The following is a 72,089-nucleotide window of genomic DNA, read 5'->3' as shown; positions in this document are numbered from 1 at the left end:
GAAGGCTTTGCAGGCCTTGACGGTCCGCCATTGGTGAAAAACAAAATGTCCATGTCTGAATGTGTGGTGACGCATTCCGGCTGAATGAGAGTAAATATTGGTGAGGAACCTAACCGTGTGACAAATGGACGAGGAAGAAGAGTAAGAGGAGAGAGCGGTCGATAAAGAAACGCAGAGAGTGAGTTACTGTTAATTCGTTTGAGAGTAGCATTTTATCAAGGGTGGGTTCCAAGATAAAAAAAAAACATTCACAGAAACCAACCGGTTTATGGATGCAGATAGAGTGCCCTCTAATGGGTATTGCAGTCTGTAATCTTTTGAATGGTGGCTTCCAAAACAAAAACCTTTCTCTTCTATTTTATGTGTGATGACAAATTTTGTAAACAAAAAAATAATAAAAAAAAAATCTGAAAATACGCCCTTTTAAAGGACAACCGATATCTCCGGACAAGTGTCCATAATTTGTAAAATGGCTAACCCTAACGTCTTGTTTTTGAGTTGGTGACGAGTCCTCACGTTACGTCACTGAAGGTGTTTTGTTTTTTACTAAAAATATCATACTGCGTGTTTTGGGTATTTTAGATGCTATAAAACGTTTATTCTGATGTTAGTTAGGAAACAAAAAAGTGATGTCGGTTGTCCTTTAAGTCCTTTCCATCATCATTCAACATCATTACATCTTTGGTATTGAAATCACTTATAATAGTGCACTGGGTAGCTCACGTTGTGCTTTTCTGTTTCATTTCTTGAGCCCAGTCAGCTTTTGTCTTCATCTCGATTCATTTGATCAGGGTGTCTTCATAAGACACTGCATTTGCCCTCTGTGACAGCTCGATCTCTTTGAGGCAATATCTGGACTTCATCATAACTGTCACTGTTTTCCTCTGTCATTCAGACCCACCGACGCCCAAGGACTTGACCGCTTCTCAATTATGACCATTTCCCAAGCGCTAAAAAAAAGACCAAACTGACATAATCAGAGGCTATTGTCTCCCTTGTCTATCGCCTCCTTTTTTCTTTCACGTGTCCAGCAGCCACTTTGGTGGGGGGGCCAAGATAAAGCCGGAAAGTAAGATAAAAGAGTCCATGTTGGGATAATGACAAGGACATCATGTTCTGATGTTCTTTTGCACTTGTCTGACTGTGCAAAGTACACAAAGGTAAAAAAGGGTTGATTTACCCAAATAAATGAAAAATAACGGTGTTTCAAGCATGGGTTTGCAACGCCGCAGACTCCAATATGGGAGAAACACATTCAGAAAAAATGCTGAGGGTTATATTTCTGTTTTAGGGCGACTCTGACTTAGTCTTCTTACTCTCCTACAAAGACGTTGAGACGTGGCATTTGATCAGTTGATTTTGAAGAGGTTGTAGTCTGTGAATTTTGAAATACACTGATGCATCAACATGGTTAGTGTATTTATTTATTTTAATTTACTGCTTCTGAAGCCCTTTCGCACCCATTTACGGCCTTTACAAGATAAATATCGGCAACTCTTGAATTTAATGACTCTCCATCTTCAATACAATGATACCTCAGCTCACAAACTTTATTGGTTCCCAGAAAGTGTGTGTAAGGCGAAAAGTTCATCTGCCGAACATTTATTTCCCTTAAGAAACCATTAAAAATGAGAATAATCCATTCCCAGGTCCCCATAAAACATAATTTTCTACTAAATAAGCCTTAAAACTACACAAAATATACTATTTTTATGTATAATAAATGTGCTATTGTATTATAATTAAATAAATAAACCGCACTATATAATAAATTCATTTCATTTACCTTTGTGATTTTCGTTGATGTAGTTGCCCCTTAATGATATCCGAATGAAGTTGCTGTGCTTTCTCGACGATAATACCCTCACTCACTGTCCCCTGCTAGCTGCTTTTCGTTAATCCAAATAAACATAAGTTTTTCAATATATTCTATGGCCTGAGACCGTTGCTTAGACAACATAGAAACACCCTTAACCACACGTAGCATTGGTCGGCTTAGCATACTGGTACTGGGACGCTAAGTCACACAAACACACACCTCGTTCGTGTTCTTCGATAATCTCCTTCTTCTGCTCGACCGTAATTTTCTTTTCTGTGCTTTTCTGCCTGTGGTGGGGTCATTTTTGGTCCCATAATAGCAAAAGTACTCCACTCAAACCACATTCTTTCACACTCAAAGAAAGAGGTGCAGAAAAATAGTCCGCCAGCCACCGTGGCGCCGTGTGATTTGGTTTGTCCGCCGAAAACTAGTTCGTCAGCCAAGACTGTATGCTAGCGAATTTAATGTTCGTGAGGCGAAAAGTTCCTGAGCGAAAGCCTTCGTAAACTGAGGTATCACTGTACGTATGTAAAAATGAAGTAGGCACTGAATATTTCCTCTGGACTGAGTATGTGGCCTCTTTGAAGAACACATAAGCTTTTTCAGTCTTTTGTTGTCAAGATCGGGCAAGTTTGTAGGTTAGCTTAGAAGTGAGGGTTGCATTTACGGCACTTGTTCCCTACGCTCAATTCAGTCAATTCAAGATCCTTATTTCCCCCTTTCAATTGCTCCTTAACGGCTATGCATACTCACTTCCTCTTTTATCTCATTCACGAGCACTCCAGCCACAAATAATTGATGAATATGCAGTATTAGGGCGGACTTGGACAGTTTCATCTGTCCACTGTGACACTTGAAGTAATTGTATTGGTCAGATGTCAATAGACTGTAAGTAAATTCATCAGGAGCTTGAAGTTCAGTGTTAGAAGTTCGTAAATTAAACCTCACACATCAAAAGATGCTTCGTCGTTAACGTTTTGTACTTCAATTCATTGTCGTGAACCGCAGCAGCCGCCTCAGAGTAAACTTTGAAAACAATTCATGGTTAGCGTTCCTGTTACATCATAAATTATGACAGTCGAGCTAGCTTTCAAGCTACCTATTTGCTATCTATTAGTTGGCTAATAGCTAGCTATTAGCTAGCTATTAGCGATCGTGCTGGCTGGCTATCTAGCTATTAGTATTTAGCTGGCTATCTATCTATCTAGATATCTACTGTGTTATCTAGCTATTAGCTAGCTAGCTTTCTATCTATTCGAGTTTCTTCCGTATTAAGTGAACGCTGGAGCGTGCGGCTGCCGCTGCTCACGCACAGGAAAACGTGTCCTGTGACTCTAAAGTGACCTTGAGAGTTTGGAAAGGCGCTTATAAATTAAATGTATTATTATTATTATTATTATTATGGTTTACTATCACCACACAAAATGGAGTTGTCAGAAATATAACCCAACCATTGACCTTCTTAAAAAGAATCGTGTAAGGTTGTCCGCTAAGTAGGCGTCATGAAAAAATTTGCTAACAATTCCAAGATTTTGGCCTTCGCGATGTCTTTTGCTTTCACTTAGGCAGCAGATGCTTTTTCTTTTCTATACCCTAGACAAGAAAGTGTACTTGTTTCCATATTTTTCACGTGACTCTCTACTCTGCCAGCAGTCCATGCACATCACGTGTCGTTAGTAAACACCGTGCCCTCAAACCCACCTGCGACCTGGACTGTGCTCAACGTGACGCAGCCCAGACAAATTACTCTCTCTCTCGCTTCTGTTTCATCTAATGGCTTACCAATTCCCCCAAAGAGATGTCTGACGCTGTCTCCCATTGCAGTAGATAGATACCTTGCAGGTCAGTCTTCAAGGTCTCCATGAAGGTCACAGCTGTCAGGTTATTACATTTGAGGAACGGGACGCTTACTCGTTTGAGGGTTAAATGCTCTGAGAGGGGCACTAAATACAGAGCGGAGAACAACAACAGAATTTATAAATCATATGGATTGTTTCTGTAACACTGTAAGATGCCTCCGGCGTGCACACCTGCTCTCAATATTTTCAACATGTTCGCCATTGATTGAACACACAAACGACGACTCCGGACAAGTTGTGTCCATAATTTGTAAGATCACTTCAAATGACTTCTACTGAGCGTATTTTACAAAGATTCCACCACGTATAGCTATACTTGACCTTTTCAGACTCGCGTTGAATATTCAGGAAGTCTTGTTTTCGAGTTGATGACGATACCTGACGTGACGTCACGTCTGGAACGCCCCTGACCGAGAAAGAACACACAATGCATTTTGGGTACTTTGTTTGGTCTGGAATCTTCGTGTTGATCCATGTTGATGGCGAAATTAGAAGGAAAACACATAAATAACGCGATGGTGAATCATTGTGTGTTGCACCAAGACTATTTCATACGAGTTGAAACAAATCCCCAGCAGACAAATCAGCCCATTTCCAACAGATCTTAGGCGCCATCTTGTGCATTTTCCGCGACACTACATTGGAGTCCTGACAGCTCAATTGATACGGAAGTACTTCTTTAATCGATTGCAAACATGTATGCTTTCCTCTTCAGAACTATTTGAATCATATTCATACCAGGATGAGTAACAAGAAAGCATCTTGTCCGAATCTGAAGCTATTGTTTTGATTCAAGAGCAAGGCACTACGTACTGGCATGATGTCACGAACAAGGGGCCGGGAAGTAGTTTTTGTACACTTTAAGTCATAATTATTGGTGTCTTTCATTTGACTAAAAATATCAGCCTGCGTGTTTTGGGTATTTTAGATGCTATAAAACGTTTTTCTGATGTCAGTTAGGAAACAAAAAAAAAATGATGTTGGTTGTCCTTTAAGTGCGCAGGAGTGTTTTACTGCTAAATCTCTGTCAGATTATTGACCTCTTGATTTGGTCATTGTCATTTTTGCTCTCTTCTATCAATGGATCTACCTATCCATCTATCCATCTGTCCATCTGTCCATCCATCCACTGTTTCTTAGTCTCACGGAAAATTCCATTTGAATGATAGTCCTCCAAAATCAAGGTAAATCAGCAAAGTATAGCAATAAAATAACAGAATGGCATTGTGAAAATTGAAAATGTCAGACTTTTTAATTGAATGAGTCCAAGTCCAGCTGAGTTCAAGTTAGTTTCCAATAAAATAGAGCGCACCAACGCACCACACTGCTTACACGGAAGCAGACGAACCGAATGAGCCGGCGTCTTATCTCGGTAAACAGACTGCGTGCTTTTAATGAATAATTAAAAGTCGTGACAACATTGGCACGCGTCTGCAACAATTCTGCTGATGCCGCCGCCGCTGCCGCATTTGGGAGAAAGTTACAGAGACATTCATTCATTAAACAAGCCCCACTGATTGGGCGTTGACCACATCTAGTATTAAACTGCTGGAATTTAAATTTGTGGAAAACTGATGATGTAAACAAGTATAAAATGTTTTGATCCATAAATTGGTTAGTTGTGTTCCATATTTAACAAACATGACCTGCTGCAGTTCATGCAGTAAGACTCTGTATTTCAGTGTACCACTGTTTTTTTAATACATTTACAGATGGCAAATATTACTTTAGAGGGGGGGAGGGGATTTATTTTAGCTGGACACCTCAGTATTTATTTATTTATTTATTAATTTATTTATTTATTTAGTTATTTATTGACTTATTTATTGATTTATTTTTTGTGTATTTATTTATTTATCGATTTATTTATTGGCTTATTTATTGACTTATTTATTGACTTATTTTTTGTGTGTCTTTATTTATGTATTTCTTTATTGACATATTTTTGTGTGTTTATTTACATATTTTGTTTATTTATGTGTTCATTTATTCGCTTATTTGTTTATTCGGTTATTTGTTTATTTGTTTGTGTGTTTATTTATGAATATATTTATTTATTTATTTATTTATTTATTTATTGTGTTTACTTGCATATCCTTATTTATTTATTTATTTATTTATTTAATTAATTATTTATGTATTCATTCATTATTTCATTTATATATTTGTTTATTTATTTATCTCCCCCCCCCTGATATTTACACGGTTCCTATAGGTTAAATGTTTGGAATTGGTTCTGTTCAAATAAATTAGCAGTAGATATAAATATATATATATATTTATGTTCCTTATGGCCTGCCTGAGTATGCCAATAATAAAATTGGAAACAAGTCAGCTTTGTTCCTGAAAGCTGCGAAGACACTTCAAACTATGTTGTCAAGTGTTTTGTTATCCGTGTGGCCATGCGAGGACTACACACAAAGGTTTTACCTCCACTCATCCTTTCAGTAAGAGCAGAGCAGTTATGACAGACTGACAGACTTCCCCCACAATAGAACATCTCACAACATCTTCCTCCTCGCTTTTAATTCTGTTACAGAATTCTCCAAAGAGTCCCTGTCAAAAGACCTTGAAGGATAATCAATAAGAGGGAAACGCTGTGTATTAAAGTGCCGCCTTTTGAATTCCAAAGTGCAATTCTGCACGCGACTGTGACACAAAAAATAAAATAAAATGAAGCCTAATCCAGACAGTCCTTGAGGGTGAATAAGAACAATAAAAAAATATGCAGCCAAAATAAACTCCGAAAGCTGAATAGAAAACATACCTTGACCGAGACCGTTTTTGTATTTCACAGAAACAGAAATGCATTTCTCAACCTAGGGTAAATCCTCAGCCGGTCAGTAGCTCCTTGCAAATACCTTTCTGGATTCCCATGCATATTTAAATTAATCTGTTCTGAGACCTTTGGCATTATCCTAATATATTCCTCAAAAAGTGAATGTTTATCTTGCAGCATTGGTAACCTTTCCTTTGGATGTGCGTTTCTTTGCACCGCCTGCAACATATTTGACAGACTGATCCCAATCCACCGGAAGGTCAACGTTTAATGTTGTTTCTCGGTTGAATTTGGATTGTACATGTGCGAACCCTGCTGCAGCATTTTCAGCGGTGGTAGCTGAAGACAAAGCTGTATCAATTACTCTTGACACGCGCATCCCTAGCATGCCTGAAACCATGAAATTAGACTTTAAAAAAAGGATTTAAAAAATGCTAATGAGTCAATTTTATAACTTGCTGTTGGTTACGTTAACTGCAGCTGCATTATTGAAGACGTTTTACTGACGTGAACTCATTATGTCGACATTTCCTTGACCATACTGCCATCTAGTGGATGCATTGTAAATGGTGTCTTATAATGCGGTGCACCCAATGCAATACAATACAATACATAGGGCTTTATTGAGCGCTTTAACAACCGCTGAAGCTGTGACAAAGCGCTTAACATGGACAAAACATTCGTTGAAGGTGCGACTCATAAGTCACTGCACCTTTTAGTGTAGAAAATGAGACACTACATTGATAATCATGTACAGTAAAGTCTCGTTATATCGATATCGGATATATCGATAGTCCCGGTTATATCGATACTATTTCTATGCACGCACGGACAAAATTACATGCAAACAGGGTCGGATATATCGATAGTCCCGGTTATATCGATATTTTTCGGACTCCCTTGAATATCGATATAACGAGACTTTACTGTATTTGGATTGGATTGGATTAGCCTTTATTTGTCTCGTAGTGGAAAAATATACATTTCTCATCAGCAAAGTAATGAAAAGAAGAGGAAAGGAAAGAAAGAAGTAGAAAAATAAAATACTCACGACATCATATTGAAGTCGAAAGAACAAAAAAACTAAATAACATATACTATGACAACACAAAGACACAGAGTCATTCATTCTTCAGCGCTTTCTGCACCCTCTTTGTTGCATGAAGCAGTTCTAGATCAGGGTGTCCTTTACACCGGTGGATCAAGGACGTCATGGTGGAATGTGCACGTTTACTACGAGCTAAATGTTGAAAGCCAACACGAAGCTATAGCATCCATTGACGAAAAGAGATTGTCTCACATCTCCTGTCCCACGTAAATCCGCTTCAATTCCAAGCCGCGACTCTTGTATTGTCAATATCATTCAGAAAAGAAAACACTAAGCATCCAAAAGGAAATGCTGTGGATAACCTATACAACCATTTTTCCTCTTTGCTAGCACACGTAACCGACGTTAACCTACTTTTTTTTTTTTTTTTTCACTGAAGGGCAGATTTTCTCCAGCTCCAAGTGTTAATATGATAATGATTCTGTGTCAGTCATTCATTCCCCTTGAACCGAGAGCCACCCTTTATCCAAGGTTGCATTATACCCACTATACTGCTTTTTCACAAAGGACTCACACTGCCACAGTGTAGAATAACAGGGAGAATGACTGTCTTTTCTCTCTTTCTTCTCCTATGTAACAACTTTATTCAGCTTTCCATGAAGCATCCCTACCTGGTTTTCAAACAATGGTCACATCAGATGGATTTAATTGAGCCAAATGAACGGGACGGCGAACTCGGTGTATTTCAGCAAAGGTGAGGCGGAGACATTTTGGGGGAGGGGGGGGAGTCTAACGTTTGCAGTAATTCTCAAAGCGTCACTTCATTTTGACATGATCCAATGTTCATTCGGTTAATACAATTGGAATCGTGCTGCTTTCAAATGACTCTTAAATGGATAGAGGATAATACTCGGAATAAATTTGCCAATTTATGGCTGAACATGCTCCCTTCATAAATGAAATGTAGCGTGACAGGCTCAATGTTTTAAGAAGATTAGGAGACATCACACACAGACGTATTGGCTCACTGCCATAATCCTAACTTCAAATATGTTTCAAATCGATATGCCAAAGGCGCTAGCATATGAAATTGTATGGATATACAGTGTCCGTCATTCGCATTTTGAAATATGGTCTTTCGAGTTATATCCGCATCCGTTATGTGTCAATATATCCATCATGGAATCCATGATTTGTTGTTTTGACTTCAAGATAGCACCGCAAATGTTTTCTACTTCTTCCTTTCCTTTCCTCTTCATTTGCTGCTGTGAAATGTAAATTTCTCCTCTGTGAGACTAATAAAGGCTAATCCAATCCAAAACATGATGATAATAATAATAACATGGCACAGACATTTTTTTTTAGGTTGATGGCGATTCCTATAGTGTATTTGGAAGAATAAAATCCTGATATCCGATTGATGGATTCAGCAATTTAAAAAAAAACGTGCAATTCATGAATTGGTTCAGATTTTTTTTAATAACATAAGGTAACTGATTTGTGTTCAAAGGTGTGACTGACCATATTTGGACATTTCGGTTACCGCTTGATAGCGACAAAATAGTTTTGTCAATAAATCCGAAAGTCTTTAACTCATTCACTGTCAGACCATGTGCAAAATAACTGCAGCACCAGGGTTTTTGTCATTGTCATGGCTGCCGCTGCTCACCCGCACAAAAAAAAATGTTCTTATCCAGTGACTGTAAAGTGTCCTTGAGAGTTTTGAAAGGTTCTTAGAAGTTAAATGTATAATAATAATAATAATAATAATAATAATTACCTCCTGAGAGTTTTCAAAAGGGACTGTCGTAGCCTAACCGTGTAGGCCATGATCATGTTGTCTATTTTCTTCGAGGGAAAGTGAGGGGCTACTTGTCTTTTTTCGATAAATCGAGGGTGATGTGGTTTGTAATGTATTGGTTATATTTCACCATTAAAATATATGTACAGGTAACATCTGAGTTACGATCGGGTTGCGTTCCTAAAAAACGGTCATATGTCAAACGGTCGTATGTCAAACGGTCGTAAGTTGAAATCCATTCAAAATGGCTGACGTGATGTTTACACGGCCGGATAGTATATGATGTCAATGTGTTGTTTTTAAGCAACATTTTCTATTGAATAATATTATATGCCAAACTGTTTACGGTTCATTTATAAATTGTATAACTTTTAGTGTCCTTTTTATCATTTTATATTTCGTATTATCGATTTTTATTACAGTATAACTCTAGCTGTAATGTATACAAAACTGTTTACTGTACAGTTCATTTATAAATGTTATACTTACCTTTTAGTGTTGTTATTATCATTTTCTATTTCATATTATCGATTTTTATTACTGTATAACTGTACCTGTAATATATACAAAACTGTTTACTGTACAGTTCATTTATAAATGTTATACTTACCCTGCTCTTGCCGCTAACGGCTAGAAGAGGTCGCCCGACACAGACGCTTGTACTCAGGCGGACGCCGAAGGAAAAAAAGCAGTGTATAGTACTAAAGGAGATGTTGCTGACATGGTATTTGCACTGTAAAACTACTGTATTGAGTGTAGTCACGCATTGCTGTGCAAGTGTATGACATGCTGGCTGGCCAAAATTGTGGTACGCGTTGCCGGCTGCTTGCGCGTTGCGGTGCCAGGCGTAAAATTAAAATTAAAAAAATAACAAAAAAGGGCTCGGCGGTCGTGGTCGTAAGTACGGGTGGTCATAACTCGGATGTTACTTTACCTGTATATATATATTTTGCTCCTTCAGCAGGCCCCACAGCACTTCTCCACCAAATTGCCTTTTCTCCAACTGCCATTGGTTATGCTTTCCACTCCACTGCGCTGATATGATTTATTTATTTTATGAAACAAAAAAAAATCCCCACCCAGTTCCGACAAAACAACCCGACCGACCTACAAACTGACACTTGGGAAGAAAAAAAAAAGACAGATAGGGCAGCGGGATACAAAGGTGAATCGATAACAAATGGAAGATGGCTATTACCGAGCCGTATAATTAAGATAATTGGAGCAAAAATTGACAGATCACGGCTAGTGGGAAGATATTCACATCCAAAGGTGGTGGAAAGAAAAAAATGGTCTGGAGTTAGTGATTCCCCATTACCTGAAAGTCAATTTTGCCTCCTGCTTCTCTTTTATCTGCTACAATTATGAAGACTGTGTTTGTCTGGTGGCAGGGAAATAAGCTGCCTCTGTTTAGAATGATGTCAGCTATAATGAAAAAGCACCATCATACTCTGAATGGCGGCCATACGCAGTGCCTGTCTTGATGCCGGACAGATAATAACTATTGATTGCTATGGAGAGACGGGGGAAAAAAACGAGTGCAAGAAAGAGAGAAGCATGGCAGACAGAGTGACTATTGAGGTCAGACATTAATTATTTTCCTAGTTTCAATCATTAAATACACAGTGCAGCCTTGAGAAGCCATCTTCATTTCATCCGTCACCACGCCTGAAATTCCGAAAATTAATATCAATGCAATGAATCCATTCACCATCCATACACCCCCGCCAAAAAAATACATACAAAATAAAAATAGCATAAAACATAAAGTGTAATGTTTTCAAAATTAACTCATTCATTACCAGACATGTGCAAAAATTAGTCCACTCCAGTGCCAGGGTTTTAGTCATTTTAATTCAAATTGCAAAACCCACAGAATATTGAGTTTTAGGACTACATCAACATTCAATATAGCGTTAGAAACCTTAGACTCTCTTCTTTCATCAGAAAAAAAAGAGTGACAGTAAAGTCTTGTTATATCGATATCGGATATATCGATAGTCCCGGTTATATCGATACTATTTCTATGCACGCACGGAGAAAATTACATGCAAACAGGGTCGGATATATCGATAGTCCCGGTTATATCGATATTTTTTCGGACTCCCTTGAATATCGATATAACGAGTAATTTACTGTAATTGCTTAATTATATGAGTCTGGAGTTACGTTTTTAGCAACTTAAATAGGTAATTGGCCATTGTTTTGCCGAGGTGTTACATTGATGTTGATGTGTCTATGATAATACAAGTTAGAATTCTTTTGAATACTCAAAACAGTTGTGCTACGCTAAAATTGGAGGCGATTTTCTACGTGAATGCTAAATAAAACGTGTGGTCATGATGGCTTCTCCTGGCTGGAAATCCGAGCGCTAAATCCTTTAGATTGCATTTAAGCAGCATGCGGTCTACCTGAGTATTTGTGAAATACACTTTGGGTTTTTTTTCCATGTAAATCTAACACAAGTGAGTGAAAAAAAATGAGCTGCTGGTGGTCAAATATCCTGTAAAGTTACGAGTAGAATGCTGATCGCAGCGATGCTATTTATCCACGTCCGTGAGGTTTCAAGGGAGGCTTATCCAACCCGGGTTTTTTTTGTGCATACCCAATCCCGGGGTATTTAATGCTGGAATACAGTGATACCTTGGCTTACGAACTTAATTGGTTCCCAGACAGAGTGTGTAAGGTGAAAAGTGTGTATCCCAAAAAATATTTTCCCATAGGAAACAATTAAAATGAGAATAATCCGTTCCCATGTCACCATAAAACATAATTTTCTACGCCTTAAAACTACACAAAATATACCTTATTTTATATATAATAAATGTGCTGTGGTATTATCATTAAATAACTGAACTGTATAATAAAGTCATTTTATTTACCTTTGTTATGGTTGTTGATGGCTTGATGGAATGGAGTGGACGGTTTCATCAGCATTAAACACTTGATGAGGAACGTAGCCTTCTTCCTTCACCATCTTGAGGAATGATCCATTGGAGGTGCTTCATCTGTGATCATTTTACCTAGTTACTCATCAATTGTGTCCTGTTTATCTCGGTTGATAGCTTTTTGGATCAAGTGTACAGATGGCTTGTGCGGGCGATTTGTGGAGGCTGATTGATGGGATATTTTAACCTTCCAGTCCGAAAAGTGCGTAAGCCACGAGGTTTGTAAACCTAGGTATCACTGTACTTCACAAAAATATCGCTGCATACAGATGTTCTACATGCGGACTGAATAGGAAATGGGGCATAAATCGAAAATGTCTGTGTAAATTGGGTTTATTGGACACTTTTAATCATTTACACGTCCGCGCTTAACCGTGGACTCAATCAGCAGATTCAGCAGAAGAAATCATATCCTGTGTTGTTAGGTCTCCTCGCTTGCTGATCACGACAGGCGTAGACCGCGTTTTAAGCATTGATCGCAGACATCTGTAACTCGATTTTTAACCGATTTTTAAAGCCACTCGCTCACCGCTTTCACTTTTTCTTCTCTCTGCTATCAGCTCAACATCACGGGATAAGAACCTTTAGCCGCCAAAGGCACTAGCGTGAGTTTATCTTTGGGTTGATCAGAGATTTTCACCACTGAGCCTTCAATTCTACGAATGCCTCCACCACCGTGAGCCAAAATAAACCTGAGTAAGACAAGCTTTCTTACCCACCTGGGCAGAGATGATCCTCTACCTGCTATACTGATACGCAATCTCAATCAGCTCAAATCCCGTCACTAAATTCAGCTAGAAAAAAACAGACTCAAACATTGACTGTGTTTTTCTTTCAAACCGTAAAATGACCTATGAAGCTAATAGCTAAAGTACAGACGCCCCTCAACTTACAAACGAGATACGTTCCGAACAGTCGTTCGGAAAGTGAATTTGTTTGTAAGTTGCTTCAGTGCTATATTTTGTATGGAATGTATGTTTAAGGCTTATATAAGTATGTTTAAGGTTTATACAAGTATGTTGAAGGTTTATATAAGTAACCCGTATTGGTTTGTACTGAAAAACAAACATTTAATAAAATATATGTTCTATAACGATATGTACATGTACAACTGTAGAGAGTACTACATGTTACTACAAAAATGTTCAAATGTACCGTTGCTCGTAACTCGAATGTTCGTAAGTAGGGGAGCATCTGAGAGAGAGCGAGGGAGAGAGAGCTGTCACAGCGCCTCATGTCGGTATTACCGGCGGAAAAGGCGTGCAATACAATTTCTAATTTACAGCATCTCTGTCCAAACATTTTCCGCAAAAATGGTCGTATGTATCATTGTTCGTAACCCGAATGTTCGTAAGTAGGGAAGCGTCTGTACCCCACACAATACAAACTGTCACAGAGCCACAGCTTGATCGCTCACCCTGTGTTTGAGTCGATCCACTTAGGGACTTACGAACATGATCCTGTTTTTGTGTATCTCAAGCAGGTGGCAGAGGTGGGCGTTCCTTCCAGCGTGCACACCTGCTGTTAATGTAGATATCAATTAGTCACGTATAAATGAATTGTCAAGCTTTAATTTAATTTTGAGCAGCGTTACATATCCAGTGGAGTGACAACCAATTTGTCGAACACCAGCAAAGGCCACCTAAGAGTCATCCTGTGACTGTAAAGTCTCCTTGAGAGTTTAGAAAGGCGCTTAAAAATGAAATGTATTACAGTATCTCAAAAAACAAGGGTGGAATAGTTATCGATATATTCTTTTTGAAATAGAAAATATTTGCCTAACAAGAACGTGCGTTTATTCCGCCCTCCCCCTTTTCTTTCATCTGAGTAATGCTCCTATGATGGTTTCCCGATGAATCACTTGGTAAAATGAACAAAACTAACGACGATTGGAGTCAAAGTCTGTCTCAAAGATGGAGGCCACTTCCTCTTTTCAAAATTGGACTTTTCTTCTTTCTAGAACTCATGCATGGAAATTGGTCACTTGGCCAGACGCGATATGGTGACCCAGCAGGAGTAGAAGTGTCTGGCAGGAATACAAAAACATGGTTCAGGCATTTGAGCAGCTAACATAGGCTTCACATTGCCTATGTTATTACAATTACAATATATTTTTTTGAAAAATTCAGGCCTGATAGTTGTCATTTTGGTTTTAACAAAAATAGGTGGTAGTCTCTTTATCCCTTCTTTAAAGTCTATTCGATAATTCTGTACGTGTCGCCCCATATCCGCTTCCTATTTTTTCTTTCCAACTGCGCCTTGCATTGCAGTTAGACCACAGACAGATTGTACGATCCATGCAATTTTAATGAAAAGCAGTAGGGGGGGAACAAAGGGAGGCTTGCCACAGTGTTTAGTTGTCAACCGGCATACAAGCAGGAGAGAGTGAAGAAAGGGGAGGAAGGAGGAACCTATGTCATGTTTTATTCAGGGTTGTCCAAGATGATGTTTTTTGAAGACTAGAGCAAGATGAGACAATGGAGGTGAGACCATTTTGAAGTTGAAACGTGCCAGGGTTGTGGCAGTTCATAGATCTTGGGGTTAGCCTTCAGCTAAGGCCGTATTTATGGTCGCTGAGTGTCTTCAAACAATTCCACATATGGTGAGACAAATTCCAGTTAGTCCCTGACAGGCTAGCAATGAGCACGAGTCACTTAGCATTCGACTGGATATGTCATGACAGCACCCTTATTTGTCAGACGTTGTGGTCGTGAGTTGGCATATCACGGATGATCCATACCTGTCAACCTGCGAGACATAGTGGCCTCACGACTGGCTCCATTTTTCCTTACTGAGAAAAAACTATACGCGTGTGTAATATTTCATTGCGCAACGGTATTAACTAAATTTCACACAACATGAATACTTTAAAGGACAACCGACACCATTTTTTTGTTTCCTAACTGACATCAGAAAAACGTTTTATAGCATCTAAAATACCCAAAACATGAATGCTGATATTTTTATCCAAATGCAAAACACCAATAAAAATGACTTAAAGTGTCCCAAAAATACGTACTTCAAAATGACTTTGGAGATGGTGAGTTTCAGAAGGTCCCGCCCCCTTGTTCGTGACATCACGTCAGGACGTCTTGCCTTGCTCCAGAATCAAAACAATGGCTTCAGATTCGGAGTAGGTGTTTTCTTGTTACTCATCCAGGTATGAATATGATTTAAATAGTTCTGAAGAGGAAAGCATAAATGTTTGCAATCGATTAAAGAAGTCCTTCCGGATCATTTTGTGGCGTGTGGACTCCAATGTAGCTTTCTGAAAAATGCACAAGATGGCATTTGCACGGACTTTTCTCAGTGGTAAACCTAACTTTTTATGAGCAGCGATATTGGTTATAATTTGCATTACTGTTCATATTTAATGACGGAAACGCAATCGAAAATATCTCAAAATTATATTTAACGATTTTTGTGTACAAACTCTATTGTATGCTGTACACATCTAAAAATGTGCAAAAAAATTGTACAGAATACGGCAAAAATCGGCCAGTTAACAGGTATGTGGATGCGAACCAGTATATACCGTATATGGTATAATATAATATATCATATAATAATACAATATAAGAATACATAATTATATAGCGCTTTAACAGCTGAAGCTGGAACAAAGCGCTAACATGGAAAAAGGGGAAATGCTGCCCCCTTGTGGAAGGGAAAACATCGCCAGAAGCCATGGCCAGCGCTTTATCAACACCCAAGCATGGAAAAAAACAAAACCCGAACAAATTTGGGAGGGCGCTCTACATTTTCAAATCCCCAACAAATTTGTGGATTGCAATGATTGAGTTAACAACTCTTCACGTGGAAAGTCAAACTTTTGAGGCCAGATTGAAATAATTCTCCAAAGCAAAATCAAATTGTTAAATTGGCTTGTCAGCAACTTGCTACGAATGCACGAAGAGATTGTTTCATAATAAACCATGTGAGCAAACAATGGCGAGGAAGGCGAAAAAAAATATTGTAATTGAAAATGCTCATGTCTAAATCCTAAGTGATTCATCCATAATATAATCGAGCAAACAAAGAAAAACATCCGGATTTGGATAAAAGCGGATCATTGTGTCCTTTTTATTATTTTGTCTTACATTTCCTTCATTTCCCCGAAGAACATGTCGAAGCAAAGATTGCATTTTGTTCCCAGCCCGCCATTGGATCTTTTCACTTCTTGCGTTGCGAAATTTAATCACTCTTTCCGTGAAGTTGATTATTTTCTTCTTCATGTCAATCTGACAACAGCACAGAGGACCCGGTGTGAAATGGCGTGTTTTATAACGTGTCTTAAAGGACAACCGACGTCACTTTTTTGTTTCCTAACTGACATTAGAAAAACGTTTTATAGCATCTAAAATACCCAAAACACGCAGTATGATATTTTTAGTCAAATGCAAAACGGCAATCAAAATGACTTAAAGTGTCTAAAAAGTACTTCAATTTGAAACCGGAAGTGGACAGTTTCAGAAGGTCCCGCCCCCTTGTTCGTGGTGTCACGGCAAGACGTCTTGCCTTGCTGGAGAATCAAAACAATGGCTTCAGATTCGGAGAATATGCTTTCTTGTTACTCATCCAGTTATGAATATGATTCAAATAGTTCTGAAGAAGAAAGCATACATGTTAGCAATTGATTAAAGAATTTATTCTGTGTCAATTTGAGAAAAAGGCAAAAAATGGCGACAAAGCCGTGTAAGGAATTAATTAACCCGTTTCCACAGCTTTGTCGCCCTCTTCTGCCTCTTTTCGGTCCTAGAAGAAGTTTTCAGACCAAAGAACAGCAAAATGCATTGACGTGATGGAAGGACTGCTACAATGTGTCCTTTTTTCGGTCAGGGGCATTCCTTCAGTGACGTAACGTACGGACTCGTCACCAACTCAAAAACAAGACTTCCGTCTTAAAACGTAAAATATAGCTATATGCGGTGGAATCTTTGTAAAATACGCTCAGTAGAAGTCATTTGAAGCCATTCGACAAATTATGGACACAACTTGTCCGGAGACGTCGGTTGTCCTTTAACACTGACTCCTGCAGTCACGACAAAAAAAAGGATTATTCTGCCCCCGGTCTTCTCTTCACACCACACAGAATGTGACATGCAAAAAGCTTATTAATAATCGTTCTGATGCAAGAAAAAAAAGTGCTAAATAAAGTATGACAGTCGTGTTCCATCTTTATTATTTCAAAGACACCAAGTTGGCTTTCTCGTATCAATTTTAGCCTCAGGAGGGTTATTTTGAGAAATGGCTGAGACAAGGACAAATCCTCTCTCGCATTGTTGTTATTGTTGGCTTATTCAGTTATTCCACCATGCGGCAAATGGACACGTTCCCCGCAAATGGAACCTTCAGTTCTGAATGATTAATTATCAAAGCCCTTTGGTCGTTTTTTATTTCTTTTCTGAAAAAGAAAGTGGCTTAGGGTTAGAGGTTAGGGTTAGGGTTAGGGCATGGGTCGGGATCCTTTTTGACCAAGAGAGCCATAAAAGTAAAAGCATGCAAACAAGCAAGCATGTGGTTTCAACAAAATATCAGAATATATTATTTAAAATAACTTTATGATAATATTCACCATTAATACGAATAGTTTTCCGTTCCTCATGATTGGTAAAAAAAAAATCCAGCCAAACGATCAGAATGAAAGTCAACTTTCCGGGTCCATTGGCGAAGGTACTGCTAGCTAGTTGTGGCAAGTTCTCACAGGTAGGTCATAACCTCATAGTAACATCAGCTGAAAAAGGCGTGTCACAACAACATCCGTGACACTCTGACGAAGGCGGAAGTATACACCAAAACATGTAAGGTAATTGAACACCTAAAAAAAACACTGTATGAATCTGTTGTAAATTATACTGGTAGCTAGCCTGCACACTGCTCATTAGTTTGCACGCTTGCTTTCTTCTGTCTCTCGCAGAAGTATATTGCTGCTAACGTTAGCATGGGGCTTGTCAAAGTGCCACTGATATTCAACTGTGTCCTGGTATTCATGGGATTGTTTCATTGCAAATTAGAATCACGGCAGACCTTTTTGTCTCCACAAAGGCAAATCCTTCTGTCTATTCTATGTCTTTTTTTTTTTACTCGCCAGGCTTATTTTAAACCTGTTTCGACATCAATGGCCATAGGTCAGTATCATCCAATGAAAATTGCACTTTCCGCCAACTGCCGCCCAAACGTGAAATAATAATGAACAGCGAAAAAGCAATAATATGTATTTAGTTTTATCGGCCAGACAGAAGCAATCATCAAAAGAGCCATCTATGGCTCGCGAGCCATAGGTTGCCGACATCTGGGTTAGGGTTACGGTTAGGGTTAAGGTTTGGTTTTGGGGTTTAGGCTTAGGGTTAGGCAGGTTGATGCAAATGACTGGAATAATTCCAGAAAGCTTTGGCCACACCCCATGCCGATGACCGCTAAACTGTCCGCAATGTCCTGAGAAAGCGAATGATGAATGCCAGTCAACTCCAGGCACGTTTTAAGGGAGGGGAAAAGTAACCCAAGTGTCGCGTCAGAGCATTTGAAAATCGTTGACATCAGCATGCTCTGCGTGCTGACCACACTGAGCAGGCCACATCCATCCACCGCCCTTCAAAAAGAACGGGATGTCACGCCTAAGCAGACAATAAAGAAAACCCAAACCCCGAACAAATGTGTGAATGGCGCTTCACGTTATATGTTTAATTCCCAAATTAATTCAGTGATGGCGGTGAATAAGTTAATTGGTGTAACCTAATTTTTTTGGGGGAAAAGTGGATCATATTTATTGTTCAAGGTACAGTATCATACCATAATTTCTGTTTTCAGATTTTGGTCGAAAAATCTCTAAGAAAATATATTCACTGCTATTGGATATTACTTGGCTGTAATCTTAGCATCGTATCAGATGTGGACAAACTGGACACCACAAATAGTCGAGTACATTTTTCAAGTGCATTCTATGCAATACAATACAATACATATTGATTTATATAACGCTTTAACAACAGCTGAAGCTTTAACAAAGCTCTTAACATGCAACACTATCATATAAAATCCTGTGATGTGCAATTGTCAACCTGCAAAAACGACAATCGTAAATACAGCTTTGAAACAGAAAACATTTTTCAGAATAAATTCCTTTCAATCATTGGATAAATCATTTCTGTGCAAAGCCTATTTACTAAAAACACTTCATATACCATACAATGATAAAAATGAAAATAAATCCACTGTCATTTCATCCCACCATACTCTTAATGACTGCCTTAATTCGGCCCTATTCCTGACATTGAAGGTACACACCCGTTTCCACTGCCACTTACACTTCCGGCATCAGTAAGCGCACCGTGTTAGCTCGAGCGGTGAGTGGAACCAATGCAGATGTGATTAGTCTGCCTAGGGGGTAAATGAAAACCATTATTAAGCTTTTTTTCCCCCCAATGTCGCATTTTAATGCGAAACACAGCAGAGGTCATTTGAATTGCTAAATCTGCACTGGACAATCTGGAAGGGAAGACAACAGCTCTACCTGCTGTGCTTGCTTTGTTTTGTCATGTGTCTTGGTATAAGCAACATTTTCAAATGCGAGAGTCATACATCCGTTTGTTTTTCTACCCCATTGTGCTCTGCGGGGAAAAGGGGTTGGTTGTTTAAATGTTTTATAAAATCCCAAAATTAAACAAAACAGCTGCAGGGCGGATGTCTATGTCTGTGTGCCATGTTATTGGCTGGAAACCGGTTCAGGGTGTCCCTCGCTTATTGCCCGAAAACACCTGGGTTTGGCTGCACACGACCCTTGTGAGGATAATGCGGTTCGGGAAAATGGATGGATGGATAGAATGGAAGGTGTCAACATAAACAGATTCCCATTGTAATTTGATAATCAAAATTCACATTTTGTACCTCAAAATGCAAAAAAAATGAAAAATAAAGTCCAATAATGGCACTTGTATTTGGAAAACGACAAAAAAAAATCTCCAATTAGGGATTAGTCAATTTAGTACAGTACATAAGAATCTCTGAGAAAAAATGAAAAAAAAATGTGTTGAAGCCGGAAACCAAACTGAGGAAAGTGATTACAGGTAACATCCGACTTACGACCGGCTCGACTTACGTCCACCTGTACTTACGACCACAACCTCTAGACCCTATTTTGAAAATGTTAATTCTATGCCAGGCACCGCAGTGCGCTAGCAGTATGACAATTTTGGCTAGCCAACCAGCATCTCACTCTCGCGCAGCAATCGACTGTGTGATGGCACCACAGGGGGGAGTTTGTGAGTCATTTAGCCTGCGAGTCTCTTTTCAACATTTTGAATGGATTTTGACTTACAACCATTTTGACTTACAACCGTTTGGTCGGAACGGAACTCGGTCGTGAGTCGGATATTACCTGTACTTAACATTTTCCTCTCGGGTGTTATCAGGTCCGCAACTTCTAGTGTTTAGAAATATAATTGTGTAAAATATAAAACACAAAACTTTTCAGCAGAGCGATTGACTTTGTTTCCTAAATACAGGTACTGTTACAAGTCAATGCTAGCGCGCGTGTTATTTACTTTTAATGAGAGGTGAAGCATTACGTTCTTCAGAAAGCTTAATAGGACCAAGGGGACTCATTCAGAATGATGAAATGGACTAATCCGAACAGTCGTTCTCATTTCAAAACCAAAAACACAAACAAATACTTCATTGCTTTCAACATCAGCAACTGTTTCAATGCCGTACACCGTCGGTGTCAAAGTCAAGGCCTATGGGCCAGATGTGGGCAACCGCATGCATTTCTGTGGTCCGCGAAAGCACACGAAGCTTCCATGATGCTTGCTAAAATATCCACGAAAAGGTAAAATTGTCATTTGCGATGTCTTGAGAGATACAAATGTTTTCTTGTTACATTTCGAGTGACTCGAACAATAGCATTTATGTGGTTTCACGGTACTAAACCCACCCAAGGGAAGCCGTAACGGAAATGTGGCCTGTTGTTTTGGTGGAAATTTGCACATTTCATGTCTGCGCATTATTACGGTTTATGAAGCTTCAGCTGAACAAAATTCGGGAATTGTTTTGGCCTTTACATATTGAATCACATTGTTCAAAGAGGCGGAAAGAACATAAGCAAGTTTCCGTCTGGCAAGGACATAATTAGTTGAGTGCTCAACCATGGGATACTTTTTTTGCGACGGGGAGATAAAAGCATTTCTCAATTTAACACTTTGCCTCCATTTTGAAAGGTTTACAAGGTCTAAGCAAGACCAACAACACTGACCGCCAAGCGTTGAAATCAAGCTAGACAGCGAAAGTAATGTGGCAAACAGCATTTCTATGAAAAATACGGCATTTTAGCGAAAGCGAAAGAAGACATTCACACGGCGAGACAAACGCCTCGGTACGTGCATGCGCTATCGAGACATTGGAGGTAAAATGGGATCCAAAAGTAGCATAGCGTCGCTGGTAATAAGGGTTGATTGTTTGTGACGGCGTCGTACAAAGGCTGATTTCCCAGCTGAGGAACGAAGGCTTCGCACACATCACAGCTGTCAGCAAAAGACAGAAAATGGGCCCGTAGCTTCAACGCAGCTCTGGAAAAAAAAAAGCAGCCGCAGCCTCTTTGCTTTTGAGCTTCAGACATAACGCGCTGGCACAAAGCGGTGATGTGTGTATTTTAAATATTAGGTGAGGCAATTCAAGTCTATTTGCATGGAAATGTGCACTTGGGCGTTGTACAGTGGAAATGTAGGAGGAGAGATGGCTGCAACGAAAGGGCGAGCGCAGTCAATTATTGACTCACAGGCAGCATTTAGGATGAAATTTGCATGACGGCGTGGCACATCATCAGAAATGTTCCTTATTGACATTTTCCTCTCTTCCATCTGGAGTGTAGCGTTATTATCAAGATTTATCGTCCATAAAAAGGCTATAATGTGTCTTGGGAGTTGCTAGAATACAGGTGTGAAATGTCTTGAAGAGATCACATTGGTTTGGAAAATAAATGATTAATTTATGTTCCTTTAGTACACTATTTTTCTATTTATCAAAAAGTGAATACAGTAAATAAATAAAAATTAAGGCAAGACCACTATGTCTTAATAAGGCACTACAGTACTTGAATCAAAGTCCTCAATTCACATCAACGTACAAAAACGTACGACAGTAGAACCCAAAGTTTGCAAATTTGCATATTTAGGGTTTCTTTGGTTTTAGCAATCTAGCTATCTATCTAGATATAAATGAAATGTATTATTATTATTATAATTATCAAGCTAGCTAGCCATCCATCTATCAATCTATCCATCTATCAATCTAGCTAGCTAGCTTTCCATCTATTATCTAGCTAGCTAACCATCATCTATCAATCGAGCTAGCTAGCTATCCGTCTATCAATCTATCCATTTATCAATCTTGCTAGCTAGCTTTCCATCTAGCATCTAGCTAGCTAACCATCATCTATCAATAGAGCTAGCTAGCTATCCGTCTATCCATCTATCTATCTAGCCAGCTATATGGATGGTTTATTTAGTAACTAGCTACTAAATAAATCATGAATATGCAAACACTTTGGGTTCCACTTTCCAGTATTACTATTGCTCTGCTGCTATCTTGTGGCATTCTAGCGACAAAGAAGTACGTTGAAGTGAATTGAGGACTTTGATTCAAGTACTGTCGTGCTTTATTGATGTTCTTCCCCTCATTTTCATAGCTAGCTAGCTACCGACCTACCTACCTATCTAACAACCTACCTACATACCTACCCATCTATATATTGCCTCCACCTCTGAAATATGTTTTTTTCACCTTGCCATACAGAAAAGAAAATGGTCCCAAAATGACTCTGCTGCAGTAAATTGCTACATCAATATTGCGAAATTGTCCTCAGTCTCCAGCTCAGGTGGATCTGTTGAAAGGCAGGCAGGAAGTCAGAAAGCGTGATGTTTCCATTCACACGCGTATGGAGTGTTGTGATTGAAATATACTGTAGAATTCAAGTACAATATTGTATTGAACTGCATTTATTACATACATTTGCTGTGTTCATGCGGTGGCTGTTTCAGGGCGTTAGCTAATGATAGATTTTATGCGGGTGGGGAACTTTTAGAATATGCAAACTGTTTTTTGGGGAGAAGCTTTAATAAGCCTTCAAATGCCTTGTGTGGGAATTTGCTCCACCGGATTTGCAGTTGTAGTAATTCACCTGGGAAGGTAAAAAATGGCAGCTTTTATCCGTTTTTGCTCAATTCTGACGTATGAATCCCTCATCTCATTAATACTCTTTGACATGTTTTCCCTGAAGGAGCAATGAAGTTACAGACTGATTAAAAATTTAGCGGACTGATATACCTGAACAAGGTGAACAATTTTTTTTATGAGTCTGAGCTTTGGCAGCTAATTCTGTCATTGGCAGAGTTGCGGAAAACGAGCAGTGAAAAAAACATGATTTTTTTTAAGAGGTATTGATTACACTTCCGGCTGGGAGCAAAAAAATGAAGGTGTGGCTGAGCGAGCGTCTGATTGCGATTGGACAAAGATGTCAGGGCGTGGGGACATGTAAAACTAAAGACGACCGGGCGAGAAAGCGTGTTTGATCACAGACTATAGCCGATAGAATTCCGTCATTCTTTTTCTTCTTTTCCTTTCGGCTTTTCCCTTCAGGGGTCGCCACAGCAAATCAGTGTTCTCCATATAACTCGGTTTTGTGCATCATGTTCTATCACACCAGCTACCTTCATGTCCTCTTTGACAACATCCATAAACCTCCTCTTTGGTTGGTCTTCATCTCGGTCTCCTGCCTGGCAGTTCAAGGCTCAACATCCTTTTTCCCGATATAGTCACTCTCTCTGCTCTGGACATGTCCAAACCATCTCAGTCTGCCCTCTCTAACCTTCTCTCCAGAGCCTCTAATATGAATCGTCCCTCTGATACGTTCATTCCTGATCCTATCCAACCTGGTCACTCCCAAAGAAAACCTCAACATCTTCAGCTGTGCTACCTCCAGTTCTGCTTCCTGTCTTTTCTTCAGTGGCACTGTCTCCAGTCCGAACATCATGGCTGGTCTCACCACCGTTTTATACACTTTTCCTTTCATCCTAGCTCAAACCCTTCTAACACACCTGAAATTTTTCTCCAGCCGCTCCAGCCTGCCTGGACACGCTTCTTCACCTCTTTTCCACACTCTCCATTTCTCTGGACAGTTGATCCCAAGTACTTAAAATCATCCACCTTCTTAGAATTCCGTCATTGATTAACCAAATTATCGTATATGTTGTTCAACCGCCACCAACGAGGGTGTCTTTTGGGTGCATATTCAAATTGTTTTCCTGGTGCACTCACTCAATCCAAACAAAGAAGTTGTTAATTCCTTTGACTTGACAGGAAGACTTTGAACATACATCACGACTAAGCTTCCCCCCACCATCAAATTTCTCCCATTTTAGCCCTGACACTTATCCTCTTGAATGGCTCCTAAAATACAGTCTCAACCGATGTGTTTATGCAAATATGTCTGCAGATTTATTTCCAGTCATAAGGATCTCCGTCTTTCATATAGCATCTACGCCAGGTGTCAAATTGTCCTCGGAGAGGTGACGAGGGCAAACAGGGTGGACCATTGTCACCATATGTCCCGCCGCGGTATCAAGGATCTCCATCCATTTGCTGTTATTTTCATATGCAGTCAACAACAGCAGCTCCCCAGAATGCCAATGTATGAATTTTCTCAGTGCTTTTGCTCACTTGGCTTCACTTCGAAGCATCCAGTTTGCCGCTGACCTTGACACTCTCCGCCTGTCGACATTGTCTAATCATCCTTTAGCCGCGGAGCGACTTCTCCCGTTATCCCTATTGATTTTGGTCATTTTGTACCTGAACATTGTAATTAATCTGATTATGACAGTGTATGGGTCCAGTTCATTAGGCTGGCCCAGCTGTAACGGAGGCAGATGCCCAACGGGCCATAAGGATTCATCACGAAGCCACTGATGCCTGAAGAACACATCACACAGGACAACGTGACGCACAAAGAGGTGCACGAACACACTAAAAATAATTCCCAAATTTTGATTACGTGACAAAGGTGTATAAACAACCCCAACTACGACTATTATTTCGCTTCCGATTTAGGAAAAGTCCGAAAAATGCCAAATTTGCACTGCTTCCATTCAATGGTTTTTCTTTGTTGTTTTGATCTACCTGGCGAAGAGATCTGTACTATTTCAAGTTGTTAAACTTTTTTTTTTTCCTGTGACTTTGTATGGAGGGAGCCCATAATTTGAGCATGGTGGTCAAATGATGAGCCCAGTTTAAATCAATAGAACACTGCACTCTTAGAAAGGCTTGTTTCATTTGACATTTTAAAAGGACGCATGTTTTCCTGGTTGGACAATAGAATGACGGCTGTTGTTCTTTTGTAGTGCGTAAATTGTTTATCGACTTGGAAACGGGTGAGGGGGTCATTTGATGTCAGTGTTCCAAGTCCTCCAGAGACGTCAGCGGGTTCCCTGTTTCCTGTGTGTCAATATAAAATTCAGTCAACAAAGGCCGGCTTATCACTTGATCAAGTTGTTCAAATTGAGGCCAGCATTTATTAAGCTATTGTGTTGGTGTTTTTTTTTTTTTTTTTTTTTTTTGTCGCTGAGCGGTGTCTTCAATATACATTTGAATATTAAAATATTTTATTGGTTCTTGACTCAATTTAATCAAAGTCCTCAATTCACTTCAACGTACTTTGTCACTAGAATGCCACAAGATAGCAGCATAGCAATAGTAAGACTGGACATTGGAACCCAAAGTGTTCACAAATTTGCATGTTCGAGGTTTATTTGGTTTTATCTCTCTAGCTATCTAGCGATTTAGCTACCTAACTATCGAGCTATCTATCTAGATATCTCGCTATCTAGCTATCTATCGAGCTATCTATCTAGCCATCTAGCTATCTCTATCTACCTAGCTAGATAGCCAGCTGGGTATCGATCTATCTACCTAGCTAGCTATAAATCTACTATCTAGGAATCTAGCTATCTTTAGCTATCTAGGCATCTAGCTATACATCTAGCTAGCTAGCTAGCTAGCTACTAAATGTCCAGTACTGTATTACTATTGTTCTGCTGCTATCTTGTGGCATTCTAGTGACAGTCCTAGAACCACAGAGTACAACATCAGATTTATGGTACTAAAAAGTATTATTCTATGATTCAAATGTTGTGAGAGTTAGTTTCTTGCCATTTCAAAAAATACATTTCCGGAATATAATTGTGTAGATCAAGGTAAACGGTTGTGTAATTTCTCAATGGATGAGTGGGAAAAGTACTCCAAAGACACAAATATTAGAATAAAAGCCATTTTTTAGAATAAACAAAGTCCCCAATGGAGTTATTTGTCTCGTAAATATAGAGAGGCAAAACTCTTTTACGCTATTAGGAAAAAAAAAAGTAGGTTGTTAACTGAGCGTGCTTTAAGCCGAGAAAGCAGGAAATGTTCTTCATCCTGTCAGGGCACCTTGGGCAAATTCATTGTTATTCGAATATATGCAGATCAGTTAGTAATTAAAACACCAAAGGCTTTCCATTTCTCTAATTGTGTATGCATGTGAGCTTTGATTGGTCTCACATGCTCCACTAAGCACTTGAGCCAGGCCACCACTTTACTTTGCTTCAAGCACCTCAAATTCTGTTGCCTTTTTTTCATTTTCCTTCTTTCATTTGTCACTCTCTAGCAGAGTAGCAACTAATATAAAACATTATAGATGTGATTTCTATACCTCGGCCGGAGACCAACAGCTCATCACAAACTGGTCTCGGCTGGGTTGTGTGAGCGAATCAAATCCTGGATGGGATGACTGAAACCAATTCAGCCACCCATGAGATCCCGAGTTTCGCATCACGCCCATTGCCGTACGTACGTTCAGCTGGATGATTTGGATTCATTTTGGGCCTGAAAGGACAGTAAGAGCAATAGGCTGACTGCTGTGGTGTGTGTGAAACAAAATCTCAAATTTGAACTCAATCCAATAGGGCGTGTGCTTTTTTTTGTCCTTGGAGGCCAGCTCGGATATTACATCACCTTCTCGACTTGTATTATTAATTCAGGGACTTATTTCCTGCGTTTGGTTTGTCAGGGTCTCTATGCACTAAAAGCTGATGATGTCATCACGTCCACCTAGTTGGTGAAAAAAATGTCCTGCTGTGACTGTTGTGCAGAAAAAAAATGAAGGCTACAATACTGTTTGGTTTTATTAGAACCATGGATCAAAAGACATAGGGGAAAATATTTGCAGCACTTTGTTTCCATGTAACTATAAAAGGCTTGTCTGGTTTGTTTCAAGCCAACTACAGTAAAGTCTCGTTATATCGATATCGATAGTACTGCTTATTACGATACTATTTCTATGAACGCAAGGAGGAAATTTACATGCCGGAGGATCGGATATATCGATAGTCCGGTTATATCGATATTTTTTCGACTCCCGAGAATATCGATATAACGAGACTTTACTGTACTTCCATTTGCATCCATTTTAGGTACAGCAGGCGGTTGGTTTTATGCGAAGGGAGGAGGAAGAAAAATCTCTCCGCTCACTGTTTTTGAAAACCCAGAAAGACTTTGGATCACGTCGCATGAACAGACCGCAACTTAACAACAGAAGAGGAGTCAAACCATTGGTGATTTTTGATTCCTCAGCTTTTGTTGGACAAGGACTATAGATCGACAAATACTTTCTATCTGGACTCAATATTTTCAGTGTACGAATATTTGAACGGTTTTACTCAGCCAAGGCACATACAGAACTGCCTTTTACATGTCTGCAGATCAGTGGCAGGGCAGTGGATTTCATCGCGAGGCCTTCAGTAGTGCTATGTCTGAATCAAACCAGACTGAAAAAAAGGTGGTGTGATTTACTACAAGTCCACCAGAGGGTGCCGTTACTCAGGAAATAACTGACAGACTTTTCTTAATGATGGCCATTTTTTTTCTTGAAAAGTCCGTCTTGAAAATGGCTTTAACAGTAAATCTCCCACCAACTCAATTTCTTCTCCTTCAGCCATTGCGGGTTGACAAAACCGCTATTAAATCAACACAATATATTTGCTTATACATCGATGAAAAGGTTTCTTCAGCCGTCATCTGTACTTCTTGGAAAGTACAGATGACGGCTGAACAAACCTTTTCATCGATGGACCACTCCTGTACAACTGAAAGCTTATGCAGACGATTTGCTTATGCAGCTCGCTACCGATACGGTATGCTAGCTCTGTCCAGTATGCTCTTTTCACTTGCGGCTCATGATCAAAGCAATTTTCACAAACTATAATTGGCTAGTGACTAGCTAACAACAGATTCTTTTCTTACAGACAGTGGCTTTTTTAGCTGTTTTTTGTGTTGTGTTTATGTGGTGTTTATTACCTTAAATATTTCGGCGTATATTTCTGGTGTAACACTTAAAAAAGCCACTGTCTGTAAGAAAATAATCTGTTGTAAATTAGATCACAAGTAGACAGTATGAACTTAACACAACAAGTGACTAGCGTTGACTGGCGCCTGCAAGAAGGCATTGTTACCCCTTGGGTTGCCAATTCGAAAACTGATTGTTTGGAGCAACAGTTTCATTTATACTCCAGGGCCTGCACAACTGATTTTGAAGGCATCCAAGTCAATTTTTAACCCTGGTAACAAATAATTGCTGAAATATGATTAGTTCAATGCTGCAATACAAAAACAGACATCTGGAAGCCGCAAAACAGGGGAAAATCAATAAAATGAAGCTGAAAGGCATGTTGGAATTATTTAATAAAAATTCATGGACAAAATATAATACACATCAGTCTGTGATTCAGATATTTTTAGGCAAGCAGAGAAGGCGTTGCAGGCCTTGACGGTCTGCCACTGATACAAATCAGAATCAGAATCAGAAAGCCCTTAATAGTCACACAATGGGGAAATTTGCTCATGACACATTTGAAGTAAAAAAAAAAAAACATCTCAAATTGTTTACGCAGAGAAGTGTCAATCACACGTCAAAAGGTGAAGGGATTTGTTCATCGCCTTCAGAATTAACGCCAATTAAAAGTTAAATGGAGAGTATGTTTCAAGGTTATGTCTATCCCTTTGCTCTTCGCCCCCTCGGGCAAATCACACAATTACACCGGACAGTTCTGAAGTCTGTGTCATACGCCGTATCTTTGATTTTTTTTCCCCCTCTCAACCACCTGCATCCTTTCGTTTTCACACCCTCCAAGATGGAGAGAGGCGGAAAAGAAAAACAATTAGTGGCGCTGATGGAGTCCGTATGAGGTAATGAAATGGCGTATGTCATTGTAGCGTGTAATGGAGAGCAGTTTGAAGTTAATTGAGGGGGAGATAGGACACTGCCAGCGTATTGTAACAGGCGCATGGAGCTTATCAGTGAGAAAATCACTGGACCCAATTCCTTATCAGATTTCAAATGACAATTATCTTGGTTTAACAGAGGAGATGGCCAGATCGGTTATTATCGTAATTAAATACATATTCTTTTCATCCGTGGCTCATGAATGGGTTCATTCAAAGAGGGCGGCTGTAGAAAATACATGCTACACACAAAAAACTCCCTTTTCTATTAGTTGTATGTGTTTTTTACCATAATCTAAATAATATTTTTTTGTTCAATTCATTCCATTTGAATTTGATGTCCATGACTGGCCGAAACTATTGCCACTAGAAAAAAAAGCTGCAAGTGATAGACGATAAAATGCTGGGACGTTGAGGTGGTTTTGAGAAAGATACAGAGCGCCACCTTCTGGTGAACAGGAGGCTTGACATTTCTCATGTCATACTCCTAACGTCAAAATGTCATCGTGTGCAAGCGATAAATTATCCTTTAACGTATTCAAATTAAAAGGGAGGGGCTGAATTTATTTTGGAGCTGTAAAGCATGTTTTTTAATGATCATTGACATGTTTCACATGTCCTCATAAAAAATAACAATAAAAAAATAGGTTGATTCTCTACATTTCAGATGATCTGTTTATCTATTTTCCAGACCAGCTCGGACTCTCTTCTTTCATCAGAAAAAAAAGAATTAATTCCTAAATTATATGGGTCTGCAGCTTGAAATGAGGGCAGCTGTCGATACAATGCGATACTACTACTAATACTACTAATACTACTAATACTACTAATACAAATAAGTACTAATACGCCTTTCGGCTTTTCCCTTCAAGGGTCGACACAGCAAATCAGTGTCCTCCATCTTTACAGGTTTGAGCCGCATACTATTACTGTACTACTACTATTAATACTACTACTACTACTACTACTACTAGTACTAATAAGAATAAGAATAATACTAATGATACTAATAATATAATAATAATAATAATAATAATAATAATAATAATAATAACAATACTAAATATACTAATACTACTACTAATAATAATAGTACTACTACTAATACTACTACTAATACTAATACTAATATTAATACGAATACTAACATATTAATACTAATACTGATATACTAATACTCATACTCATACTCATACTCATACTCATACTCATACTAATAGTATTAGTACTAGTACTAATAGTAATACTAATAATAATACTATTAATAATAATAGGAGAACGCTGTCGCGAATGGCTGCCACTGTTCACCCGGAGAAAAAAAAAGTTCTTATCCCGTGACTGTAAAGTGTCCTTTACACTTTACAGTCACGGGATACAGACATATTGGTTTATATAGCGCTTCAACAACAGCTGAAGTTGAAAAAAAGCGCTAACATGGAAAAAAATGGAAATTCTGCCCCCTTGTGGAAGGGAAAAAACATTGCCAAAGGCCATGGACAACGCAACCAAACAAGAAAAAAAAAAAAACTTGCAAATTAGCGAATGGCAGTGAATGAGTTAAGAAGAAGGCTTGAAAAGTGTCTGGGGGTCAACAAATTCATGCTTGATACTGGCCTTTAGGTTGCAGTCCTTCAGTGGGCGAGGTTGATAACAAATGGCCCTTTTTATTTGCTCGAGACATGCCGGATGTGTGCGAGCAACTGCAGGTTTATGGATTTAGTGGGATGTCATTAAGTACATAAATTGATGACTGACTGTATTTATTGTAGGCTCACTTTTGGGAAGTCTACAATGTGGTATATGAATCACTTTCACTTTCGGGCAAAATGTATTAACTCAGTCACTGCCATTCCCAAATTTAAAATTTACTCAGGAATTGAAATTATGACATAGAGCGGCATTCCCTCTGGAAATGTTTTTTTTTCCCTTCCACAAGGGGGTAGCATTTCCCTTTTTTCCATGTTAACACTTTTTTCCAGTTTCAGCTGTTGTTTAAGCGCTATCTAAATCAAAATGTACGTACGTATTTATTGTATTTTGTACAGCTGCCCCCATTTCAAGCTCAGATAACTCCAGAACCATATCACTTAGGAATGAACTCTTTTTTTGTGATGAAAGAAGAAAGTTTCTTACGCTACATTGAATGTTTATGTAGTCCTAAAACTCCATATTCTGTGGGTACTGCAATTTGAGTGAGAATGACAAAAAACATGGCACTGGAGTGGACACATTTTTGCACATCTGGCAGTGAATGAGTTAAATCACGATGATGGTCTTCAAACCTAATTGAACTTTAATACCTGATATCTATATAATGATTGACACTTTAAGCCTTATCATGATCAGACAGGCAAACCCTTTTCCCGTAAGCCGACAGTACAGAACTGCTGTACAGTACTCATGTGACTGTACAATCTCAGAAATTGGCTTGAGTAATACTGTACAGTACAGTACAGTACAGTATGTTCAATGCAGAGCAAATGAATAACCAAGTGTGACCGAACATTAAGTCCAGAAATGATTGTAAATCTACGTTATCTGTCGAAAAAATCAGCCGGGCTGTCTCATTTGATAACAGCCGATAGCTGCATCACCATCAAAATAGCCCTTATGTGCTGTGAAAATATTAAAGACGCTGTCGTTACTCATACTGTAGTGTAGATGCACAGCGACGATAGCTGCTGTGCAGCTGCTTTACAATGGACCTTCTCTTCAAATGGACAGTTGGACAGTGATACGTTGGCTTGCAAACTTAATTGGTTCCCAGACAGTGTAAGGCGAAAAGTGTGTATCCCAAAAATTAATTTCCCATCGGAAACCATCAAAATAAGAATAATTCGTTCCCAGGTCCCCAATAAAACATAATTTTCTACTTTCTAATTTTCTAAGCCTTAAAACTACACAAAATATACCTTATTTTATGTATAATAAATGTGCTGTGGTATTATAATTAAAGAAATAAACTATACTATATAATAAAGTCATTTTATTTACCTTTGTGATGGTCGTTGATGGCTTGATGGAATGGAGTGGCCGGTTTCCTCAGCTTTAAACACCTAATGAGGAACGTAACCTTCTTTCACCATTTTGAAGAACAATCTTAACTCTTCATTACAATAACGTAAAATAGTTGTTGAATAAATCTTCTGGACTTTATTTTTACTTGGTTTCAGTCGCAACCGCCTTCGGGAACTAAAATGTGATTGACACCTATGATCATTTGAAATCGTGATGCGCTCTACCACAAATTTACACCCCAAAACATTGACAGGTATGAAAGAAGAAATAGTGGATTGTTTATAATTAAAAGTACACCCGGATCCTAATTTAGTAACATTAGTCGAGTTAAATTAAATTAAGTACAACAGTGTAGAGTAGAGTAAAGTAAAATAAAGTAGAGTAAATTTAAGTAGAGTAAATTAAAATAGAGTAAATTACAATAAAGTAAAATAAAGTAGAGTAAGTTAAAATACAGTAAAATAAATTACAATAAAGTAAAATAAAGTAGAGTAAAGTAAAACAAAGTAAAATAACGTACAATAACATAAAATAAGTAGAGTAGAGTAGATTAAAGTAAAGTAGAGGAGAGTAAAATAAAGTAGAATAGATTAGAGTAAATTAAAATAGAGTAAATTAAAATAAAGTAAAATAAAGTAGAGTAAATTAAAATAAAGTAAAATAAAGTACAATAAAGTAAAATAAAGTAGAGTAAAGTAAAACAAAGTAAAATAAAGTAAAATAACGTACAATAACATACAATAAGTAGACTAGAGTAGATTAAAGTTGAGTAGAGTAGAGTAGAGTAGAGTAGAGTAAAATAGAGTAAATTAAAATAAAGTAAAATAAAGTAGAGTAAATTAAAATACAGTAAAATAAAGTAGAGTAAAGTAAAACAAAGTAATATAAAAATAACGTACAATAACAAAGTAAGTAGAGTAGAGTAGATTAAAGTAGAGTAGAGTAAATTAAAATAAAGTAAAACAGAGTAAATCAAAATACAGTAAAATAAAGTAAAGTAAAATAAAGGTGAGTAAAGTAAAATAAAGTAAAATAAAATTCAGTGGGGGAAAAAAATCCAGAGATATCCATTAATTTTTAAACCATGAGAGGAACCTTTTTACAAAACCTTGTGTCAACTGCTTTCCAGCATTTCTTCACCTCTGTCTTTTTTTTACGACCTAGCAACATAAGAACACCGACCTTATCTCTTGCCCTTTTCCGTAACTGTGTCGCGCCTGTCGTCAGTGGAAGTCTGTTATGCTATACGGCAGGATCCGGGCCTTAGTCTTCAACCTGTTCTCCCCACCCACCGCAACGGTTACCTGGTACAAGCGGTGGGCTATAAAAACTCAACGCCCTGCGCCTTCTTTGCAGAGTGACACATCTGCACTGCGTCCCCCACAAACAAGTCACTCCTCATCATCCCTTTCGGAAGTTCGTCAACGTGAGAGTATTAGCAACGCAAGAGTTGGCCTGAAGGGATCAGCCATGCTTGGAGGCTTCCGCACGTATTTGTTGGTCACAGTGATGCTTCTCTTTCTAACTTGGAGTGGAAGTCATTGCAGGTAATAAATTAAATGTCACGCTTTTCCACTTAAGATTTTTTTTTTGTGCAAAAGATTACGTGTAAAGAATGGCTTTAATATATTTGCTGTTTTTATTAGGGCCGACATGCCATCCATTAAATTACCCGAGTGGAGAAGAGATTCAGGTATGAGGTCATTGCCAATTTTTTGATTTACAACACAATACAATACATATTGAAATAAAAATAATAAAGAAGTAAATAAATAGATACATAGATAAATAAGTAAATACATAGATGAATGAATGAATGAATGAATGAATGAATGAATGAATGAATAGACAGCAGCCCCTGTATTTTGTTTTTTTTACTTCTTTCTTTCCTTTACTCTTCCTTTCATAACTTTGCTGCTGTGTTACTTCCGGGTAGATTGAACGCTGGCACGAATGGCTGCATGAATGGCTGCCACTGCTCACCAACTTCTAATCCTGTGACTGTAAAGTGTCCTTAAGAATTTTGAAAGGCGCTTAGAAATTAAATGTCGTATTATTATTATTATTATTATTATTATTATTATTATTATTATTATTATTATTATTATTATTATTATTATAAATAAATACATAAGTCGGCCCCGCCTGCACCTGCACAGGTGTTGGTCGTTCCAATCAGTGGCAGCTAAAAGGACTCCCGGCACGACCATTCGTTGTCAGGTCATTGTATGTGTTTGCTTCACCCTGTCCTGTCAGGTTTGTTTCATCTCGGCAGATTTTTACTAATGGTTTTTCTTTGATACTTTGTACTTTGCTGTTCAGATGACTTTGATGTTTGAGATTGTGTTCCTGCTTAATTTATTTTAATACAATTTGTCAAATACACCCTGCTGCTCCCTCCTGCCTGCTTTTTGGGGATCCACCATCATCACCGCCTTGTAATCTGTGACAGTTACAGTAATTGAGCCGAGATGTGACAAAGGCATGAACGACTGCTTCAAGTCAAGGTCCTCAAGAGAAAGGACAGGTTTTATTTTAGCCAGATACCTAACAGTTTATTTATTTATTTTTACTGGAATTCCATTTTTTTCGGGATTCATTGAAATAGCCCATTTTTCATAACACTGTGCTATCGTTGTTTTTCTGTTGCAGTTTGCAGCCTAAATTGTAGCTTCGATATGAATTTCTGTGGCTGGAAACAGATGGTGACCGATGCTTTTGACTGGACATGGCAAAGTGACTCGACGCCGACCCTAATGACGGGCCCTTCTTCTGACCACACTGGAGGTCTAATCTCGGACACGCCGAGCGTAAAACACAAAGATGAAGAATTTATTTGACCAAAGTTTGATTTCTCTTGTCTAGATGGTCAATACCTTTACATTGAGGCCAGTTCCGTGTCGCATGGCGATACAGCTCGACTCATCAGTTCGGAATGTGCTGCCTCCGGTTCTCATTGCCTGCAGTTCTGGTACCATATGTTCGGCTCGGCCGATACTATGGGACTCCATCTGTATTTACTGCAGGACAAAAAAGCTGATGTCATATGGTGGAAAAGGAATGATCAAGGAAATATGTGGCACTTGGCTCAGGTGGATTTGACGGTCAAAGGAGCTTTCCAGGTATACTTTGACCACGTTCAGGTTGTTTGGCATTGATGTCGAGATTCGGATTAGCAGCCGACGATTTGGCAAACACAGAACGAAAAAAAATAATGTTTTCGATCTAGATCATTATTGAGGGCCGCAGAGGCTCCAATGAAAGATCAGATGTCGCCATTGACGATGTGACATTGTACAACGGCCATTGCTCAGGTCTGTAAAATGCCAAATCATACACACATTGCTCATATCAAAGTCTGTCCACTTTTATATCCCAATATCAACCTCTATTTTTAGAACTAAGTGGTGTGGGGACGACGCATCCTCCCAAACCCGAAGGAAACAATACCATTCCGCCAAGTATCACAACACAGATGACTACAATCACAGAGATTGATAATGTTACAGATCAACTCCTTGATACAGCTTGGCCACCTGTAGCTAACGCCACAGCAGTTCCTGTCACGAAAGCAACGACAAATCACATTGTGAACAGCAATTTTCCTGAAGATGCACAGGACCGACTACCTCAGTCAGGTAGAGTAATTTATATTCTAGCTTAGTTTCAATGCTTCTTATTAATTTGTTGTCAATTATGTCACCTGTGCGTCTTTCCAGTGTGCCAAATCAACTGTAATTTTGAGAAAAATCTATGCCAGTGGAAGCAACTTGTTGCTGATGTCTTTGACTGGACAAGACAAAGTGGCTCAACCCCGACGTCCATGACGGGGCCCTCTTCAGATCACACAACAGGACGTAAGTAAACGTCTGACTCATCCGCAGTAAAGTTTCACATTTGTATAATTACATCAGGGTGTGATTCGTGATAATTACATAGGCCAATGACAAAAGTCGGGCACGCCTTTTGGTGCAAACTTCCTTGTTCAGGAATGGTTAGTTGTTTCCTTTTGAGTGAGCGAGATGTCATACTTGACACAGTCGTTTATCCTTTGCATGTTTTATAGACTGAGTATTTAATTTGGATGTCGTCAAAATAGCAACATAAAAGATAATCAGTCATTCTAAGTCAATTATTCTAAGTTTAACAATCGATGAGAAGGTTTCTTCAGCCGTCTTCTGTACTTGTTTGAAGGTGTCGGATGTTTCGCTTCTTATCCAAAAAGCTTCGTCAGCGAACTAAAATATTTTGCTGGTAGTTTTGGACCCATATATATCTCTACTGTCTGCTATGATTGGTCCCTGCTCTCAGGTTGGGGGGAGCAGAGGACTACTCCCTGCGGCTACACTGATTGCTTCTATCGTCCTGACTGATTACTTCTATTGTCCTGCCTCACTCCATGGCGATTTAGTGAAGGGGTTTGCTGTTTTATGAAAATAGCATCTTTTACTCCACTTTCAAACAATCTATTTTCTTTCGCTAAGATTTTAACGTCATTGTCATCAAATGAGTCGTTGCTAGCTTTCAGTTTGACAATGGCACAATTTCACGACTACGAAAATAGTTTCTCGATGAATTTGATAGTCAATTTGTTGCAAATTAATGCAGCCAGACAGCTCAGAAAATTGAATTTGCGACACGTGCTGAAAGCTATCATCACTTTGAATTAGAAGCGTCTAAAGTCTGGCCCGGGGGCCAAATGCGGCCCGTGGTCAATTTTCATCTGGCCCGAAGCCTCCGTCATGAAATCAATGTCTGGCCCGTTTGAAGAATTAATATGTTGGGCTTTAGTTCTGTTACCTGCGTGTGCTAAGTTCTGCCATCTCGAGGCTCAACTAGGAAAGCAAATTAGTATATGTGTAATTGACTGAATGAGTCCCCAATTTTCCAAAATGGCAATTTTCTATTTTTTTTTTTTACATTTTCTAAAATGACGACAATCAATAAAAGAACAATTACTCTTCAACTGTTACAAAAAAGTGTTTAAAAAAGTGAACTTGATTAAATATTCAATTTTAATGTTCTTTGTCCATTCAATTTGGATATGCATGTTTCAAATGAACCAAATGACATGCTTGAGATAGCTGCAATTAAAAAGCCAATCTGAAACACAGAATGCCTCGCTGAAATGTATTATGAATTAATTGCCTTTATATGTAACGAACGTCCGCCAAGGTTAGCCCCTGCTACATTTTTAACACACCAAATCTGTCCCCGTGTGCAAAAGGTTTGACACCCAAGCATAGCAGATGGATTCCCTATGAAATCATATTCTTCATGAGTAATGTAAACTAATGAGACGCATGTGTCGTCATCTAGATGGTCACTACCTTTACACCGAAGCCAACGACGCGTCACTTGGGGACACAGCTCGTCTCATCAGCTCCGAATGCGTTTCCTCTGGTTCTCATTGCCTGCAATTCTGGTATCACATGTACGGCTCGGCTGACACGATGGGCCTACATGTCTATTTGCTCCAAGACAAAAAGGCTCAAGCTATAAGTTGGACCAGAAATAATCAAGGAAATGAATGGCGTCTGGCCCAAGTTGACTTCACCACAACTGGATCTTTTCAGGTGGGGAAAATCTAACTCAATTGGTTCATATTGACCACAGCAGTGCTAAGAAAATCATTCAAATATGCTTTTTAGATCATTTTTGAGGGTCGGCGAGGTTCCAATGAGCAGTCCGATGTTGCCATTGATGACATTTCCCTCTATAGTGGTCGCTGTTCAGGTAATCGTTGACTGCACCCAACAATCTCCTTAGGTTATAATCGGCGTCACTGATTAAAAGTCACTCGTTTTGCAGACCTGACTAAGCCTACTACCCCCGAATCCGTGACACATCCTTCCGTTACAACAGAAGGTCTTGAACCCCCGGCAGGGAACGTATCAACGACACAACCACAGACATCAACAGTCAAAACAACAGCCCACACAACCCATGGGGAAACGCAAACAACCACACAGACGACAACACCAAATTCGACCACCACGATTGAACCTCAGCCAACCATCACAGTTCGCCCATCAACCGACCACCCAGTTGACGAAGGAACCAAACATCCAGGACCCGAACCAACAACAGAAGAACCGACAGTACCCGTGACGTATCCTGACACCACAACAAGACCCTCACCTGTTACAACAGATAGCTTCATTCCGACAACTGGATCAAACACGGGAACTCCAGACAATACTTCACCAGGAACAGTTGTAGAAGGAACCGAAAATCCAGGACCCGAACCAACAACAGAAGAACCGACAGTACCCGTGACGTATCCTGACACCACAACAAGACCCTCACCTGTTACAACAGATAGCTTCATTCCGACAACTGGATCAAACACGGGAACTCCAGACAATACTTCACCAGGAACAGTTGTAGAAGGAACCGAAAATCCAGGACCCGAACCAACAACAGAAGAACCGACAGTACCCGTGACGTATCCTGACACCACAACAAGACCCTCACCTGTTACAACAGATGGCTTCATTCCGACAACTGGATCAAACACGGAAACTCCAGACAATACTTCACCAGGAACAGTTGTAGAAGGAACCAAAAATCCAGGACCCAAACCAACAACGGAAGAACATACGACACCTGTGACGTACCCTCACACCACAACAAGACCCTCACCTCTTACAACAGATAGCTTCATTCCGACAACTGGATCAAACACGGAAACTCCAGACAATACTTCACCAGGAACAGTTGTAGAAGGAACCGAAAATCCAGGACCCGAACCAACAACGGAAGAACATACGACATCCGTGACGTACCCTCACACCACGACCACACCCGCACCTGTCACAACAGATAGCTTCAATCCGACAACAGGATCACACCCAGAAACTCCTAACAAAACTTCACCAGGAACACCTGGGCCTCAATCAACCACAACTACTATACTTCAGCCTTCAAACGCAACAACTGAACCACATCCGACAATGACCCACGACCCAGAACATCCAAACGCATCTCAAGCGGCGACAAGCGGTCGACCATCGCCCCCAACTACATCTGTATCGAGTGAGTATCAACTCATTGAGAGATTCTGAGCCTTGCGATAGTCTACAGCCAATAACACTAACACAATGGAGAGGTGACCCAGTGCCAGCAATCATATAATTAACGTATGACAAATTGTTGGCATGGCCCTTCAACCTATTACATGTAAACTAAATATACAATTGCACTTGGATGATGTTTCCATTGTTCTCGTCTCTTTCTCTCTGGCAGCAATGCCTCCCTGCCAACGGAATAGTCATTACAGTCCTTGTATCCCGGCCTGCGGTCCAACCTGCAGATTTTTGAACGGTCTGCCGCATTGTATCGACATCGGGGTTTGTGAGCCGGGATGCGTGTGTGATGACGGCTTCGTGCTGAAGCTGGGAGTTTGCGTGCCGATCGGACAGTGCGGATGCGTGGACAGAGACGGCAATAAATACGGGGTAAGTGAAGAATTGGAATTTTGGCTGAATCGGTTGCACTCCTGTTAACTTTGCTGGTTTGGCCTTGTTTCAGTTGGGTCAAGTGTGGTACACCAAACACTGCCGACAGAAATGTAAATGTGAGAAGGAAGAAGACATCGCGGAGATTGAGTGTGACGAAGAAGAGTGCGATGGAAACAACGTTTGCCTTCAAAATGACGAAGGGCATTTCTACTGCCAGAAAATGGGTAGCGTGAATCAATTCGACCTATCTGAGAGATAGCCATCAGTTTTGTATTTCTAATCAATTCAGATGATTGTCACACAACAGGTTTTGATGAGTGCACAATCAACGGAGACCCTGGATACAGGACCTTTGATAACATGAAGCATGACTTTGAAGGAGAACACTCCTATGTGTTGGTCCGAACCAGAAACTTGCCCAGTAATCTCCAGGATGTTTACATAGAGGGCATCAACACCCCCGACAATGATGATAGAAGTAGTGAAGAAGATGACGATGATGACGACGACAATAACGACGATGACAGTAACGATCATGAAGAACACCATAGATTGCAAAGTCTCAAGATCAAAGTGTACAATCACACTGTGGAATTCAAGAAGCTTCGGAAGTTGTTTGTACGTTTTGAGGGCATTAAAAACTATGTATTTTGTATTTTTTTCGGATAATTTGTGGCACTTGTTCAAAAGTTATGGTTCTATTTCCCTGCAGGTGGATGGACGGAGAACCAAGACACCTGTTTCACCATCTCTTGGTCTAAGGATTAGGAAGCGTTTGTCTCACATTTATCTCACGACCGACTTTGGTCTTTCCGTCAAGTTTGATGGACACAGTGATGCAGGTAATTTTTTTCGCCCAACCACCCTTTTTAAACCACCCACAATTGAACTGTTTTGACGTTGGTAGTTGACCTGGACAATCCTGGACATGCCAGTTGCACATTCCTCCGATCCAGCAAACTAAGAAAAAATCATCATCTTCAATTTTAATTTAAAACAGATTATTTTCTTACAGACAGTGTATTGTAAGTGTTAAAATACCTGACATGTTTCAGCATCTACTTCCGTCTTCGTTAGGGTGTCACCCAGATTGACACTCTGACGAAGGCGGAAGTATACGCCGAAACATGTCAGGTATTTGAACACCTACAATACACTGTCTGTAAGAAAATAATCTGTTTTAAATTAGATATCAAGTAAACAGGATGAACTTAATACAACTAAAACAACAACAATCATCGTCTTTGCTTACTTTATGATGAAATGAAACAAAAAAATGAACCGTGCTTCTGAAGTTTGCCTTTGCACAATTGTTACCTCACCAATTTTTTTAAGTATTACAAGAAAAGATCCTAACAGCCATAATTACCCGCAATGAAAACTCTAAAACCTTATCCCTTGTCAATATTTTTCATTTGCTTTGTTTTGTTTTGTTTTGTTTTGTTTTACCCCCTAAAACCAAATCCTCTGTTTTCCACAGAAATAACCCTACCACGAATATACAAACGAAAAGTTGGAGGCCTATGCGGAAACTTTGACGGAAGAATGTTAAATGACAAGATGAAACCGGACGGCACTTTGGCCAAGACTGTTCAAGAGTTTGGGGAGAGCTGGAGAGTGTGACAAAGTCATCGATGGGGGAACCAAAGTCCGAAAAGCCCTTAGGAAATCGCTGACCCACAATGTTTACTCTCATTTAATATTTTTATTTTCTTCAGACCAAGCTCAACCTGAAGTCAGTCGCATGTATCAGTGTAGCCTGTTAACATGTTTATTGGTCATTTCTCTGAATTCATTAAACTCAACTGTCGCAATCAGTTTTTTGGAAGGGAGACTGCGAGAAACTGTTCATTTATCAGAATCAGAATCAGAATCAGAATACCTTTATTCGTCCCGCAATGGGGAAATTTGCAGTCCACAGCAGCAATTGAAGAGGGATGGGGTTGGGGTGGGAGTGAAAGGATAGAAAACAAGATATTCTAAGCATAACAAAATAAAAATGTCAACTGTATACTGTGCAAATGTAGATGTGCAAAAACCGTTCTATAAACAAGACTGTACATAGTGCAGAATCAAGAAATGCATTTAGATATATTGCAACAACCCATATTTACAGGTGTCCAGTTTTTTTTTTGGTTTTTTTTTCACATGTGATTTTTTTTCACATGTGATCATTGGGAATTGTGAAGCCTGACAGCAGTCGGTAGGAACGAGCGGCGGTACCTCTCCTTCTTGCAGCGCGGGTGTAATAGTCTCTGGCTAAAGGAGCTACCCAGAGCTGTCAGGATGGGCTGTTTATGTATTTGATGATCAATTTTTGACTGTACATATTCAACAAGGCAAGAATAAACTATCTAGCAGGCTATTGAGCTAGCTATCTAGCTGGCTACCTAGTTAGCTATCTATTTGCAATCTATTTGCTATCTATTAGTTATCTAACTAACTAGCTAGCTATGAGTTATCTATTAGCTAGCTAGCTAACTTTCTATCTATTTGAGTTATTTCAGGTTGAGTGAACGCTGGCGCATGTGGCTGTCGCTGCTCACCCACAGAAAAACTAATCCTGTGACTGTAAAGTGACCTTGAGAGTTTTGAAAGGTGCTTATAAATGAAATGTATTATTAAACTGGACCTAGCATAAATGCTATTTTTTAGCCATAGTCCCAAAGCAGGTTTCGAAAATAGCACCGTGAGACACAAAACTTTTTTAAACTACAATGACAGAAATAAAAAAAGAAATAGCCTTGTGTTTTTGCTGAATGAACCAGCAAGGCCAAAATTGCAAAGCAGAATGTGTTCTCTTTTGTTTTTCAGTCATGATAAATCAATGCTACACCCAAACAATTCATGAAATGAAGCAGCATGAATGCTAAATTTAACCATACAACATTCCTACTCACGAAACGTCGCAGGTGTGCCTACCAAATAAAAGCAGACAAATTAGAAGCAGCATTAACGCTCAATTTAACCATACAACATTCCTACTCACGAAACGTCGAGGGTGTGACTACCAAATAAAAGCAGACAAATTAGTAGACAGAAAAGAAGGAGGAACAAGAGGAAACAAGTCATTTGTAAAGTTTTACTTCCTGGGAGACATCGGGTGTTTGGCTCAGATATGAATCGTTTCATTTGGTATTTCTTTCTGTCTGTATTAGTGGCACAAATTTATGGTAAGTACTTGTTACATTTGTTATTTAAATGCTTGAATTAGTCTCATTTGTGCTGAAATATAAAACGTAGGATGTACATGAACTACAGTAAAGTCTCGTTATATCGATATCGGATATATCGATAGTCTCGGTTATATCGATACTATTTCTATGCACGCACTGAGAAAATTACATGCAAACAGGGTCGGATATATCGATAGTCCCGGTTATATCGATATTTTTTCGGACTCCTTGAATATCGATATAACGAGACTTTACTGTAATTAAAAAAGAATATCTGTCAGGATATAGCCGTTATCACAATGTCCCTGTTTTTGCATTTAGCGCCTAGCATGTAGGCACGTTTGTTATCTCAAAAAATAGGTGATTTGAATGAACTGAAGCAGCAGAATAAACATCACAGTGATTTATCACACACATAATGATCAATTGAAATCGTCAAAAATGACTTGCTGTCTTTGGTGTCGTGTTAATGGTGCAACAAACATGCAGTAGTTTTTTTCCCCTCTTTTCCTGACAAGAAATGAAAAGAAACATTGTTCGTATTTGAGCGCACACCACGGCTGCGACTAGACAAGAGCGATTATTTCTTCATGCAACGCACATGTCGACCCTTCTTGCAAATTATTTGTAATAGAGGAAAGTGAAGAAAGTGTAAAACTGTAACACAAACATAAACACACTTTAATGGAGTTGCAAACTAAAACGTGGCAAAACAATGTGCCTCAATCGTCTGGTATATGACGAACGACCGACTGCGCTAGCATTGCTAACGTTCGCGAGCTAATGTGCTAAAACTGTAGTATTGCTAGCTTTCGCAAGCTAATGTACCAATCATTAGCGCAAACGCTAAACAATTGAATTAAAATGGAAATTCACGGCCAACACGCGCATGCTGTGTTTGGCTTAGAACAGTTTCGGTTCGTTTTTTTTTCTCCGTACAACGTAAACCGCAAGAATATACGGTGGACCTTTCACAATCTGTTTTGAAGAATACACACTTTGTATTTGTATATATTCTGAAGGTAAACAATGTCATTTTCTCTTTCTTTTGTTTCTTTTTTAACAGCACAAATAACCAACGATGGCTCAGGTAACATCCACTTTGCATGATTGTCCATTTCTGTCATGTGCCACATTGTGTTTAATCATCACGTCATTATAACTTGTGCACATCATATAGTGGGAATCATAGTTTTGAAATCACTGTTAAATCATTTGTTTGTTCGATTCTTTTCCATGTGAGTGTGGGTCACTAATGTTTTTTTTTTTTTTTTTTTTTGCTAAATCTCACATTGTACATTGGAACTTTGAAAAAAAAAGATAGACTCTGGAAGCTCAATCAAGTTCCCAACTGCGTCCAACCGAGTCTTAAAGGACAACCGACACAATTTTTCTGTTTCCGAACTGACATCATAAAAACGTTTTATAGCATCTAAAATACCCAATTGTCTTAAAATGAAATAAATAACTCGTCTTTGCTCTTTATTTACATTTCAGGCACTGGCAGCACAGGTAACTTCCCATTTTTTTCCATTCATAAATTTAAATGGAATAATTTTTTTTCCCTCTTTTCGTTGCTTTTAAGATACAACCGCTAGCAGCCAAGGTAACCGCCCCATCATACACGTAGCAACAAAATGAAAGAAATGGAATGAAATATCTTTTTTTCTCTCTTTTCGTTGCTTTTAAGGTACGACTTCCAGCAGCCAAGGTAAATCTTAAAAGATAAACTTATTGACAATTTTGTGATATTTGTATCATATCATAGTGGTAATTCTAGCCCAGGATTATCCACTTGAAAATCTGGCACATGATCACGTAGCTACAGCCATTTAAAGGACAACCGATGTCACTTTTTGTTTCTTAACTGACATCAGAAAAAAGTTTTGTAGCATCTAAAATACCCAAAACACGCAGTATGATATTTTTATTCAAATGCAAAACACCAATAAAAATGACTTAAAGTGTCCAAAATCTGCAAAAAATTAAGCTGCGAATTGGGCATTTTCAGAAAGTCCCGCCCCCAGTTCGTGACGTCACGCCAAGACGTCTTGCATTGCTGGAGAATCCAAACAATGGCTTCAGATTCGGAGAATATGCTTTCTTGTTACACATCCAGTTATGAATATGATTCAAATAGTTCTGAAGAGGAAAGCATACATGTTTGCAATTGATTAAAGAATTTATTCCGCGCCATTATGAGGCAACATAGAGGGGAAATGTCTCAACGAAAAAGAGGCACAAAATGGCGACCTCCTGTGGCCACCTCCGTTTCCACAGACTTATAAATTCCCTATATGGAGCTTGGACGCCCTCTTCTGGCGGCTTTTGGGTGCAACACAAGGTCCCCAGACCAAACAAATACAGCAAAATACATTGACGTGATGGAAGGACCAATACAATGCGTCTTTTTTTTCGCTCAGGGGCGTTCCTTTAGTGACGTCACGTACGTCACCAACTCAAAAACAAGTCTTCCTGAATATTCAGCGCGAGTTTTAAAACGTAAAATATAGCTATATGCGGTGGAATCTTATTAAAATACGCTCAGTACAAGTCATTTGAAGCCATTTCACAAATTATGGACACAACTTGTCCGGAGACGTCGGTTGTCCTTTAAAAAGTATTCACCAAACGCCTTATTTGAAGTGACAATAACAGTGTCCATTCAATTAATTAAAATGAAATTGTTTATTTTCTTGTGGGAGGTCCTGATAAAGCGTTGGTCAGACCTCTGGCAATGTTTTTTTTTTCCCTTACACAAGGGGGCAGCATTTGCCTTTTGCCCCTGTTAGCGCTTTGTTGTTTAAGCGCTATATTAAATCAATATCTATGTACAGGTATTGTATTTTGTACAGCCGCCCCATTTCAAGCTCAGATAACTCAAAACCCACATAACTTGGGAATTAACTATTTTTTCTGATGAAAGGGGAGAGTCTAAGTTTCTTATGCTGCATTGAATATTTATGTAGTCCTGAAACTCAATATTATGTTGGCGTCTGGCAGTGAATGAGTTAATGCAAAGGTACTACTACACATCCAGAAATTAAAATGGGATAAATAACATTTTGATGAATAAACAGTTTGGATCAAAAAATGAGGCGGCTAAATAACATGTTTTTTCTCTTTTATTTTCTTTTCAGTGACCAGCCTACCAGGTAAGCCCACACACCCAATATGTACATGACACATTTTAGCACGTCTGGCAGTGAATGAGTTAATGCAAAGGTAATACTACACATTCAGAAATTAAAATCGGATAAATAACATTTTGATGAATAAACAGTTTGGATCAAAAAATGAGGCGGCTAAATAACATGTTTTTCTCTTTTATTTGCTTTTCAGTGACCAGCCCAACAGGTAAGCCCACATACCCAATATGTACATGACACATTTTAGCACGTCTGGCAGTGAATGAGTTAATGCAAAGGCAATACTACACATCCAGAAATTAAAATGGGATAAATAACATTTTGATGAATAAACAGTTTGGATCAAAAAATGAGGCGGCTAAATAACATGTTTTTCTCTTTTATTTGCTTTTCAGTGACCACCCCACCAGGTAAGCCCACACACCTAATATGTACATGACACATTTTAGCACGTCTGGCAGTGAATGAGTTAATGCAAAGGTAATACTACACATTCAGAAATTAAAATCGGATAAATAACATTTTGATGAATAAACAGTTTGGATCAAAAAATGAGGCGGCTAAATAACATGTTTTTCTCTTTTATTTGCTTTTCAGTGACCAGCCCAACAGGTAAGCCCACATACCCAATATGTACATGACACATTTTAGCACGTCTGGCAGTGAATGAGTTAATGCAAAGGCAATACTACACATCCAGAAATTAAAATGGGATAAATAACATTTTGATGAATAAACAGTTTGGATCAAAAAATGAGGCGGCTAAATAACATGTTTTTCTCTTTTATTTGCTTTTCAGTGACCACCCCACCAGGTAAGCCCACACACCTAATATGTACATGACACATTTTAGCACGTCTGGCAGTGAATGAGTTAATGCAAAGGTAATACTACACATTCAGAAATTAAAATCGGATAAATAACATTTTGATGAATAAACAGTTTGGATGAAAAAATGAGGCGGCTAAATAACATGTTTTTTCTCTTTTATTTTCTTTTCAGTGACCAGCCCACCAGGTAAGCCCACACACCCAATATGTACATGACACATTTTAGCACGTCTGGCAGTGAATGAGTTAATGCAAAGGTAATACTACACATTCAGAAATTAAAATCGGATAAATAACATTTTGATGAATAAACAGTTTAGATCCAAAAATGAGGCGGCTAAATAACATGTTTTTCTCTTTTATTTGCTTTTCAGTGACCAGCCCAACAGGTAAGCCCACATACCCAATATGTACATGACACATTTTAGCACGTCTGGCAGTGAATGAGTTAATGCAAAGGTAATACTACACGTTCAGAAATTAAAATCGGATAAATAACATTTTGATGAATAAACAGTTTGGATCAAAAAATGAGGCGGCTAAATTACATGTTTTTCTCTTTTATTTGCTTTTCAGTGACCAGCCCACCAGGTAAGCCCACACACCCAATATGTACATGACACATTTTAGCACGTCTGGCAGTGAATGAGTTAATGCAAAGGTAATACTACACATTCAGAAATTAAAATCGGATAAATAACATTTTGATGAATAAACAGTTTGGATCCAAAAATGAGGCGGCTAAATAACATGTTTTTCTCTTTTATTTGCTTTTCAGTGACCAGCCCAACAGGTAAGCCCACATACCCAATATGTACATGACACATTTTAGCACGTCTGGCAGTGAATGAGTTAATGCAAAGGTAATACTACACATTCAGAAATTAAAATCGGATAAATAACATTTTGATGAATAAACAGTTTGGATGAAAAAATGAGGCGGCTAAATAACATGTTTTTTCTCTTTTATTTTCTTTTCAGTGACCAGCCCACCAGGTAAGCCCACACACCCAATATGTACATGACACATTTTAGCACGTCTGGCAGTGAATGAGTTAATGCAAAGGTAATACTACACATTCAGAAATTAAAATCGGATAAATAACATTTTGATGAATAAACAGTTTAGATCCAAAAATGAGGCGGCTAAATAACATGTTTTTCTCTTTTATTTGCTTTTCAGTGACCAGCCCAACAGGTAAGCCCACATACCCAATATGTACATGACACATTTTAGCACGTCTGGCAGTGAATGAGTTAATGCAAAGGTAATACTACACGTTCAGAAATTAAAATCGGATAAATAACATTTTGATGAATAAACAGTTTGGATAAAAAAATGAGGCGGCTAAATTACATGTTTTTCTCTTTTATTTGCTTTTCAGTGACCAGCCCACCAGGTAAGCCCACACACCCAATATGTACATGACACATTTTAGCACGTCTGGCAGTGAATGAGTTAATGCAAAGGTAATACTACACATTCAGAAATTAAAATCGGATAAATAACATTTTGATGAATAAACAGTTTGGATCCAAAAATGAGGCGGCTAAATAACATGTTTTTCTCTTTTATTTGCTTTTCAGTGACCAGCCCAACAGGTAAGCCCACATACCCAATATGTACATGACACATTTTAGCACGTCTGGCAGTGAATGAGTTAATGCAAAGGTAATACTACACATTCAGAAATTAAAATCGGATAAATAACATTTTGATGAATAAACAATTTGGATGAAAAAATGAGGCGGCTAAATAACATGTTTTTTCTCTTTTATTTTCTTTTCAGTGACCAGCCCACCAGGTAAGCCCACACACCCAATATGTACATGACACATTTTAGCACGTCTGGCAGTGAATGAGTTAATGCAAAGGTAATACTACACATTCAGAAATTAAAATCGGATAAATAACATTTTGATGAATAAACAGTTTGGATCAAAAAATGAGGCGGCTAAATAACATGTTTTTCTCTTTTATTTGCTTTTCAGTGACCAGCCCAACAGGTAAGCCCACACACCCAATATGTACATGACACATTTTAGCACGTCTGGCAGTGAATGAGTTAATGCAAAGGTAATACTACACATCCAGAAATTAAAATGGGATAAATAACATTTTGATGAATAAACAGTTTGGATCAGAAAAATAAGGTGGCTAAATAACATGTTTTTCTCTTTTATTTGCTTTTCAGTGACCACCCCACCAGGTAAGCCCACACACCCAATATGTACATGACACATTTTAGCACGTCTGGCAGTGAATGAGTTAATGCAAAGGTAATACTACACATCCAGAAATTAAAATGGGAAAAATAACATTTTGATGAATAAACAGTTTGGATCAAAAAATGAGGCGGCTAAATAACATGTTTTTCTCTTTTATTTGCTTTTCAGTGACCAGCCTACCAGGTAAGCCCACACACCCAATATGTACATGACACATTTTAGCACGTCTGGCAGTGAATGAGTTAATGCAAAGGTAATACTACACATTCAGAAATTAAAATCGGATAAATAACATTTTGATGAATAAACAGTTTGGATCAAAAAATGAGGCGGCTAAATAACATGTTTTTCTCTTTTATTTGCTTTTCAGTGACCAGCCCAACAGGTAAGCCCACACACCCAATATGTACATGACACATTTTAGCACGTCTGGCAGTGAATGAGTTAATGCAAAGGTAATACTACACATCCAGAAATTAAAATGGGATAAATAACATTTTGATGAATAAACAGTTTGGATCAAAAAATGAGGCGGCTAAATAACATGTTTTTTCTCTTTTATTTTCTTTTCAGTGACCAGCCTACCAGGTAAGCCCACACACCCAATATGTACATGACACATTTTAGCACGTCTGGCAGTGAATGAGTTAATGCAAAGGTAATACTACACATTCAGAAATTAAAATCGGATAAATAACATTTTGATGAATAAACAGTTTAGATCAAAAAATGAGGCGGCTAAATTACATGTTTTTCTCTTTTATTTGCTTTTCAGTGACCAGCCCACCAGGTAAGCCCACACACCCAATATGTACATGACACATTTTAGCACGTCTGGCAGTGAATGAGTTAATGCAAAGGTAATACTACACATTCAGAAATTAAAATCGGATAAATAACATTTTGATGAATAAACAGTTTGGATCAAAAAATGAGGCGGCTAAATTACATGTTTTTCTCTTTTATTTGCTTTTCAGTGACCAGCCCACCAGGTAAGCCCACACACCCAATATGTACATGACACATTTTAGCACGTCTGGCAGTGAATGAGTTAATGCAAAGGTAATACTACACATTCAGAAATTAAAATCGGATAAATAACATTTTGATGAATAAACAGTTTGGATCAAAAAATGAGGCGGCTAAATTACATGTCTTTCTCTTTTATTTGCTTTTCAGTGACCAGCCCACCAGGTAAGCCCACACACCCAATATGTACATGACACATTTTAGCACGTCTGGCAGTGAATGAGTTAATGCAAAGGTAATACTACACATTCAGAAATTAAAATCGGATAAATAACATTTTGATGAATAAACAGTTTGGATCAAAAAATGAGGCGGCTAAATTACATGTTTTTCTCTTTTATTTGCTTTTCAGTGACCAGCCCACCAGGTAAGCCCACACACCCAATATGTACATGACACATTTTAGCACGTCTGGCAGTGAATGAGTTAATGCAAAGGTAATACTACACATTCAGAAATTAAAATCGGATAAATAACATTTTGATGAATAAACAGTTTGGATCAGAAAAATAAGGTGGCTAAATAACATGTTTTCCTCTTTTATTTGCTTTTCAGTGACCACGCCACCAGGTAAGCCCACACACCCAATATGTACATGACACATTTTAGCACGTCTGGCAGTGAATGAGTTAATGCAAAGGTACTACTACACATCCAGAAATTAAAATGGGATAAATAACATTTTGGTGAATAAACAGTTTGGATCAAAAAATGAGGCGGCTAAATAACATGTTTTTTCTCTTTTATTTGCTTTTCAGTGACCACCCCACCAGGTAAGCCCACACACCCAATATGTACATGACACATTTTAGCACGTCTGGCAGTGAATGAGTTAATGCAAAGGTAATACTACACATCCAGAAATTAAAATCGGATAAATAACATTTTGATGAATAAACAGTTTGGATCAAAAAAATGAGGCGGCTAAATAACATGTTTTTCTCTTTTATTTGCTTTTCAGTGACCACCCCACCAGGTAAGCCCACACACCCAATATGTACATGACACATTTTAGCACGTCTGGCAGTGAATGAGTTAATGCAAAGTTAATACTACACATCCAGAAATTAAAATCGGATAAATAACATTTTGATGAATAAACAGTTTGGATCAAAAAATGAGGCGGCTAAATAACATGTTTTTCTCTTTTATTTTATTTTCAGTGACCACCACACCAGGTAAGCCCACACACCCAATATGTACATGACACATTTTAGCACGTCTGGCAGTGAATGACTTAATGCAAAGGTAATACTACACATCCAGAAATTAAAATGGGATAAATAACATGTTGGTGTTTTTTTTTTTTTTTTTTTCTATTTCAGTCAACATCACTGAAGGTAACGTCCCACACGTGCGCTCTCCTCACCTTGTCATTTGAAAAGTGCTTTTCTAACTTTTGGGACTGAAATTCCTTCACGCTGTTGCCTCACTTGCATACTGATAAAACAGCAACAGGAGCAACCGGGGCATTTTTTTTTTTTTTTTTTTTTTTACAATTAACTGCCATTCCCTAATTTATTCGGGAATTGAAAAGTGTGACTTGGAGCGCCATTCCTGAATTTGTTTGGGTTTTTGTTTTTCTTGCGGGGGGGGGGGGGTGCAGATCAAGCGGTCGTCAGACCAGCATTTACTTTTTGTCCATGTTGGTGCTTTGTTTCAACTTCAGCTGTTGTTAAAGCACTATATAAATCAATGTGTATGTGTTGTATTGTATTTTGTACAGCCGCCCCCATTTCGAGCTCCGATAACTCCAGACGCACAAAACTTGGGAATTAACTCTTTTTTTTTCCTGATGAAAGAAGAGAGTCTCAGGTTTCTTACACTGAATTGAATGTTTATGTAGTCTTAAAACTCAATATTCTGTGGGTCCTGCAATTTGAGTGAAAATGACAAAAACCCTGGCACTGGAGTAGAGACATTTTTGCACATGGTCTGGCAGTGAATGAAAAAAACAAAAGCCACACATTTTTCTTTTTTGCATTTAAAATGCTTTTGAATGTTTTTTAAAATTCAAATGCGAAGATATTTTTATTAATTTACAATAAAATACAGTGTATCGGAATTTATATAGCACTTTCACAGCAGCTGCACCTGTAACAAAATTCATATTATTCACATAATAGTCAACACAAAGCAAAATAATAAACACAACAGGAGCATAAAAACACTGACAGTTATGCAATCTTTCCCCACGTACTCTGTGATTTTTGGGTAGAAAGACAAACACTTTATGACATGAAGCAGTTCTCGATTGAAGAGGAGAGGATTAAAGCTTCATTTTCACCAGTGGATCAGAGACGCCATGGTGTAACGCACACGTCTGCTACAAGTTAAATGTTGAAAGCAAACACGAAGCTGTAGCATCCATTGACAAAAAGAGATTGTCTCACATCTTCTGTCCCATGTAAATCCGCTTCAATTCCAAGCCGCGGTAGTTCCATACACTATCCTTTATCATTTTGTTAATATTTACAGTGTGATTGACTGGTGACCAGTACCTGACCTCTTGCTTAAAATCAGTTGACCTGCCTAATGACTATCAGCAGTCAAGTAAATGTACGGATGAAGATGATAATTCCATAACTTTGCTCTCTCCCCTCTTTAGAATGTATAAACGCCACAGTGGCTGATGTGGTCTTCTTGGTGGACGGTTCCGGCAGCATTGGCGTGTTGGATTTCCAGGAGGTCCGAAGTTTTCTCCGGACCGTGGTGTCTAATTTCGACATCGGTCCTGACCGGATCCGCGTGGGTGTGGTCCAATACAACCAAGTCCCTCATTTGGAGTTCCTGTTGCGAGAAAGCATGGATCTGAACTCTCTGCTGGCCAAAATAGATAACATCCCCTTCCGGGGAGGAGGTACAATGACAGGCCTGGCCCTCGACTTCATCCGGACGGATCTCTTCAACCAAAGCGCGGGGAGCCGAGCAGACCAAGGGGTGCCTCAGATCGCCGTGGTCATCACTGACGGAGCCTCCTTCGACGACGTGGTCCAGCCCGCTCTGCGGCTCAGGCAACACGGGGTCATCGTCTTCGCTATCGGAGTGGGGCAAGTCAATGAGAACGAACTGGTGGCCATCGCTAGCCAACCGTCTGAGAACTTCCAATTCTTGATCGACGACTTCCAATCTCTTCAGATATTGAGCCAGACTGTCTTGGAAAATGTTTGCATGACCATTATCAACCCCAACAGGACGCTAGGTGAGTCACAGAAGCACATACAAAAGGGGGTGGGGGGTCAGGGCTCAACGATTGGGGTACAATTTAGGATGATCCAGTGCTTAGCGCGTCAACCTCACAGTGAGGCGACCGTGGCTTCAATCCCCAGTCCGGCCTCCTTGGGTGTAGTTTGCATGTCCTCCCCGGTCCTGCATGAGTTTTCTCCGGGTAAACTGGATTCCTCCCACATTCCAAAAAAACATCCATAGCAGTCAGATTGAACATTCGAAATATCCATGGGTGTTTTTTGTGTGTGTTTTTTTTGTCGCTGTGCACCAACAACAACAACAACAAAACTCATATTATTCCCATAATAGTCAACACAAAGCAAAATAATAAACACAACAGGAGCATAAAACATTGACAGTTATGCAATCTTTCCCCACGTACTCTGTGATTTTTGGGTAGAAAGACAAACACTTTATGACATGGAGCAGTTCTCGATTGAAGAGGAGAGGATGAAAGCCTCCTTTTCACCAGTGGATCAGAGACGCCATGGTGTAATGCACACGTCTGCTACAAGTTAAATGTTGAAAGCAAACACGAAGCTTTGACAAAAACAGATTGCCGCACATCTCCTGTCCCACATAAATCCGTTTCAATTCCAAGCCGCGGTAGTTCCATATACAGGTAACATCCGACTTACGACCAACTCGATTTATGACCACCTGTACTTACGACCACGATCTCCAGACCCTATTTTTAAAATTTTAATTCTACGCATGGCAGCGCACTAGCGGGCCGGAAACACGTACGACAATTTTGGCCAGTCAGCCAACATCTTACTCTCGCACAGCAATCGACCGTGTGATGGTGTTGCGTCACACGAGTGTATGATTTTGAAGTGCGCCTTTCAACACTTTCATGTCTTTCAATTCCTTGATCTCCTTGATGTGCGTATCACCCTGACGCATAGCACACGCTTGCAAATGGTATAAAGGGAGCTGTCGCGGGACAGAGAGATTGGGCGAACCACGGGGCAGAATAATCTCCGACTCATCTCGGACTCAGACCCAGACAGACACATCGCTCGCAAAGACCTGCTCAGCATCGCACGGAGTTTCACAGCACGACTTGCTCGACTCTACTCCACGATCAAGCTCTGCGCATCATCTGCCTAGAAGATCTGACAACGAACCTACTTACAAATAAAGAGAACCATCAAACTCTTTATTGGCGAGCCAGCCAGGAGGATTTTTTCCCTCCTCAGCCCAATCAACTCTCCAAATGCAAAGATCCAGATTTCCCAGCCGCCCGTGAACCCGGCATCTTCACAGCAAGACCCCTCAAGCCGAGCTCCCGATGGGCCGCCACCACCCGTGGGCGCCCCGACCCCACCGTGAAACCTGCCGCACCCTGATGGCCGACATCGTCCAATTCGCCTGGCGACTCTGCAACTAGCTGCATCGTATATGTCCACGGTCGCACATCGTCGGACATCGCTTATGTCCACGATCGGACATCATATATGTCCACGATCGGACATCGCTTATGTCCACGATCGGACTTCGGGAAGACGCTTCATGGCCGACACGGCCGCCGACGTCAGCGTTCTTCCTCAGCGTCCTGCAGAGCGCCATGGCAGCGCGATCATCGCCACCGTCGCCGATGACCGGCCTGTCCGTGCCCGGCAGCATGGCCAACCCCACGCACCTTCGTCCTCACAATCCCTCATCGATTCTCCGATTTGACCGATCCCAGCCGAACAACTCACGGTGAGAAGACCTTCCGGCATCGACTCGACGGCCGCGAGGAAAGTTTACATCGATTGACTCAAACTGGCAGTCGTAGGGCACTCTTTGCCGTGCTCCCGTACAACGACTTCAGGCACCACGAAACCTCCTCGGAAACCACCCCACCGACGCCTGCCATGCCCGGTGACCGTCATCTTGCCTGGCCTCACCATGTCGCGGAATTACTTTTGTTTTTATTTCTTTTTCCTTCATCGTTTTCACCGACTTCGGATCCAGGAGGGGAGCCCTGTTGCGTCACACGAGTGTATGATTTTGAAGTGCGCCTTTCAACACTTTCATGTCTTTCAATTCCTTGATCTCCTTGATGTGCGTATCACCCTGACGCATAGCACACGCTTGCAAATGGTATAAAGGGAGCTGTCGCGGGACAGAGAGATTGGGCGAACCACGGGGCAGAATAATCTCCGACTCATCTCGGACTCAGACCCAGACAGACGCACCGCTCGCAAAGACCCGCTCAGCATCGCACGGAGTTTCACAGCACGACTTGCTCGACTCTACTCCACGATCAAGCTCTGCGCATCATCTGCCTAGAAGATCTGACAACGAACCTACTTACAAATAAAGAGAAACATCAAACTCTTTAATGGCACCAAAGGGGGGAGTTTGCGAGTCATTTAGCCTCCGAGCCTCTTCAACATTTTGAATGTATTTTGACTTACGACCATTTTGACTTGACTTACTTTGGTTGGAACGGAACTCGGTCGTAAGTCGGATGTTACCTGTACTACATTTTCCTTTTTTTTATATTTATAGTGTGATTGACTTGTGACCTCTTGCTTAAAATCAGTTGCCCTGCAATCCTAATGACTATCAGCAGTCAAGTATATAAGTATATGCATAAAGATGTCAAATTCATAACTTTGCTCTCTCCCCTCTTTAGAATGTGTAAACGCCACAGTGGCTGATCTGGTCTTCTTGGTGGACGGTTCCGGCAGCATTGGCGTGTTAGATTTCCAGGAGGTCCGAGGGTTTCTCCGGACCGTGGTGTCTAATTTCAACATCGGTCCTGACCGAATCCGCGTGGGTGTGGTTCAATACAACAACGTCCCTCGTCTGGAGTTCCTGTTGCGAGAAAGCATGGATCTGAACTCTCTGCTGGCCAAAATAGATAACATCCCCTTCCGGGGAGGAGGTACAATGACAGGCCTGGCCCTCGACTTCATCCGGACGGATCTCTTCAACCAAAGCGCGGGGAGCCGAGCAGACCAAGGGGTGCCTCAGATCGCCGTGGTCGTCACTGACGGAGCCTCCTTCGACGACGTGGTCCAGCCCGCTCTGCGGCTCAGGCAACACGGGGTCATCGTCTTCGCTATCGGAGTGGGGCAAGCCAATGAGAACGAACTGGTGGCCATCGCTAGCCAACCGTCTGAAAACTTCCAATTCTTGATCGACGACTTCCAATCTCTTCAGATATTGAGCCAAACTGTCATGGAAAATGTATGCATGACCATTATCAACCCCAACCAGACGCTAGGTGAGTCACGGAAGCACATAGAATGGGGAGGGTTACGGGGTCAAGGGTACCTGGTTACAAATTGGGTACACTTCAGGGTGACCCGGTGCTTAGCGCGTCAACCTCACAGTGAGGCGGCCGTGCCTTTAATCCCCAGTCCGGCCTCCTTAGGTGTAGTTTGCATGTCCTCCCCGTCCTGCATGAGTTTTCTCCGGGTAAACTGGATTCCTCCCACATTCCAAAAAAACATTCATAGCAGGCAGATTGAACATTGGAAATATCCATGGGTGTTTTTGTGTGTGTGTTTTTTTGTCTCTGTGCGCCCTGCAATTGTCTGGCAACTGGTTCAGGGTGTCCCTGGGATCGGCTCCAGCACCTCCCATGACCACTGTGATGATTAAGCGGATCAGAAAAAGGAGGCGGCTAAATAACATGTTTTTCTCTTTTATTTGCTTTTCAGTGACCACCCCACCAGGTAAGCCCACACACCCAATATGTACATGACACATTTTAGCACGTCTGGCAGTGAATGAGTTAATGCAAAGGTAATACTTCACATTCAGAGATTAAAGTCAGATAAATAACATTTTGGTGAATAAACAGTTTGGATCAAAAAATGAGGCGGCGAAATAACATGTTTTTCTCTTTTATTTGCTTTTCAGTGACCACCCCACCAGGTAAGCCCACACACCCAATATGTACATTCCTTATTTTATTTATTTACTTGTTTGTTTGTTTATTCCTTATTGACCAAATGCCTTACGTATTCATATATTTATGTATTTATTTATTCGTTTATGTATTTATGTATTCGTTTGTTTATTCACTTATGTATGTACAGTAAAGTCTCGTTATATCGATATCGGATATATCGATAGTCCCGGTTATATCGATACTATTTCTATGCACGCACGGAGAAAATTACATGCAAACAGGGTCGGATATATCGATAGTCCCGGTTATATCGATATTTTTTCGGACTCCCTTGAATATCGATATAACGAGACTTTACTGTATTTATTTGTTTATTCATTTATGTATGTATGTAGTACATAGATAAAGTATCAGTTTAATTGTTTATTAATTCATTTACTCATTTGTCTGTTTGTTTGTGTCTTTGTTTTTATTTATCAGAAATCAGAATCAGAAAACCTTTATTCGTCCAACAATGTGTTATGTATTAATTTATTTATGTATTTGTTTTTTTATTTGTCTCTTTGCTTATTTATTTATTCTTTTTATTCACTTATTTATTCATGTATTTATTCATTTATGTGTTTGTTTGTTTATTTATTTATTTATGAAAGTAGTTATTATCCTTTTATTTATTTATTAAATACTCATTCATTTGTTTGTTTATTTTATGTAATTGTCTATTCACCTGTTTATTTATTTATTTTTTATGTTTGTGTATTAATGTATTCATTTATTCGTTTACTTATTTATTTATGTATTTATTAATGCATTTATTTATTTATTTATTTATTTAGTTAATTTATGAATTTATTTATTTTGTTTGTTTATTATTTAGATTTTTTTTTTGTGTTGTACAATTTTGACTACTGCCACTCAATGGTATTGTTTTGTCTTTTTGTTGGTCGGTGATGAAGACGACACCGTGATTAAAGGAAGAGGTATTTCCTCAAACACATACGCACACAATTCGCGCGCACGCACACAATTCGCGCGCACGCAAACACTTGCCACTTTTAAAACCAGGTTGCAATGCTGTGCATTTACCAGTAGAGGGCAGCAAAACGCTATCTACATATAGTTGCAATTCCCGTTGTCCGGTACTGTGAAAAAAATACGATGACAAGTCTCCCTACAGGAAGGGACACAGAGCTAAAAGTGTTGAGAATAGATATTATTCCTCTTGCTGATATTATTACATTCTGTTTAAAATCAGAATTCAATCGGGTCGGTGTCATCATTGACATCCATGGATAAAATAGCCTTTTTCCATTTAGCTTCTGAATGGAAATTATGTTGTGCTAGAAAGTTGCTAGGTTGTATCGGTGACTTGTTTTTGTATTGTTTTCATATTTCTCAACAGTGTACCTGCATATTAAAGCTCAGGTTAATGTTACCCAGGGAGTTAACGTGGCAGACATCCTCCAACAAGTAAGTAACATGCGATACCTGACACGATCGAGCGTCACCAAAATTGACATTATCGCTGTCGGGATGAATGTTTCCTCTCTCTCTCTCTCATAGTACATCGTCAACGCTACTCGCGATGTCTGTGACGACTGCCAATTTCGCTTTAACACGACGACTGTGACCATCGAGCAGTCACCATGATGGAGGTCCAACCACAGCGACGACATCAGTACACGCATATGTGAACCTTTCACAATAAAAGTGAGAAGCACTCATTTGTTAAAAATTATTATTTGATATGTAAACAACATTGAGCACTTCCTCTTCCTTACGTGTTGACCCGTAGTTCGAAAAGAGGATGAGGCAATTACGTGGTAGGAAGTGGAAGCAGGTCCCCGCAGCCTCGGGGAATGCCACAACCTCTTCAAGCGGATAGTTCAAATTAGACCAGCGCTGTCCGGGTCCTCGCAAACCTTTTGACCTGGCTCATTTAATTGGATGAAGAGCATGTGCAAATGACTTTAGGACCAGGTTTCTTACGCTCGATCAATCTGATTGTATCAAGCAGCCAGTAAGTAAAAGAAAGTATAAGTACTTTCACATTCAATTTTGGGAAATTGGGTTCCACCCCCAAAAAAAAACAACAGAACTAACTGCCAGATTAATTCCTGTTTTATGTTGTTATTGCACAAGAGACCGTGTGTGTGTGTGTGTGTGTGTGTGTGTGTGTGTGTGTGTGTGTGTGTGTGTGTGTGTGTGTGTGTGTGTGTGTGTGTGTGTGTGTGTGTGTGTTTGTTGAATGCGTGTTTAAGCTTTGTGCCAAATGAAAGATGAAACAAAGAGCCACTTTGACGTCTATTTAGCTTGATGCTAACAAGCAATGTATAACACCATAGAGAAGCTAACGTCAAGCATTCATATCGCGATTGGATAACCTATGAAGCTACATAAATGCATTTTTTGAAAAGTGATGTCATTTTCAGTCGACAGCCCCTTGGTTTACCCCCCCCTTTTTTTTTATCGCAATGCTTGGTCTGAGCTGAGAATCAGAATCAGAAAACTTTATTCGTCCCACAATGGGGAAATTTGCAGTCCACAACAGCAATTCGAAAGGGGAGGGGTGAAAGGATAGAAAAACAAGATATTCTAAACATTGTAAAATAAAAACGTGAAAGGATAGTAGAACAATATATTCTAAACATAGTAAAATAAAAATGTCAGCAGACTGAGCTGTATACTGTAAATGTGCAAAACCGTTTCATAAAAAAACTACATCGGGCAAGTATCAAGAAAGGTATATTGAAAAAGTGAAACAAAATGTTATCCCGATTTTTAATTGAAAATTAGGGGTGTGCGTTATACTCGAATAAATACGGTAAGAAAATATTGTATGAAATTAAACCTACTTTTAAGTCCAACCAACGTCACCGCACATCAAGTTGAGTCTATATCACTGCTTGTGTGTGTGTGTGTGTGTGTGTGTGTGTGTGTGTGTGTGTGTGTGTGTTCGTGTGTGTGTGCGCGCGTGTTATTGATCCTGATTGGGCCTCACGGGAGGAGATTCCAGCCTGCCGTTGACCCACAGTTCTCCATGTTTCCACCCTTCCTTGCGATCATCAGAGGCAGCTGTCTATTCTTGCCAGCAGGCCGGCTCGCGTGACATTTCTGATTGTTACATGTAAAAAGGGGGAGAGTGGGGGGTTGGGGAGACATTTTTGCGAAATCACAAGCAGGTCTTGGCCGAGGTGGTCAGCCATGATGATTTGGGGCGAGGGGCTTGGTTACTGTCAAAATATTATCACATGTCCACTCTTAAGAACAGTGGTTTTCAAATAGGGGCCTGCAAAACATATTTTTGCACCCAAAAAAACAATATGTATGTATTGCATTATATTTTGGGCAGCCGCCCTCATTTCAAGCTCATGTAACTCCAGACCCATATAATTTAGGAATTAACTCTTTTTTTTCTGATACATTTTAGAATGGGGAATTAACTCATTCACTGCCATTCACGAATCTATCCGGGAATTGAAGATATGACGTAGAGTGCCATTTCCGAATTTGTTCGGGTTTAATTTTTTTTGTCCATTTTTGGGTATCGATAGAGCACTGGCCTCTGGCATTTTTTTCCTCTTCCACAACGAGGCAGCATTTCTCTTTTTTCCATGTTAAACAATAATGAAACAGTAGTGAAATGTAAATTTCTCCACTGTGAGACTAATAAAGGCATATCCAATCCAATCCAATCCAATAATAATCATAATACATTTCATTTATAAGCGCCTCTCAAAACTCTCAAGGTCACTACAGTAGGCGCTTATCAATTAAATGTATTATAATTATTATTATGATGATTATTATTATTATTAATTGAGTGAATGCTGGCGCGTGTGCCTGCCGCTGCTCACCCACAGAAAAACTTATCCTGTGACTGTAAAGTGACCTTGAGAGTTTTGAAATGTGCTTATAAATGAAATGTATTATTATTATTATTATTATTATTATTATTATTATTATTATTATTACAGTTACAGGATAAGTTTTTCTGTGGGTGAGGAGCGGCAGCCACATGCGCTACCGTTCACTCAACCCGGAATTAACTCAAATAGATAGAAAGCTAACTAGCTAGCTAATAAGTAGCTAGCTTGATAGCTAGCTTGCTAGATAGCTAATAATTTATTTCATAATCCCACTACTATTATTTATTGTCCGTGTATCCTTTTTGCAAGAAGAGAAAATAGCAAAAAAGATTCCGTAAAAATAAATTGTAAAACCTTCAAAAAATAGAGAATGCAACTCAAGGGGTTGTGGTCTCCAAAAAAATATTTTCTACAACAATTTACAAATATCACTAGAAAGGAGGAATTGGATTGGATTTGGCACTTTTTTCCAGCTTCAGCTGTTATTAAAGCGCTATTTAAACCAATATGTATGTATTGCATTGTATTTTGGACAGCCGCCCTCATTTCAAGGTCAGATAACTCCAGACCCATATCAATTAGGAATTAACTTTTTTTTTTTTTTTTTTTGAAGAAAGAACAAAGTCTGTGGTTTCTTAGGCTGAATTGACTGTTTATGTAGTCCTAAAACTCAATATTCTGTGGGTCCTGCCATTTGAGTGAAAATGACAAAAACCCTGGCACTGAATGAGTTAAAAAAAAGCCACATATTTTTTTTATTTTTGCCGTTATTTTATTTTTTAACCAACTGCAACCTTCAACTGTTATAGTCTAAATTTACTTAGGCTGTATTGAATGTTTATGTAGTGCTACAACAAAAAAAAATTTAAGTGAGTCTACAATCAACATTCCACCCCGACATTGTAATTCAAAGCATTTGCTGCCTTTCTTTCCCATTGGAAAGATTTCTTTTTCAACTCCATTGTCCACTTTTTCTTCACTTTCAATTCGAGTGCTTGAAGGCGCATCAACTCGTGGATTGTTGTCACCTCCGGTCAAGTAGTCTACTCATTTCAAAGAGGGCCGGGGTCAAAGGTTAAGTTGTCTCCAGTGTGTTGCTGCTTGACTGACACAGCATCCCAAAGCTTTCCTTGTGCACTTTTTTTTGGGTCATTGTATGTTTAAGTTTAGCACTTCTTGGGAAAAAAAGTGGAATGAAGAAAAAAAAAGAACGGCACTCAATGCAGTGCAATTCTTAGTTCAATTAGATCCTTCATTTTAAAACGCCACGGTTTAAAATCTTTTGCCTTTATTTTGAAATTTAAAATTGATCCATTTTCATGCGGAGATATTAAAAGTGATACATGCCATTTGGCTAATATCTGATTATTTTATTTTTCTTTTTTTTTAACTCCACGGTTTGTAACCTTTTGCTTTTATTGTGAAATTAAGATATCCATTTTTATGCAGGGAAATTACAAGTGTTAGGTGCAATTTAATAATAAGGCTAATATTTTTTTTTCATTTCAATTAGATCCTTCTTTTAAAAACTCCACGGTTTATAACCTTTTGCTTTTATTTTGAAATTAAGATATCCATTTTTTTATGGGTGTCAATTACAAGTGGTACGTGCAGTTTTGCGATATATATTTTTTTCATTTCAATTAGATCCTTAATTTTAAAACTCCATGGTTTACAATCTTTTGCCTTTATTTTGAAATTAGAATTCATCCATTTTTATGCGGAGAAATTACGTCATACATGCAGTTTGGCTAATATCAGATATTTGTATTTTTTCATTTTAATGAGATCCTTCATTTTAAATCTTCACAGTTCACAACGTTTTGCCTTTATTTTGAAATTAAGATTCATCCATTTGAATGCAGTGAAATTAAAAGTGATCCGTGCTGTTTGGCTAATATATATTTTGTTTCATTTCAATAAGATCCTTCATTTTAAATCTCCACAGTTTACAAACTTTTGCCTTTATTTTGAAATTGAGATTTATCAATTTTTAAGCAGGGAAATAAAGTAATCCGTACTGTTTGGCTAATATCGGATTTTGTGTTCATTTTTTGGAGTTCTAATCAACTCCAGTCATGAACAAAAATACATGAAATCACTTATGAAATGAAATTAAGAAAATAAAATGTCAACAAATACATTTAAAATATACAGTGATACCTCTGTTTTCGACCATAATCCCTTTCAGAAACCTGTTCGAAAACCGATTTGTTCAAAAACCGAAATAGCACTTTCCATTCAAATCAATGTAAACAATCTTAATCCGTTCAGTCTAGAAAACAACTTTTTATCTATTTCACAGCATAAACCGGATAAAAACTTAATAATAGAGCAGGTCATGTGTAAAATTCCATAAAAACAAACTAATGTTTTATTTTCACCAATTTTTAACATCAACATTAAGATCTGTATAAAAAAACTCTATTTGTCTGCCACGGAGCGTTTTGGCACCTATTCCAGCTGTCTTTGGGCAATCACAGGGCAAACTAACTTTTCAAACCATCCTCTGCTTGCTTTAAAATCATACTATTCAGGAGATCTTAACCAAATATGTCTGCATTTTTGCAAAAATAAAACAACAATATTAATGTGTCGGTCAGGAAGTGACATATAAGGAAGCGGAGGGTAGTCGAGTGATGCATTCAGATGCACTCAGTTTGGTTGAGAACCGAATTTCGGTTGTATACCGGGGCATAAAAAATATGACATTTTTGGTTGAAAACCGAATGGGATGAGAACCGAGACGTTCAAAAACAGGTTTGACTGTAATTGCATTGTATATATGTTGTTGTACAGTAAAGTCTCGTTATATCGATATTCAAGGGAGTCCGAAAAAATATCGATATAACCGGGACTATCGATATATCCGACCCTGTTTGCATGTAATTTTCTCCGTGCGTGCATAGAAATAGTATCGATATAACCGGGACTATCGATATATCCGATATCGATATAACGAGACTTTACTGTATTATATGGATGAATGTGTGTGTATGTGTGAGGCGGCTTTGAAATGAAATAATACATTTCAAACTATGACAAAAGTTTGAAATATGTATAATCTTATTCTAAAAAAAAAATGCATCTTGAACTTGAAATTCCCAGTTGGAACATTTCAATGCACTAAAACAAAATATCTTAAAACAACACATTCATTCCCTGCATGTATTCCCACACTTGCAGACTGAATCATTTGACACATGAATGACGCTAACAGCTGCACACCTGATCCCTCAATCCCCCACATAAGAAGGGGGAAAAAAATAACGGACAGTGATAAAAACTCAACAGGGATATCTGCAAGCCTTTTGTGGTGGTGCTTTAGCGATGTTTCCTTCTTTTTTTTTTAGTTTTCGTGTGGGTGGGAGCGGAGGAGGAAGAGAACAAGAGTCTCTTAACCTCATGCAGTTCATGTCAGTGACTGATGTCCAAGTGTGTCTGTGAGTCAGTGGGCGCCCAGGTGATTTACAGCGCTTCTGCTTTTGTCATCAAGGGGGTCCAAAGGAGCCCCTCGAGAGAAGGAATTTGTCCAAAAGGAGTGATTATGAAATGGGATATATTTATGATTTACTGCTCCAAGAGGGTGCACCAGTTGAGCACTTCACAGACACATTGTGATCGCTGTCAAGAAAAATACTGCAGGAGATAAATTCTTGCTCGAATAGCATAGTCGCTTTCAGTCCATCCATTTTTTTTTGACCTCCTTTATTTTCACGAGGATCGCCGGGCGTGCTGGAGCCTACCCCAGCTGTCATCGGCTGGGGACACCCTGAACTGGTTGCCAGCCATGCGCAGGATGAACTGAAATTCGAGCTTGCATTCACACCTGGAGACTATTTAGAGTGCTTCATTATCCTGATATGCATGTATTTGGAATGTGGGAGGAAGCAGGAGTACCTGGAGAAAACCCACGCAAGCCCCGGGAGAATACGCTAAGTCGACATAGGGTGGCAAAAGTGAGACTTGCGCTCTACCACTGCGTTCGACCACTGAGCGACATCCCCATTTAATGACCAAAATCTCTTGGTGCCTGGTATTCCTTGTACAGTAAGGCGTTTTTAGCCAAAAAAACGACCACTTATAGTAAGGCATTTTTAGCCGAAAAATAGGATCATGTATAGTAAGCCGTTTTTAGCCAAAAAACGACCATGTATAGTAAAGTATTTTTAGCCGCAAAAAACAACCTTGTACAGACAGACATTTTTTGCCGAAAAAAACGACCATAAATAGTAAGGCGTTTTTAACCAAAAAAAAAACGACCATGTATACTAAGGCGTTTTTAACCGAAAAAAAAAACGACCATGTATACTAAGGCGTTTTTAACCGAAAAATGGCCATGTATAGTAAGCCATTTTTAATTAAAAAAAAAAAAACCCGACCATGTATAGTAAGGCGTTTTTAACCGAAAAAAATTAGCATGTATAGTAAGGTGTTTTTAACTGAAAAAAATGCCCATGTATAGTAAAGCGTTTTTAACAGAAAAAAAAAACGACCATATACAGTAAGGCGTTTTTGGCATGAAATAACGACCAGCGTTTTTAAACGAAAAAAAACAACCATGTATATATAGTAAGGTGTTTTTAGCCGAAAAATGACCATGTATAGAAAGGCGTTTTTAACCGAAAAAAAACGACCATGTATAGTCAGGCGTTTTAAGCCGAAAAAAACGACCATGTATAGCAAGCCGTTTTTCGCACCAAAAACCACGATGTATAGGAAGGTGTTTTTAGCCGAAAAAAACGACCATGTGTAGTAAGGCGTTTTTAGACAAAAAAACGACCATGTATAGTAAGGCGTTTTTAGCACAAAAACGACCATGTATAGTAAGCCGTTTTTAACCGAAAAAAAACGACCATATACAGTAAGGTGTTTTTGGATGAAAAAAACAACCATATATTGTAAGGCGTTTTAAGATGAAAAAAACCACCATGTATCGTGAGCCGTTTTTAACCGAAAAAAAAAACCACCATATACAGTAAGGCGTTTTTGTCACGAATATAACCACCAGCGTTTTTAAATGAAAAAAACGACCATGTATAGTAAGGCGTTTTTAGCCGGAGAAAAACGACCATGCATAGCAAGGTGTACCATGGGGATTTAGCTCACTGGTAAAGTGCATGCTGAGCATGGGTGCAGTCTTGGGTTCAAACCCCAGAATCTCCACTTTGGCTGTTTGAAAATCTCCCCCTTGTGGGACAATATAGTGCTTTCTAATTCTTATAAAAAACACCATGTATAGGAAGGTGTTTTGAACCGGAAAAAAGACCATCTAGAGCAAGGCTAAAATTGATAGTGCGATGATCAGATTAGAAGTAATCAGATTACTCTAATTTGATTACATGTAATCAGATTACTGTGATCTAATCAGTACTCTGATGACAGTAATCTAATTACTTGTAATTAAATTGCAAGTAAAGGGCAATTACAAGGCGTTTTTGACTGAATAAAATGGTCCATGGCGTTTGAACAAAAAAAAACGACTCTGTGTATATAGTGAAGATAATAGTAGTCAGAATACACATAATGAGATTACATGTAATCTGATTACAGCAATCCGATTACAAGTAATCAGATTACACGTGATCGAATTACTGTAATCCGATTACATGTAATGAGTAGATCAATTTGATTAAAAGTAATCAGATTACTGTAATCGGTTACCAGTAATCAGATTACAAGTAAACACCATGTATAGAAAGCGTTTATAGCCGGGAAAAAAACCATGTATAATAAAGCGTTTTTAGCCGAAAAAATATATAGTAAGGATAATAGTGATCCGATTACAAGTAATCAGATTACATGTAATCAGTTTACATGTAATCCGATTACAAGTAATCAGATTATATGTAATCAATTTACTAGTAATCCGATTATTTGTAATCTGATTACTTGTAATCTGATTACAAGTAATTAGATTACTTGTAATCCGATTACTTGTAATCAGATTAGATTACAAGTAATCAGATTGCTGTAATCATATTACAAGTAATCAGATTACTGTAATATGGTTACAAGTAATTAGATTACAAGTAAACACCATGGAAAGAAAGTGTTTTTATCTGAAAAAAAACGTGCATGTATAGTAAGGCGTTTTTAGCCGAAAAAAAGACCATGTATAGTAAAGTGTCTTTAGCAGAAAAAAACACCAAATATATAGTAAGGATAATAGTAATCAGATTAGTAGTAAATAGATTACAAGTAACAGATTACTAGTAATCAGATTACTAGTAATTTTATTATCAGATTACTGATTACTTGTAATCCGATTGCAAGTAATCAAATTACATGTAATCTGATTACTTGTAACCAGATTATAGTAATCTAATTACTTGTAGTCTAGTAATCAGGTTACAGGTAATCAGATTACAAGTAATTGGATTATTTGTAATTTGATTACTAGACTACATGTAATCAGATTACTGTAATCTGGTTACAAGTAATCAGATTACAAGTAGACACCATGTATAGAATGCATTTTTAGTTGAAAAAAACGACCATGTATAGTAAGGTGTCTTTAGCAGAAAAAAACACCAAATATATAGTAGGATAATAGTAATCAGATTACTAGTAATCAAATTACAAGTAATCGGATTACTGGTAATCAGATTACTAGTAAACGGATTACTGTAATCTGATTACTGTAATCTAATTACTTGTAATCTGATTACCAGATTACAAGTAATCAGATTACTGTAAACACCATGTATAGAAAGCATTTTAGCTGAAAAAAGGCCATGTATAGTAAGGCGTCTATCAGAAAAAAACAACGATTTATAGTAAAGTGTTTTTAGCAGAAAAAAAACACCAATATATAGTAAGGATAATAGTAATCAGATTACTAGAAATCAGATTACAAGTAATCTGATTACTAGTAATCAGATTACATGTAATCAGATTACTCGTAATTAGATTACTAGTAATTTCATTATTATCAGATTACTTGTAATCAGATTACTAATTGTAATCAGATTACCTGTAATCCGATTACTAATTGTAATCATATTACAAGTAATCAGATTACTAGTAATCAGATAACTAGTGAACAGATTACTGTAATCGGATTACAAGTAATCTAATTACTTGTAATCAGATTACTAGATTACAAGTAATCAGATTACTATAATATGGTAAATAAACATCATGTATAGAAAGCATTTTAGCGGAAAAAAACGACCATGTATAGTCAGGTGTCTAGCAGAGAAAAAACACATTTATGGTGAGGATATAGTAATCACATTACAAGTAATTACAAGTAATTACATGTAATCCAATCACTTGTAATCTGATTACATGTAATTTGATTACTTGTAATCAGATTACAATTAGTAATCTGATTGTAATCAGATTACCTGTAATCCGATTACTAATTGTAATCATATTACAAGTAATCAGATTACTAGTAATCAGATAACTAGTGAACAGATTACTGTAATCGGATCACAAGTAATCTAATTACTTGTAATCAGATTACTAGATTACAAGTAATCAGATTACTATAATATGGTAAATAAACACCATGTATAGAAAGCATTTTAGCGGAAAAAAACGACCATGTATAGTCAGGTGTCTAGCAGAGAAAAAACAATTACAATTAGTAATCTGATTACTTGTAATGTGATTACAAGTAAAGCATTTTAGCAGAAAAAACACCAAATTTATAAGGATATAGTAATCAGATTACTTGTAATCAGATTACTTGCAATCTGATTACTAATTGTAATCAGATTACTTGTGATCAGATTACTAATTGTAATCAGATTACAAGTAATCGTATTACTAGTAATCAGATTATTTGTAATTTGATTACTTGTAATCCGATTACAATTAGTAATCGGATTACAATTAGTAATCGGATTACAATTAATCAACATTCTGATAATAAAATTACTAGTAATCTGATTACTTTTAATCTGATTAATTGTAATCTGATTACAAATAAAAGCATTTTAGCAGAAAAAAACGACCATGTAAAGTATAGTAAAGTGTCTAGCAGAAAAAAAACACCAAATTTATAGTAAAATATAGTAATCAGATTACTTGTAATCTGATTAATTGTAATCTGTTTACTGGTAATCTGATTACTTGTAATATGATTACTTCTAATCTGATTACAAGTAATCAATATTCTGATGATAATAAAATTACTAGTAATCTCATTACTTGTAATCTGATTACTAGTACAAGTAATCATATTACTAGTAATCTGATTACTGGTAATCTGATTACTTGTAATATGATTACTTCTAATCTGATTACAAGTAATCAATGAAATGATTACTAGTAATCTGATTACAAGTAATCAGATTACTGTAATCAGATTACAAGTGATCCGATTACAAGTGATTAGATTACAAGTAATCAATTTACAAGTAATCGGACAACTGGTAATCAGATTACTAGTAAACGGATTACTGTAATATAGTTACAAGTAATCTAATTACTTGTAATCTGATTACTATATTACAAGTAATCAGATTACTGTAATAGTGTGGTAATAAATTTACAAGTAAACACTATGTATAGAAAGCGTTTTTAGCTTCAGCAGAAAAAGCCACCAAATACAGTAAAGTCTCGTTATATCGATATTCATGGGAGTCCGAAAAAATATCGATATAACCGGGACTATCGATATATCCGACCCTGTTTGCATGTAATTTTCTCCGTGCGTGCATAGAAATAGTATCGATATAACCGGGACTATCGATATATCCGATATCGATATAACGAGACTTTACTGTATATAGTAAGGATAAAAGTAATCAGATTACTACTTGTCAGATTACTAGTAATCCGATTACTTGTAATCTGATTACTTGGAAAACGTCTTATTATACATTGCAATTTTTTTCGGCTCAAAAAGCCTTACTATACATGGTTGTTGTTTTTTAGCTATAAACGCCTTACTATACATGGTTGTATTTTTCTTCTAAAAACACCTACATGGTCATTTTTTTCTGCTAAAAACGCCTTACTATACATGGTCTTTTTTTTCAGCTAAAAACGCCTTACTATAAACGGTTGTTCTTTTCGGCTAAAAACATCTTATACATGATCATTTTTTCGGCTCAAAAAGCCTTACTATATATATTGTCCTTTTTTTAAGCTAAAAATGGCTTACTATACATGGTCGTTTTTTTCCAGCTAAAAACACTTTACTATAGTAAAAACAGATTATTACACATGGTCATTTTTTTCAGCTAAAAACGTCTTACTATACATGGTGGCCGTTTTTTTTTTTTTTTAGCTAAAAACGCCTGACTATACATGGTCATTCTTTTAGGCTAAAAACGCCTTATTGTACATGGTCTTTTTTTCAGCTAAAAACGCCTTACTATATATACATAGTCGTTTTTTTTCCACTATACATGTTCTTTTTTTATGTGGCTAAAAACGCCTTACTATATATGGTCCTTTTTTTCAGCTAAAAACGGCTTACTTTACATGGTCATTTTTTTTTCGGTTAAAAATACCTTACTGTACATAGTCTTTTTGCTTTTTTTTAGCCTTACTATAAATGGTCGTGTTTTTCGGCTAAAAAAGCCTTTCTATACATGGTCGTTTTTTTCGGCTAAAAACGCTTTACTATACATGGTTATTCTTTTGAGCTAAAAACAGCTTATTATACATGGTCATTTTTTTCAGCTCAAAACGCCTTACTCTACATGGTCGTTTTTTTCAGCTAAAAGCGCTTTACTATACATGGTCGTTTTTTTGGCTAAACATATACATACATATATATGTATTGCATTGTAACCCTTTTTGCCGAAAGACGACTAATATCATTACAGTACAATGCTACATTTCGTCATTAAAAACACCGAATATTGTCAGCCATGTTTTGGAGGGAGACCGGAAAGGATAATTGGCATTTCCATTCAATTTAATTGAGAAACATGATCACTGCTTTGACATAAATACTTCAATAATTTTCTTTCTTTTCTTAAATTAAATTAAAGCCATGTCTCAAAGCACCAGAATGGTAGGGGCACAAACGATAAACCTGCGATAAAGGGGTGAGATATAGAATATCCATTCCTTAACTCCTGAAGTATTTTTGTTTTAATATTGTTTATTATAAATAGTAAATAGCGTTGTATCGTACACAACAAGTCTTCAAACAAAATCATTTTTAAGTCAAATAAGTATGATACAAAACGATTTAGGAAGAAGAGGGCGGGGTTGCGGGGCGTGAATATGCTCAATAAACATTATTTTTAAGACTTACATATACATTTGCGATGATGTCATTACAGAAGATACAGATCCACTGAGAAAAAATAAAAAATAAATAAGGAACGGAACAAAAATCAAGAAATGAACCGTCAAATGTGTTCACCTGTTGCAAATTTTCTTTTTTTTGGGAGGGGGGGGTTTGAAATTCTGAGTCTGAACAAGTTTGCCCTGTTGGTTATGCACATAACCCAAATTGAATGACAGTTAAAAACAAAATACAGTGATACCTTGGCTTACGAAATTAATTGGTTCCCAGACAGAGTGTGTAAGGTGAAAAGTGTGTGTCCCAAAAATTAATTTCCCATAGGAAACCATTAAAATGAGAATAATCCGTTCCCAGGTCCCCATAAAACATAATTTTCTACTTTCTAATTTTCTAAGCCTTAAAACTACACATAATATACCTTATGTGACGTATAATAAATGTGCTAACGTATTCTAATCAAAGAAATAA

General features: G+C 38.4%; 2 protein-coding genes and 1 long non-coding RNA gene across 7 annotated transcripts; 2 read left to right on the top strand and 1 right to left on the bottom strand.

The window, feature by feature from the left end:
* Nucleotides 1-25,596: 25,596 nt before the first annotated feature.
* Nucleotides 25,597-33,786, bottom strand: LOC148891227 (uncharacterized). Its single transcript, XR_016116387.1, has 4 exons — nucleotides 33,753-33,786; nucleotides 32,547-32,608; nucleotides 26,986-27,158; nucleotides 25,597-25,733 (listed from the first exon to the last, which is right to left on the bottom strand). It is a non-coding gene; the product is annotated as an uncharacterized LOC148891227 (long non-coding RNA).
* An 8-nt stretch (nucleotides 33,787-33,794) lies between these two features.
* Nucleotides 33,795-41,865, top strand: LOC148891226 (uncharacterized). The gene is made up of 15 exons (XM_089007648.1): nucleotides 33,795-34,117; nucleotides 34,217-34,263; nucleotides 35,223-35,357; nucleotides 35,436-35,692; nucleotides 35,800-35,884; nucleotides 35,969-36,208; nucleotides 36,290-36,427; nucleotides 37,890-38,146; nucleotides 38,222-38,306; nucleotides 38,382-39,608; nucleotides 39,819-40,030; nucleotides 40,104-40,257; nucleotides 40,341-40,651; nucleotides 40,746-40,875; nucleotides 41,514-41,865. The coding sequence occupies exons 1-15, from the start codon at nucleotides 33,810-33,812 to the stop codon at nucleotides 41,654-41,656; spliced, it is 3,729 nt and encodes a 1,242-aa protein (XP_088863774.1). The 5' UTR covers nucleotides 33,795-33,809; the 3' UTR covers nucleotides 41,657-41,865.
* A 440-nt stretch (nucleotides 41,866-42,305) lies between these two features.
* On the top strand, nucleotides 42,306-59,254 carry LOC148891225 (collagen alpha-4(VI) chain-like). Of its 5 annotated transcripts, XM_089007649.1 has the most exons (23): nucleotides 42,306-43,206; nucleotides 44,276-44,299; nucleotides 44,707-44,721; nucleotides 44,795-44,815; nucleotides 44,900-44,920; nucleotides 46,350-46,364; nucleotides 46,552-46,566; nucleotides 48,170-48,184; nucleotides 49,788-49,802; nucleotides 50,395-50,409; nucleotides 50,597-50,611; nucleotides 50,799-50,813; nucleotides 51,002-51,016; nucleotides 51,205-51,219; nucleotides 51,408-51,422; nucleotides 51,772-51,786; nucleotides 53,055-53,648; nucleotides 56,304-56,897; nucleotides 57,337-57,351; nucleotides 57,539-57,553; nucleotides 58,487-58,510; nucleotides 58,933-59,000; nucleotides 59,094-59,254. In XM_089007649.1, exons 1-23 carry the CDS (start codon nucleotides 43,152-43,154, stop codon nucleotides 59,178-59,180), a joined length of 1,698 nt encoding a protein of 565 aa, XP_088863775.1. In that variant the 5' UTR covers nucleotides 42,306-43,151; the 3' UTR covers nucleotides 59,181-59,254. The 5 variants fall into 5 exon arrangements, with proteins under 5 accessions (XP_088863775.1, XP_088863780.1, XP_088863779.1 ...); XM_089007654.1 differs by lacking the exons at nucleotides 46,552-46,566; nucleotides 49,788-49,802; nucleotides 50,395-50,409; nucleotides 50,597-50,611; nucleotides 50,799-50,813 and adding exons at nucleotides 46,956-46,970; nucleotides 47,361-47,375; nucleotides 47,765-47,779; XM_089007653.1 differs by lacking the exons at nucleotides 50,597-50,611; nucleotides 50,799-50,813.
* The last annotated feature ends 12,835 nt before the right edge of the window (nucleotides 59,255-72,089 follow it).

The sequence above is a fragment of the Hippocampus bargibanti genome, linkage group LG11 (genome assembly GCF_051943395.1).
Source record: "Hippocampus bargibanti isolate YZ-2025 linkage group LG11, ASM5194339v1, whole genome shotgun sequence".
In the NCBI taxonomy this organism is placed as follows: domain Eukaryota; kingdom Metazoa; phylum Chordata; class Actinopteri; order Syngnathiformes; family Syngnathidae; genus Hippocampus; species Hippocampus bargibanti.
Note: the sequence above shows the minus strand (reverse complement) of the source record. Positions and strands in the feature narration are given on the sequence as shown.

Bases quoted from the DNA above. Each gene is read 5' to 3' on its own strand.
- LOC148891226 (XM_089007648.1), top strand. From the start codon at position 33,810: ATGCTATACGGCAGGATCCGGGCCTTAGTCTTCAACCTGTTCTCCCCA. The intron at 36,428-37,889 runs GTAAGTAAACGT...GTCGTCATCTAG, and splicing joins TTCAGATCACACAACAGGAC to ATGGTCACTACCTTTACACC. The intron at 40,031-40,103 runs GTAAGTGAAGAA...GCCTTGTTTCAG, and splicing joins GAGACGGCAATAAATACGGG to TTGGGTCAAGTGTGGTACAC.
- LOC148891225 (XM_089007649.1), top strand. From the start codon at position 43,152: ATGAATCGTTTCATTTGGTATTTCTTTCTGTCTGTATTAGTGGCACAA. The intron at 58,511-58,932 runs GTATTTCCTCAA...ATTTCTCAACAG, and splicing joins CACCGTGATTAAAGGAAGAG to TGTACCTGCATATTAAAGCT. The intron at 59,001-59,093 runs GTAAGTAACATG...TCTCTCTCATAG, and splicing joins TGGCAGACATCCTCCAACAA to TACATCGTCAACGCTACTCG.